General features: G+C 35.2%; 5 protein-coding genes and 1 pseudogene across 5 annotated transcripts; 1 reads left to right on the forward strand and 5 right to left on the reverse strand.

Annotated features, from left to right (window-relative positions):
- Window positions 1-6,925: 6,925 nt before the first annotated feature.
- On the reverse strand, window positions 6,926-10,600 carry LOC123541597 (uncharacterized). Its single transcript, XM_045327163.2, has 3 exons — window positions 9,338-10,600; window positions 7,913-8,056; window positions 6,926-7,411 (listed from the first exon to the last, which is right to left on the reverse strand). Exons 1-3 carry the CDS (start codon window positions 9,564-9,566, stop codon window positions 7,215-7,217), a joined length of 570 nt encoding a protein of 189 aa, XP_045183098.2. The 5' UTR covers window positions 9,567-10,600; the 3' UTR covers window positions 6,926-7,214.
- Window positions 10,601-12,057: 1,457 nt separating this feature from the next.
- Window positions 12,058-17,228, reverse strand: LOC123541613 (calmodulin-like). Its single transcript, XM_045327164.2, has 6 exons — window positions 17,104-17,228; window positions 16,753-16,783; window positions 14,331-14,471; window positions 13,291-13,398; window positions 12,306-12,431; window positions 12,058-12,132 (listed from the first exon to the last, which is right to left on the reverse strand). Exons 1-6 carry the CDS (start codon window positions 17,104-17,106, stop codon window positions 12,104-12,106), a joined length of 438 nt encoding a protein of 145 aa, XP_045183099.1. The 5' UTR covers window positions 17,107-17,228; the 3' UTR covers window positions 12,058-12,103.
- A 3,551-nt stretch (window positions 17,229-20,779) lies between these two features.
- LOC123541578 (cell division control protein 42 homolog) lies at window positions 20,780-30,297 on the reverse strand. Its single transcript, XM_045327148.2, has 3 exons — window positions 30,008-30,297; window positions 25,861-25,919; window positions 20,780-22,271 (listed from the first exon to the last, which is right to left on the reverse strand). Exons 1-3 carry the CDS (start codon window positions 30,150-30,152, stop codon window positions 21,864-21,866), a joined length of 612 nt encoding a protein of 203 aa, XP_045183083.1. The 5' UTR covers window positions 30,153-30,297; the 3' UTR covers window positions 20,780-21,863.
- Window positions 30,298-30,409: 112 nt separating this feature from the next.
- On the forward strand, window positions 30,410-31,664 carry LOC123541585 (prolyl-tRNA synthetase associated domain-containing protein 1-like). Its single transcript, XM_045327159.2, has 2 exons — window positions 30,410-30,704; window positions 31,120-31,664. Exons 1-2 carry the CDS (start codon window positions 30,612-30,614, stop codon window positions 31,537-31,539), a joined length of 513 nt encoding a protein of 170 aa, XP_045183094.2. The 5' UTR covers window positions 30,410-30,611; the 3' UTR covers window positions 31,540-31,664.
- Window positions 31,665-39,199: 7,535 nt separating this feature from the next.
- Window positions 39,200-43,782, reverse strand: LOC128546049 (uncharacterized; annotated as a pseudogene).
- Window positions 43,783-46,636: 2,854 nt separating this feature from the next.
- On the reverse strand, window positions 46,637-53,758 carry LOC123541548 (uncharacterized). The gene is made up of 3 exons (XM_045327117.2): window positions 53,544-53,758; window positions 50,022-50,151; window positions 46,637-49,236 (listed from the first exon to the last, which is right to left on the reverse strand). Exons 1-3 carry the CDS (start codon window positions 53,637-53,639, stop codon window positions 48,665-48,667), a joined length of 798 nt encoding a protein of 265 aa, XP_045183052.2. The 5' UTR covers window positions 53,640-53,758; the 3' UTR covers window positions 46,637-48,664.
- Between the last annotated feature and the right edge of the window lie 2,250 nt (window positions 53,759-56,008).

Consider the following 56,008-nt stretch of genomic DNA (forward strand, 5'->3'; position numbering starts at 1 on the left):
TCGCTCGATGTCCGGCGTCTGTCTGTCGTCTGTTTGTCAACATTTAGCTTGTGTATGCGATAGGGGCTGCATTTTTCAACTGATCTTCATGAAACTTTGTCAGAATGATCACCTTCATGAAATCTAGGTCGAGTTCGAAAATGGGTCATCTGGGATCAAAAACTAGGTCACTAGGTCAAATCAAAGAAAAACCTTGTGTATGCGACAGAGGCTGTATTTTTAGCTCACCTGTCACGTAGTGATGACTTTGTGATCGCCCTTCGTCCGTCGTCTGTCCGTCCATCGTCAGTCCTTCGTCCGTCCACAATTCCTTGTGAACAAGATAGAGACCACATTTTGCAAGCAATTTTGATCAAACTTGTACAAAACTTGTATTGGCATGATATCTAAGTTCCTTTCGAAAACTGGCCAGATCTCATAATGGGTTCTAGAGTAATTGCCCCTTAAAAGGCCAGAATTCGCTATTTTTGTGCATCAACAATTTCTTGTCTGCACGATAGTGGTTTCATTTATGATTTTATTTTAACCAAACTTGCACACAATTTGTATCACCATAAGATCTTGGTTCCTTTCTTGAACTGGCCAGATCCCACTATGGGTTCCAGAGTTATGGCCCCTGAAGAGCCAAAATGAGCTATTTTGACCTTGTCTGCACAATAGCAGCTTTATTTATGATTTGATTTATACCAAACTTGCACACAACTTGTATCATCATAAGATCTTGGTTCCTTTCTTGAACTGGCCAGATTTCTTTATGGGTTCCAGAGTTATGGCCCCAGAAAGGCCCAAAATTAGCTATTTTAACCTTGTCTGCACAATAGCAGCTTTATTTATGATATGATTATTACCAAACTTACACACAACTTGTATCACCATAAGACCTTGGTTCCTTTCTGCAACTGGCCAGATTCCATTATGGGTTCCCGAGTTATGGCCCCTGAAGGGGTCAAATTAGCTATTTTGACCTTGTCTGCACAATAGCAGCTTCATTTATGATTTGATTTTAACCAAACTTGCACAAAACTTATGTCACCAAAAGATCTTGGTTCCTTTCTTGAACCGGCCAGATCCCATAATGAGTTCCAGAGTTATGGCCCCTGAAAGGGCCAGAGTTGGCTATTTTGACCTTGTCTACACAATAGCAGCTTCATTTATGATTTGATTTTAACCAAACTTGCACACAACTTGTATCACCATAAGATCTCGATTCCTTCTTATATTCCCGAAGGGATGTATTATGTTATCACCTCGGTGTCTGTCTGTCTGTCTGTCTGTCTGTCTGTGTGTTGGTTAGAAATTTCCCTTCTGCTCTGTAACTTCTGAACCCCTTGATGGATTTCAGAGAAACCTGACACAAATGTTCACCTCATTGAAACGATGTGCAGAGCACATGTTTCAAATGGCTCACTTCAATGTCAAGGTCACACTTAGGGGTCAAAGGTCATATGACTTTGTTTTGTGTGAATATTGCTTTGCATTGCAGTGCTCTTGTTTTTATTTGGCAGATCCTTCTTTTGTTCGCTTACAATAATTTTTTTTAATTACTTCCCTTTTATGTTACTATAAATAGCTTATTTAGTAACTTTTTTATTATTGGCCGTAGGGAAAAACTGAGACCACTTTTCAGTGGTACAACATGGATGGTACCTCCAATTTTTAGGTGTATTTTGACATATCTGTACATTGTAAGAATTTTTAGCTCATCTGATTTTTTGAAAAAAAATGATGAGTTATTGTCATCACTTGAGCGGTTGTCGGCGTCGGCGTCTGCATCGGCGTTGCCTGGTTAAGTTTTATGTTAAGGTCAGCTTTTCTCCTAAACTATCAAAGCTATTGCTTTGAAACTTGGAATACTTGTTCACCATCATAAGCTGACCCTGTATAGCAAGAAACATAACTCCATCTTGCTTTTTGCAAGATTTATGGCCCCTTTTGTACTTAGAAAATATCAGATTTCTTGGTTAAGTTTTATGTTTAGGTCAACTTTTCTTCTAAACTATCAAAGCTATTGCTTTGAAACTTGGAATACTTGTTCACCATCATAAGCAGACCCTGTACATCAAGAAACATAACTCCATCTTGCTTTTTGCAAGAATTATTGCCCCTTTTGGACTTAGAAAATCAGTTTTCTTGGTTAAGTTTTATGTTTAGGTCAGCTTTTATCCTAAACTATTAAAGCTATTGCTTTAAAACTTGCAACTCTTGTTCACCATCATAAGCTGACCCTGTACAGCAAGAAACATAACTCCATCCTGCTTTTTGCAAGATTTATGGCCCCTTTTGAACTTAGAAAATATCAGATTTCTTGGTTAAGTTTTATGTTTAGGTCAACTTTTTCTCTTAAACTATCAAAGCTATTGCTTTGAAACTTGCAACACTTGTTCACCATCATAAGCTGACCCTGTACAGCAAGCAACATAACTCCATCCTGCTTTTTGCAATAATTATTGCCCCTTTTGGACTTAGAAAATCATTTTCGTGGTTGAGTATTATGTTTAAGGCAACTTTTCTCATAAACTATCAAAGCTATTGGACAATATTTCTATTATACAAAAAAAATCAGATGAGCGTCAGCACCTGCAAGGCGGTGCTCTTGTTGGTTAAAGCAATGGTACTCAGGTGAGCGATATAGGGCCATCATGGCCCCCTTGATCAATTTATCTTCATGATTTTTTGTCAAAATAATTACCTTGATGAAATCTAGGCCGAGTTCGAAAATGGGTCATCTGGGTTCAAAAACTAGGTCACTAGGTCAAATCAAAGGAAAAACCTTGTGTATGCAATAGAGGCTGTATTTTTCAATTAGTCTTCATGAATTTAAGTCAGAATGATTGCATGGATGAAATCTAGGCCGAGTTCGAAAATGGGTCATCTGGGGTCAAAAACTAGGTCACTAGGTCAAATCAAAGAAAAACCTTGTGTATGTGATAGAGGCTGTATTTTTCAATCGATCTTCATTTTGGTCAGAATGATTGCTTAGGTGAAGTCTAGGTCAGGTTCGAATATGGGTCATCTGGGTTCAAAAATTAGGTCACTAGGTCAAATCAAAGAAAAACCTTGTGTATGCGATAGAGGCTGTATTTTTCAATTGATCTTCATGAATTTTGGTCAGAATGATTGCTTAGATGTAATCTAGGTCAAGTTCGAATATGGATCATCTGGGGTCAAAAATTAGTTCACTAGGTCAAATCAAACAAAAACCTTGTGTATGCAAAAGGGGCTGCATTTTACACCGGATCTTCATGAAATTAGATGAGAATGTTTGTCTGGATAAAATCTAGGTTGGGTTGAATATGGGTCATCTAGGGTCAAAAACTAAGTCACCCGGTCAAATTAAAGAAAAACATTGTTTAAGCAATAGGGACTGGATATTCATTGAATTCAGTCAGAATTATTGCTGTATTTTTCAATAATAATTGATTTTCATGAAATTTAGTCATAATGATTGCAACAAGTTTGAATATGGGTCATCTGGGGTCAAAAAGTAGGTCATTAGGTCAAATCAAAGAAAAATTGTGTGTATGCGATAGAGGCTATATTTTTCAATTGATCTTCATGAAATTTAGTCAGAATGATTGCCTTGATGAAATCTAGGTTGAGTTTGTTTATGGGTCATTTGGGGTCAAAAAGTAGGTCACTAGGTCTAATCAAAGAAAAACCTTGAGTATGCATAAGAGGCTGTATTTTACAATTGATCATGAAATTTGGTCAGAATGATTGCCTTGATGAAGTCTAGGTCAAGTTCAAATATGGGTCATCTGGGGTCAAAAAATAGGTCACTAGGTCAAATCAAATGAAAACCTTGAGTATGCGATAGAGGCTGTATTTTTCAATTGATCTTCCTGAAAATAAGTCAGAATGATTGCCTTGATGAAATCTAGGTAGAATTTGAATATGGGTCATCTAGGATCAAAAAGTAGGTCACTAGGTTAAATCAAAGAAAAACCTCATGTATGTGATAGAGGCTGTATTTTTCATCTGATCTTCATAAAATTTTGTCAGAATGATAGCCTTGATGAAATCTAGGTCAAGTTCGAATATGGGTCATCTGGGTTTTAAAACTAGGTCAAATCAAGGCAAAACCTTGTGTATGCAATAGGGGCTGCATTTTACACTGGATTTTTTATAAAATTTAGTCAGAATGGTTTCCTTGATGAAATCTAGGCCGAGTTCGAATATGGGTTGTCTGGGGTCAAAAACTAGGTCAAATCAAAGAAAAACCTTGTGTATGCGATAGAGGCTATATTTTTCAATAGATCTTCATGAAATTTGGTCAGAATGATTGCCTTGATGAAGTCTATGTCAAATTTTAATATGGGTCATCTGGGGTCAAGAACTAGATCACTAGGTCAAATCAAAGAAAATACTTGTTTATACTCAAGGTTTTTGCTCCAATTTTAATGATAATTGGTCAGAATATTCTTTTCCATGGAATCACTAGGTCAAACATGTTTACACTGTTATGGTGTGTTTCTCAGGTGAGCGACCTAGGGCCATCTTGGCCCTCTTGTTGAATTATGTATCAGACCACAGGTGCTTGAAACATACTATTTTTAATGTTCTATATGGGCTATATACTATATAAAAACTGAGCACAAAGTGCTCGGGGTAAGCTATTGTGATCGCTCACCATCCGGCGTCCGTCCATCCACACTTTCCTTTAAACAACATCTCCTTCACCACCTGGCCAATTCTGATGAAACTTCACAGGGATGTTCCTTGGTTGGTCTGCTTTAAAAATTATTCAAAGAATTGAATTCCATACAGAACTCTGGTTGCCATGGCAACCAAAAGAAAAACTTTAAAAATCTTCTTTTCCAAAACCACAGGTCCTAGAGCTTTGATATTTGGTATGTAGCATCATCTAGTAGTCCTCTACCAAGATTTTTCAAATTATCCACCTAGGGTCAAATATGGTCCCACCCTAGGGGTCACATGGTTTACATAGACTTAATATATGGAAAAAACTTTGAAAATCTTCTTGTCCAAAACCACAGGGCCTAGGGCTTTCATATCTGGTATGTAGCATCATCTAGTGGTCCCCTACCAAGATTGTTCAAATAATCCCCCTAGGGTCAAATATGGCCCCGCCCTAAAGGTCAGATGGTTTATATAGACTTATATAGGAAAAACCATTGCCAATCAATAACTTGAGAACCACTTGACTCAGAATGTTGAAACTTCATAGGATGATTGGACATGCAGAGTAGATGACCCTGTTGATTTTGGGGTCACGCCATCAAAGGTCAAGATCACATGGACCAGAATATGGAAATCCATTTCCAATCAGTAACTTGAGAACCATTTCACCTAGAACCTTCAGACGTCATAGGGTGATAGAACTTGCAGAGTAGATGATGACCCCTATTGTTTTTTGAGTCGCTTCACCAAAGGTCAAGGTCACAGGGGCCATCTGTTCATCACACTTCATTTTCAACTGGAGAACAATTTGACCTAGAATCTTCAGACTTCATAGAGTGATAGGCCTTACAGAGTAGATGACCCTGATTATTTTTAGGGTTACTAGATCAAAGGGCAAGGTCACAGGGGCCTGAACATGGAAAACCGTTTCTGATCAGTAACTTGAGAACCACTTGACCCAAAATGTTGAAACTTCATAGGATGATTGGACATGTTGATTAGATGACCCCTATAGATTTTGGGTCAGTTCATCAAAGGTCAAGGTCACAGGGGCCTGAACATGGAAAACTCTTTCCCGTCAATAACTGGAGAACCAATTGACCCAGAATGTTGAAACTTCATAGGATGCCATTACTTGAGAACCAATAGGCCTAGAATATTTGTGGGATGATTGGACATGCCGAGTAGATGATCCTTATTGCAGCCAACCATCAGTGTCTCTTTTGACTCGCTCCTGTCCCCTATTGATTTCTTGCCTATTACTACTACTACCAATACAAAAGCATCTAGTTGGTATGTAGCATCGTGTAGAGTCCTTTACCAAGATTGGAGGGGTGGGGCACAAACAAATAAACTCAGGTGAGCGATATAGGGCCATCACAGCCCTCTTGTTATATAGTATATAGCCGATATAGAACACTAAAATAGTATGTTTCAAGCATCTGTGTATCAGACATATTAAAAATTAAGAGGATCATCTAAGGTCAGTTCTTAGTACTTGTATCCAAAGGTCAAGGTGAACTAAAAATGGTTCAGTCTCTTAGGCCTGTAGTTCTTAAGTTTTCAGATAAGGAATCATGATAGATTGTGGACTAAGGGCTGCATAATGTACTTTTTACTAAACAGAAGGTCAAAGTTCAAGGTCACTGAGAGGTATATCTGCTTCTCGCCAGTAATCATTAAACTACGGTCTTTGATTCATTACATTAATGGCCTGTACTAGATAGATTTGGGGTCAATATGAAAGGTCAAGGTCACTGTTTGGCTGGTTTTAATATTAAGAAACTAAGAGCTACAGCGAAGCTTTGTACTCGCTTTCATTTGAAGCTACAAACTGTATGTCTCACAGACATTATTAACTATCATAATTGCAGTCTTTAATTGCTGTAAAATGTTCCAGGGCTTGGATTCAGTGTAGTTATATATTCTTGTCTTTTAGGATCATAGATTCCATTCAACTTCTGTGTAATAGTATTCAACTGAAGATAGTGCTAGGGATCGCAAGGGGTGTTGTACTTTTTATTACTTCCGGTGAATAGTCACAATAAAACTGAGTCTGCTATTATTTTTGATTGGTTGTATTCTTTGCTTCCAAAGAATCTCCACAAAGATGTTATGATTGATTTGTGGGATGATGACAATTTTCCTAATAAATTCAAGTTTTAATGTCTGGGACTATCAATTATTTACTGCAGTTGGCAGGTCAAAAAGGAAAGAACTATGAGGAACTTGAAGATGCAGGAAATACAATTTAAGACCAAAACACATTCTGATGAATGAAGTAACATTTATTTTACAGAGTACTGGAAAAAAATCTGTGTTCTTTGGATATATAACAGTTAATATTTTGATGTTTAAATAACAGGGAAAAAAAGGATTTTAACATGTACCTTATATAAGATAAATAGAAAGGTGAGCACCCCTGAAGTAGCCAACATATTTTGTAAGCCCCGAGACGTGCGAAAATAAAGGTTTTTCTTTCGTTTTTGAAGATACATATATTTAATTGGACGGAAACGATTCCATCTTTTAAACATATATACAAAGTTACTGTCTTTGTCTTATTTGGTATTTCATTCTTGTCCTTGACTCTCCACCTTAGTTGACTTCACCATGCGAGCCAGTATAAGTGCGAGCACTGAAGCCAACAGGGTAAGGATCATACTCAGAACTATCATACCCCAGCCGATATACAGATGCTTCGTCTCGAATCCTATATCATCCTTTACCACTGTAGCATATAGAGCTGTAGCTACCGTGTGGACCACAGCTGAAAAAAATACAATAATTTCTTTAGTTTGGTCTGGTGTATCGCGATTTTCCAGCAGTATATGAGATAAATAGCGGTCAGTTAAACTTGAATTGGCATATACTACCAGCAATTTGCTAGAAAATGACAACTTTCAAACATGTGGTTTGTTGGGGCGTGTGGTACAGTCCTCGTTGTTGCGACCGGACAGAGGAGCAAATTTATGTAAAGGCCGATCGTCATGCGTTCAATGCAAGCTAAATTAAAAATGAGTGTAAAATTTCTATAATTGTATTTATTCGCGAGGAAGGGTCGTGTTTCCATATACTTTTTGCAGGCAGACGAGAAGCACTGATTTTGCACAACACACTGCGAGCAATGTTTCGGCAGTGTAGTAATAAGTGACTCATTTCTTTTAAAATGCTACATATGTTTAGAAATGCCTTTAAAAGGTTTGTTTTAGAAACAACAGATCAGAAAAGAGGCTCGAACATCTAAGAAAGTACCCAACGACTCTGTTACCTGATATAAATCCATGTATGGCTGCGACAATAAATGCCGTGCTGTTCTTCTCCATGTGAGCGGCTCCGGCGGCCAGAACGCCGATACCAAGCACTCCGGCGGCAATAAAAACTAGCCAGCGTATAACATTGATAACTGTTGTCACTGTTTAAACATGAAAAAGAATATTTATTAAACAAACAGCAACAATAAAACAACAACAAGCCAGACAATTACATGTATATTTATATCGGACAATTTTAGCCTTAAAGGAGATTTAAAAATGTGCCGTATATTGTGCATATAAAAGAACCTAACTCCTGAATAATCTCTTTTTATATATAAACTTAAAAACTATGTTGTTGTTAAAATACATTCGACAGAATTCTTAGAATGAAAAGCAAACATCAGTACATCTGTAAGGCTTTACAGAGGACATATAAGGATGTCGCGGTCGCTCGCGTAAACACTTACCAAGCCTGAAAAAAGTTGATCAGTTAGCTTAAGTATTAGTTTTCAATCGATTGAAAATACATTATTTGAATTTAAAAGAATCAATTATGTTTGCGGGAAACTTTCAGCTAAATAACAATTGACTCTATAAATGATTTAATGCAAAATAACAATACACTGAATTTCTTTCATGTCATTCTACGTGGACGATCTTTCAATATCACCATTGTACCGATTATAACGGTTGAACATCAATAATGAATATTAAAACATCCACCAAGGTTTTAATTTTGGAAATTTAAACTGATGCTAAGACAAAAACTCCTATTCATTACAATTATTTCTAAGTTCAGTGACTTAAGATACCGTCTATGATATCAGTTAACTCTGATACTGATAAACATGCGGCTGTAACTTCGCTTTGTGTGAATAACAATTCTCATATACAAAAATTATTTTATTCATCATCAGAAATTGATCAATCATCAAGTCGCCTTACCGTATATTTCAGTTAGTTTCAAAAGAATGTGGAGTCCTACATTATGACATACTTACTACAATGCCACATTTTGATTTTCATGATTTATTGTTCGTGTGTTTTCTCTATTTCAAACACTACATGCAGTGAATGGCGGTGACACGCCACGTCAAAACAGACCACCAGTCTAAAAGGACGTTTTTGAGACGCATCATGCATACGTCAAAGCTATTTCTTATGTTTTAATGACATCGACTTACATACTCGTATAAGATTAAGAGGCAGTGTTACAAAAGGTGCAAAATACACCAAATATTTTGTTATATATATGATTTCCGTATCAACTTTCGAATTCAATGTGGCATATTAAATTTGATACTGAAATCTTAATTAAAAAACTCAACAATCTGATGGGCTTTGTCTCTGCCTACTTACTAATTCTTTCTAAAATTTCTACCACATTATCGTTATAAAGATAAATGGGCATTATTATCCCAGATTTTCGTCTCACTTACCTTCATTTCCAGCACAGAACGTAGATGTTGTCGACGTGTACTCGAGAACCGTACATTTCTTCCACAACCCTTCTCTTATAGTTGTTTTAACTGTCCCCGAGACGCCCGTTGACTCTGTAGCGTCCCCTTGATACCAGTACGGGATGCCGAGACCCACAAGGCTAGAAATAAGGGCCATTATCTTAAGGGTCACACACAAGTATCCAAAACAATTTGACAAACCGCCCATTTTTTCTTTTTCTCTTTCTGTCACGATGAAATGCTTTTAAACATTAAGTCCGATTTTCAACGTTTAATATTCAAATTAATCAAAACATTTGAATGTGTTTGTACCACTTTCTACTATATTTTAAACTTGGTTGTTAAAAATAGTTCTTTGGTTGTAAGAATAATAATTAAATATGACCTAAAAATGAATGGTAGCATTTTAAAGGTTTATAACACAACTGCTTTAAAATCGAATAATCGATTAGTTGGAATACAACTCTTTTATATACGTGCTTATTTCATCAGAAATGTCAGCCGCTTTTGTTATGTTGAATAAAGGCTATGGCACTCTCCTCCGTCCCACTTTCTACTGAACTTTATACGATTTTTGTTGATAATCGGTTAGTTATTTGTAATTTTATTATGTCGCAGGGTGAGAAAAACGTGCAGTTGGTCCGTTGCTCGATCCCGGGACCCCTCGCTTGCAGGGCGAGTGGGTAAAATCCAGCACTTTCCACATCTTACTAAATACAGTTGTAATGCATAACCCAACGGCCGAATAACCTACTGGTCTTGGGTCCGTGCAAACATTTCAAGTGATACCAATTGCAGAAAACCTGTATTACACCTTTAAACTGTAGAAAATATATATAATCGCCTTACCGTTCATGTATATATTATATTCGGATATTTACTTAACCTTTAACGCTTACAATAGAACTTGATCAAAGAGGACATAAAGACGAAATTCGAGATATTATTTTAAAGTATACCTTGTGATTATAAACCGAAGTTATATTGCACACAATAGTTTGATTTTTATTTAAACTTGCACTTAAATTTACATTTGTATATATTTTATATTCCAGGGTGAGTTTTCAACATATCGACATGGAGAAATAATGATGTTTGACTTTTACAACATCAAAAATAAATTTGGCCATGTTAAGGAGGACCCCGTCGTTGTACTTTTGTTTAAAGTTTGATACTATAAATTAATATCATTTTTCAAATAGAAGTCAGCACAACTCAAGAGTATGAATAGGTTACGCCAAGAAGTCGTTTAAAAGTGTTTTTTAGCTCTGTCGACCCCTAAAAAAAGCCAAGCGAAACCATTTGAGAGAGGACCTTATAAGTTTGCTAAGGCCTCTTGCGACACCTACAAAGAACCACGCCGAACCATTTGAACAAAACCGTTCTGAGAGAGGCACGTGCTAGAATGCTTCAGACCAAATTTTGTTTATGAGAAGGTGTCATTTACATTAAAAATGCTAACGCCAGACACGAACAGCGGACGACGGGCATAGTAACAGCACAATAGCTCACTCTGAACCTTTGGTTCAGGTGGACTAAATAGCCCATACTTTTGAAAAATGGTCATTTTTGACGTAACGACAGGTAGCGCGTTTCTTCTTGCTGTCGAATTTTTCACTATTGCTTGCCCATGTTACGCTTTCCCCTACGAGGATTTCAGCTCCTAGAAAGCCCGTAGTCTTAGACTAGATGAAAAATGGTCCCGCACCATGGTCCCTTTTTTTGTGTGATTTCTCCGCAGCATCCGTACACAATTTTCACACTAACGTATTTTAATGTAGTTTCGCATCCTCTATCGATTCTTTTGTATTGGACTTTGAGTTTTTTTGTTTTTTTTCATAAAAAATAACCGAACCTGGTCACTGCATACCTGTATTTCGCTTCACTGTGACCGTACCTTCCGTATCTTCCACTGTTAGGTATTTCCAGAATTAAGTACAGGACTACATTTGTACTCCACATAGAAAAAGAATGAACAACGTTGATGATACAGTTATATTTATTACAAAACTAAATGTATAATTCACATGTTACACAGTTAACGTCAAAATATCGTGGCATGATTAGATGGAGACAACGTCTTGTTTTTGAGTTTATTTTTCTGAAATAGAAGAAAGAAATTATATCCTTGAGAACGCAATATGCGCCACAAACAAATGTCAAAGCTGAACAGCACTTCATCCAAAAAAAACCCAAACGAACTGACGATCTTCATTTTTTTATAAAGGTATCCAGAAAACTTTGATCAGTGTGCCCTGGAAATTTTCCAAAAAGCTAAACTTTAATAATCGTGTTCATATTTCACTACATTGTGTATTAACAAGAAACTTTAAAATCAGTAGTAGTGAGGTAACAGTCTATAAACTCTGAGGTCACAGATTCGAACCAAATCTGTTCAAATAAACAGAACGGCATGATCAAAAGCAATTTTTTTCGTAAATTATTCAAAGGAATATAACTCTTTCATAAAGAATCACCAAGCCGTTAGACAATGACAAAACTCTTTACATGCTCTCTACAAGGTTTCAAATAAGCACGTGCAAGGTGGGTTATTTTTTTCACAGAGTTGACGTTCCTGGTCAATTTCTGAACCGGAAGTGGAAAAGAGACTTTGATTGGTGATAACAGAAAGCAGAAAGACGTTCTAAGGAAAAATCAGTTATCATCACAAGATATTGATCAAACAGAATTGACGTTACCTTTTTATCATGATGTAGATGATTGGCTCTTCTATACATACACAACTCACTTGCTGAACATAGTTTTGACAAAATCTGAAAGAAATATGGCATAATTGTGAATCTTCCTGAAAATGAGCATGCAAACAAATATAACAAACTAGGAAAGCTCAAAGGACACCAGTCTTTGATGGTAAGTTGTCACTCAACTACTAACAATGTACTTACATTAATTACTTTCTGACTTGTTTTCTGTTTAATTCACTTACCTTTATAACTGACCATGCCGCTACCATCACTGTCGGCTTCTTTGATCATCTCATCAACTTCCTCGTCCGTCAATTTCTCCCCCATATTGGTCATAATGTGCCGTAACTCGGCTGAACTAATCATTCCTAGAATTCAATAAACAAGTCATATATTTCAAAATATGACGTGGAAAACTCATATTGTTAAATGTATTGGAAGTCATCTTAGAAGAAGCAGAAAAGAGCTTGATTTTATTGATCAAAAGGTCTCTTTGTTTTCGAGGGAACATTTGCAATCGGATGTCTTCTGACATAGAGCAGACGACAACATTATAAATTCTTTGACCAAACGGACCACTGTTTGTTTCATTGCAGCATTTGCGATAATCCAGTATGGTAATCTGATCTTTACATTCGCTAGAAGAAGAAGAAGAAATAATGCAGACTATATGACATTTTGAACGAACGTAACGCCTTCTGTTTTCTTTGCAACATTTATAATCAAATTGTTCTGTTCTGTTCTGTTCTGATTATAGCAAAGGTATGCCGTTACAGAAATGTATCATACAGATGCTAAATCAATTATCAATTATCAATGATATCAAAATGATGCCCTTTCCACAACTGAACATGTTTTAACAGTTCAATTTACAAAAAAATCTCAGATTTAGAAAACAAAACACAATAAAACACGGTTTTGAATTTAGTTTCTTACGTGCGTATCATTATAAGATCGGAGAGTTAAAATACATTTTGTAGGCATAAAAGGAACCTTGGCGTCCAAGATCACCTTGGCGTCCAAGATCAGTCAGTCAATACATTTGGTAGAAATTTAAGCATACCTTCAGTAAATTTTGTAGATACTTAAGTGAACGATATTTTCCAGATATTAAAGCATACACTGGCCATTCAAGATAAGATCGTCAATACCTTTTGTAGATAATAAAGCATACACTGACCGTCCAAGATAAGATAGTCAATGCAATATGTAGATATTAAAGCGTACCTTGGCCATCCTTGTCGAACACCTGAAACGCTTCGTTTAAATCATCTTCGCTTTCTGCCTCTTTCGATTTTGTCGCCATCATCTGTAGGAAACTGGTAAAATCTATCCCTGAAATTACGGTTGCATACTTAATACAAAAAAGTGCGAGTATTTACAATGGTCCTGCCCTATGGTACGGGCTAAAATATACCAGGAAGCACAGTCGTTTCTTGTTTTGTGCAGGTTACAAATCACGTCGCACAAAAATGTTTTTACATTTTTTAATTTGCATTACTGTATAATTTGAAAATATATGGGTATATTTTCATTAAAACATTTAAAATTGACGTCACGTCGATATATCATTTGGCACCATATAGGCGCCAAGAAAGGGTGCTACCATATATGATATACAGAAATAATATTTCATAGAACGGTGTTACACTAAATTCACGCATTACTAGTCGCGCAGAATAATTCAGCAGACGTCTACGCACTACTTAACTTATTCCGTGGGACGCGAAAAAATAGTACTTCCCAATGTCGTCCCTTTCTTAAATAGCAACATATTAGAATCGAATTACTATATAGCAGATATATTAAAACATTGTTCTGCTATATACATTATAGTGTATATGAAATTTGCGTCAGGGTCTGTATTGCTTTAACACGTATCATTATAATACCATATTTGCAGAAGGTTATTGTTTTATACCTTTACACTTTTTTTTGTTTAAATTACGTAAGGTATTTTTTTTTAATTTATGACAAAAGTCCGTTAAATTTGTGTGTTTCCCGATCTCGATGATTATACAGTTTTCTGAGATTATGTTTTGTTTTTCACAAAAAATCGTAATCAAATAACCCGTATCCTTTAAAGAGATAGCGTTAAGTAATTATTTAAGCAAGACGAAATTAGATTTCACGAGGGCGTACACGCTTCTGCCTACTGAATATTACATCTATTCAAACATGTACAAGATCAAATATGGTAGCACTGTACGAAGTCACCGTACAAGAACTGTCTTATTAAGACTATTTTTATGTTTTGAGTTTCTTACTACTATCCGCTTCTGATTGCATTTCTTCAAGTTCAGCCATAGAGGGATTCTGACCCAGTGCTCTCATCACTGTTCCGATCTCATTGGCGTCAATCGTCCCTTCTCCCCCCTTGTCATATAGGCTGAACGCCTCTTTAAACTCTGAAAAAATCAGTGCACATGTATTAAATAAACTTTAAATCCGTATCCAAGGGTGTGTGTTCAGCTAGTAATCTCCTTGGAAAAAGATTGTTTTCTAAATACAGTCAAATCTGTCTGTAAGGACAACCCCTTGAAATGAAACAAGGGGGCCATGAAGGCCCAGTATCGCTCACCTGACCTGGTTTTTACCCCCAGATAACCTTGTATTTAATATGGCCTAGATTTCACAGAAACAAACATTTTGACCATGTTTTATGCAAATCAGGCAGATCATTATCCAAGTTTTTCAATGATTTGACCTGGTGACATAGTTTCTGACCTTAGGTACCCCACTTTTGACCCGACCTAGATTTCATTCAGACTAACATTCTGATAAAGATTTATGATGATCAAATTGAAAAGTTGCCTCTAAAGTGTTAAGAAATATTTTTCCTTTGATTTGACCTAACGACTTCCTTTTTGCCATGTGACCCCGTTACAATGTATCCTACATTTAAAACAAGCAAACATTCCGACCAACTCTCATGAAGATCCGGTAGAAAATGTGCCATTTTGAGTGTTAACAATGCATTTCTATTATATGACTCTGTGACTTTGTATTTGACCTAAATGATCCAGTTTCGAACCTAACCAAGATTTCATAGATACAAAGATTCTGACAGTTTTATGAAGATTAAGTAGAAAATGTAGCCTCTAGAGTGTTAACAAGGTTTTTTCTATGATTTTACCTAGTGACCTATTTTAAGATCTCAGATAACCAAGTTTTGAACCTGATCTATATTTGACAGAGATAAACATTTTGACAATTTTTCATAAATATCAAATGGAATATGTTAACAATGTTTTTCTATGATATGACATAGTGACCTAGTTTTTGACGTTAGGTAAACCTATTTTGAAACTAATCTAGATTTAATAGAGACAAACAGTCTGAAAGAGTTTTATAAAGATCAAGTCAAACATTTTGTCTTTAGAGTGTTAACAAGCTTTTCTATGATTTGACCTAGTGACCTAGTTTAAGATGTCAGATAACCCAGTTTTGAATTTAACCTTATTGTCATAGAGACGAACATTCTGACAAAGTTTTATGAAGATCAATTTGAAAATGTGGTCTCTAGAGTGTTAACAAAGTTTTTCTTTAATTTGACCTACTAACCTAGTCTTTGACTTCTGGTAATTTAAATCCGATATCATTTTTTTCTATATTTTATAGAGACAAACATTCTGACAAAGATTTAAGATAATCAAGTAGAAAATGTGGCTTCTGCAGTGTTAACAAGGTTTTTCTATGATTTGGCCAAGAGACCTAGTTTAAGACCTCAGGTAACCCAATTAAACTTGACCTAGATTTCACAAGGACAAACATTCTGACAAAGTTCAAAGTTTTATGAAAATGAGGAAGAAAATGTGGTCTCTGGAGTGTTAACGAGGTTTTCTTAATAACTGACCTAGTGACCTAGTTTTTTTTTATCCCAGATGATCCGGTAACGAACTCGTCCGAGAATTTATTGAAGGTTACATTCTGACCAAGTTTCATTAAGATTTAGCCAAAATTGTGACCTGTTAACAGTCAAATTGTTGACGACGGACGACGCTGGACGCCGGTCACTTTGCGCTATGGTGAGCTAAAAAGGTCGTTGTTGACAGGTGGTCTCAACACAGGTAAATATTTAACACTACTAACAGTTAAATAGGTATATAAAATAATGACCTTTATGAGCAGGTCGTATAGTAGCGGGCTTTATTCGAAGGTGGTCTTTTGCACAGGCTGGGTTGTTCACTCATTCCTATTTCTACAGCAGGACAAGATACAAGTGAAATGATCAGGCTTCAACTCTGTTCCCATAAATGATTACAATGCTTTCTCAGTGATAACAGCGGTGACCCAATATCGGCTAGATGTCAGAAATGCAGTGAATAAAAGCTTGTCCAAAGATCACACCATTGATTGAACGGTTGGTGAAAGGTTCGGGCCCCAATAGGATCCGTTCCGATATGGTCGGTTGATGAGTCGCCAAATAGTTAACTGGTGCCTAGCATTAAACGGATAGGATTCAGGATGTATATATACAAGGCAAAGGTGTCTGATAATTCAATTTGACTGACTCTTTCGAAAGTGGTGATATTTTAATAAACAAAACACTAAAAAAAACATTTATTTCTTTTTCATGTATTTTCATCATGTATAGAAAGAGTCAGCATTTCAATGCACTTATTTGTGTTTGTAGCTGTTTCAGTCTTAATGATATAAAAATAAACTAAAGAACTTAAGCGGACTTACCGGCAATATTTTCCTCCGTGAATGACTCAACCTAAAACATCAAAATGGTATATTACAATAGTACATTTTACTATTATATAAAATGTACATGATTTTTTTGCGAAAAAATATATACATGCTGTTCTGCATGATATAAATACTGCCCTGTATTTCCTTTCCATAAACAAATTATTCCATATGTACAAATTCCTTTATGTAACGTCTATTTTTTTTTACAGAAACCGAAAGAAGTCGCCATAACAAATCGTAAAGTTGTAGTAAATTTAATATCTTTCAATAATTCATTTATTTAAACATGCGCTAATCATTTAAAGAATAATAAAAAAAAAACATATTCATATTCAGTATTACCATTTCTTTCTTTCGCACTATCCTCGCACAAAAATCCTTAACTCATATAAAGGCCGCTTATAAATTAGTCACAAATGTTTGATTGTTACACGATCTTTTGTTTTAATGGGTACAAATTTGAATTGATGAGATACAGGTATTGTGTTGATTAAAAGACATTGAATATTTTCGACCGATAGCTTGAATAGATCGATTCTAATCAAACGCGCTGATCCGGTATATATCAGCTCGTATTTCCATGTAGGAGTTATTCCCCATTCCGTATGGTTCTTTGTGTGTTTCTTTTGTTATATTTTTTTTACATAGTACAGTGTAAAATGAAACCAGTCTTTAAAGTCAAGTTATGTGGAGACTGAATGCTATCAAAGTTGGCGAAAACACTGAAGCTGGAACTGAGCACGTCTATTATCTTATTATATATTTTTTTTATTCAAGTCTTATCCATATATATTCTGCATAATAATATGAAACATAGAAGACATACCGTCAACTAAGGGCAAGAAAATACTGGGTTAGGAATACACAGCCGATGTGACGACAGACAATAAAGCATAAGGGAGACAACTGCTGAGTACTTATTGGCCAGTGTTTATATGCCATTCAGATTTATCTTCATTTATTGAGCTGCAGACCGTCGACACTTTTTCAAAATATGTAAAACCCGTAACTAAAGATCAAATATGTATACATTTATCAACAATGATAAAAAAACCCAGCCGATTGAGGTGTACAAATATTTTTAAGAATATTATGCGTGTCTGACAAGCTCAGGAGTAGAAAAAAAATGACATTCACCCTTATCAGATCAAAATGCTCATTGATAAACTTTGTAAATATTTGTTACGTAATATTCTCATACTAGTAACTATGAAAGTAGATCTATATCAGTATAATAATTATGTTTCTCATCTTCAATACGCGTTTTATGTAACTGAGCATTTTCTTCGAGTTTCAAGCTTTGTGAAAGCTACTTTATGCTTGTATCGTAAAATGGTGTGGACTAAGTTTCTGTTTCAAAATAACAAGTCTATGTAGAGATTTAATCCATGTACCTGGATATTCAATCAAATATAAACTTGTAAATCTATCAGTCAAAACACTTGCCCGAACCACTGTATTCGTTTAACAATCCGCCGCAATTGTGTTCCTTTATTCTTAATGGCATTCTTATATTACTCATAATGGCATATCTACACTAAGCAACCACACATCGTCTTCTTTCACGTAACGCTTTAAAGATGGTAGACCCGTAAAGAGAAAGCTACAAACAAGTCACTTTCAGTTTATGTGTCAGGAATACTGCCTCGAAATAATTCATATTTCTCTCATCTTTGTAAAATATATAGTCATCATTATGTCCCATTTTGCACTTGTGCAATTTTAGATGCTTTAAGCGATCTTCATACATCTGGCAGAAATTCTAGATGTCAAAACACAGTTGGAGGCAAAGGTCGAATTTCATTACTGTAATTTTAAAGAATAAAATACATGTTCGAACAAGCACATTGTCAGGATCTGGTCAAAAGAACGTTAACAAATCAACTTACACAAAGTTCAAAGGTTTGTATCTTCTTTAGAGTATTTAGAAAGTATATTATTTTTTTTTGTTTGTTTTGGGTTTAACGCCGTTTTTCAACAGTATTTCAGTCATGTAACGGCGGGCAGTTAACCTAACCAGTGTTCCTGGATTCTGTACCAGTACAAACCTGTTCTCCGCAAGTAACTGCCAACTTCCCCACATGAATTATCAGAGGTGGAGGACGAATGATTTCAGACACGATGTCTTTTAGCAAATCGTCACGGAGAACATAAGCCCCGCTCGGGGATCGAACTCGCGACCCCGCGATCAGTAGACCAACGCTCTCCCTACTGAGCTTAGCGGGTGGGCAGAAAGTATATTAACCTATACAGTTTTGCAAAGGTCTTTTAAATCTCTTAAACAGACAAAATAGAATTTGATCATAGAGGTTATGATATGTCACTAATGAAATATATAACCTATCATCAGTTTTTGAACCCTTACAAGTACCAAATGTTTTACTACATTTCATTCTCTGCTCGAGGGAACCATGTGAGAATTTTGATGTCTTCAGACAAATTTCATGCGCTTACATGTACAGTTGCAGAGGATTAAACCCCATCAACCATACAAACAGATAATTATAGTATATTGATTTCCCCCCAAAATCTGCGACACGGTTTCCAAAAGCTGAGAACAGAGTAGAAAATGCATTTTTCTATAAGGAATTACCACGTATTCTGACGCAGCTTTTGTGTAAGGGTAAGACAAAACAAGAGCTGTCACCAATGGTGACAAATGCCCCCGCAGCACCTTAATCTTTGACCTGGTGACCCCAAAGTCAGTAGGGGTGGTGTACTCAATAAGTACTATCAGCATGTGAAGTTTGAAGGTCCTGGGTGAAGTGGTTCGCATGTAAAGTGCCTTAATGCAAACAGTTAACGTTGGCCCCTGTGACCTTGACCTTTGACCTGGTGACCCCAAAGTCAGTAGGGTTGGTGTACTCATAAAGTACAATCAGCAAGTAAAGTTTGAAGGTCCTGGGTAAAGTGGTTCGCGAGTAAAGTGCCTTCATGCAAAAAGTTAATGTTGGCCCCTGTGACCTTGACCTTTGACCTGGTGACCCCAAAGTCAGTAGGGGTGGTGTACTCAATAAGTACTATCAGCATGTGAAGTTTGAAGGTCCTGGGTGCAGTAGTTCGCAAGTAAAGTGTCTTCATGCAAAAAGTTAACGTTGCGACTCTTTTGAACGAACGAACTAACGAACGAACGAACGGACGGACAGTTGAAAACTAATATGCCTCCCTTCGGGGGCATAAAAAATACTGGGTTTTAGTCCTGATTTTATAGACATTGTGTTTTTTAACATGTTTAAAGGGTGGAAGATGCTTTGCAGTCAACATTGCAGGATAAATGCCAACATCCCCCCCACCCACACGAAAATGCTTGATAGAATAAAATATAAAGTAAAAAAAAAAGAGGCAAACTGCAAAATAATCTGACATCAGCTTGATGATGTACACTGTATACCAAGTTTCATTTGATTATGGAAACTGTATGACGAGTTGAGTACACCAGCTACAGACGTAGTTGTTATATGGAAATGTCCCCCCCCCCCACCCCCCAAAAAAAGCGTCATAACTAAAAAATAATAATCAGACATGAAAGTCCTGCCAAAATGCACGTGTGCACTTTCTGGTGACGATGCACACCAAGTTTCTTCCAAAACTGTAGGAGCCGAGTACAGAAGAAAGTGTGACTGACAGACGGACTGACGGATAGTTCAGACACACACTACATGCCTCCAGGGTCTTCGACAAACGCTACTCATTTCATTTGTGTTTAAAGTCATCTGGTACAATTTAAGATTACATAATTTCTGAACTGGATAGTCTTAAAAAAATATTTAAAATACTAAAACTTTAAGCAAATATAACCCTTTTCAAAGTTACGGCTCAAAAATACATAACATATTTCGTTGAACAGGAAAATGCACTTGTTTTCTACTAAAATTACTTTGCCTCATTTATGACTAATAACTAAATATCTAACAAGGCTAATTTCCGTGAAATACTGAAATATCAAAACTCTCTACAGACATCACTTTGATTCACTTTTCAACTAAGTCAATGAAAATAGAAAATAAACAACAAAGGGTTAGATTTGTCATTTATTATGAAAGGAAATAAACTTCCTGAAGACAAAAAGACAAGTGTACATGAAAATGAAGTCACTTATCTCATTAAGGCTTCAAGTAGGCCGTAAGTTTGTAAGGAAAAAGCGAAATGATCGCACAGTTTCATCTTATAGATTAACCAAACAATAGCAAAATACATACACATGTATAATGTAAATGTAATGTTAAATGCTTTCCAAAATTGCATACTCGGCACAAGTAAATCCGGACAATATTCGATCAATAATAAATGTAATTTAACAATTTAGAAAAGCTGCCTTCTAAATTGACATTTCATGTATATACATATATAACATTAACAAAGGAATGCATAAATGAATTTAACGATAAAAATCGCTATGGGGGTCTTGTACAGGCTGTCACAAATGTCCATTACACTGTAAAAAACGTAAATTATAGCAAAACTATGTAGTCAATATTGTAAGTAAATGTCTGGGTTGATAATGATACCCCTCTGACCGTTGACAATAAGCAAGATGTATATAAAAACATGTAAGATTTCAGACGGTAGCCAGCGGGTATAGTAGTTATCACGTACTAGTGATTTACACGTTCACACACCGATTGTCGTAAAAAATAGGTGGGATCTGATTGTATATATAATTACATTGGACATTTTTATAATAGAAATATAAGGTTCAAAATGTACCAGTATGTTATTTCTTAATGTATTGTATACCATTTAATTTGACTGTTTGTCATATGATCAAAAACGGGTTCTCCTTTTAAGAACAATTTAATTGTAACTAATTTGATAATAACATTACAGGACCTCTTGTGGCTCGAGGAGCATACATACAGCACATGTAGTTCATGTACACCATACAGTTAATCAGGTGATATCAAAATTTTTGCATAGATTGTTCAATTACAAAGCCCTGATGTGTTTCCGTGAATGCTTTCTATATACACACTATATTGCACACATACTGACAGCAGCTTTAAGTAATCTATGCTTTGGCAGTTGAAATTCTAATTTAACCATCTTCTGAGATGGTCTATTAATATTGTTATCACTTGAAAATGAACACATTTAATATGAAATCATAAAATAACACATTTTCGTCGTCCTCGTCTCGGAGCTCGTCGCTTAATCTTAGGTTCCAAAACAGCTAACATTGCTTCGTCAAAAACGTCCTTGAGACCTTGTTGTGTTAATGAACTACATTCAACATAACAGTCTGCATTTACTTTTTTAGCTAATCTAGCACCTTCTTCAGGAGTCACTGGTTTTTGTCTTCGTTTTTGAAGTTTTTGGCGAACTTTTTCGTCATCTCGGAGATCTATTTGAGTTCCAACAATGAGAAAAGCGGAAGTAGGTGAATTACTCCGCACTTCCGGTAGCCATTTTAATTCCAAGTTTTTCATAGTGTCTGGCATAACAACTGAGTAACTCAAAAGAAACACATGTGTGCCTGGATATGACAGAAGACGTAACCCTTCATACTCTTCCTGAAATAAAAACACAACAAAATAATGAAGGTGAAAGACTTATTTCTTTCACTCCCAGGACGCTTATTATCAGTATTCAGACCCCGTGGGTTTTTCTTTTTCAAGGTAGGTAACTCCTGAGGCTATTCAAACTTTGTATAATAATGCTCCTTTTCTCAAATTTGCTGAGACTGTAATTTTTTGGAAAAAAGTATTTTAAAAGAAAAAAAAAGATTATCTAGTCGGTAGCCTGGCTAGACGCTTGTATATAGAGTCAATATCAATACATGTACCCTTATATCTAAATTGTAAAATGTATAAAATACAACTGATACAAATGAAAGCAAATGTATAAACTAGCATCACTACATATACGGACATTTTATTTATTACCGAAGTTCACCGTTATGCTCTGATTTATATACACATTTCAGCCTACATGCAAATAACTGCATTATTCAACAACATAAAACCAGAGTTAAAACTGTCATTCAACGTTAATGCAAGATAAAATCCTAATTACTTGTGTTAATGAGCCAGTTTCTCAATTTAAAACTCTGTATTTTCGTTACATACAACAGGTGATTCGTAACATTTTCTTATCTTTATGTTATTTTCGTAACACAGACATAAAAAAGAAACCCACATCGCTTGTTTGTTGTGAACCAGTTCCAGATCAAAGCAAAATCAAAGTGATACGATATAGCACTAAAAGTTGTATCTTAATGGAAAGTTATAATTGTTCCCGATGAAAAGCAAAGCTATTTCTGGCTGCCAGAGCTATTCCTATATGACTGCTATATCGCACGATATTGCTGTTTATGATTCATGCCACTATGACCGAGTTAGCACTAAATCAATAGAACATTCAGACCCAACTATGGAAATGTATCCTGGAAATGAAAACTGAATGCCTTTTTACATGTGTTAGACAATATCGTGTAAGTGTATATAGCATTTTCAAGTTTGAAAATAGGGCCCATATTCGGAATACGGAAAAAAATTCATCCGCTCAGACTGCGCAGAGGTGATTTGGGTCCGGGGGTTGGGTTCTGTCATATTCCTCGTATTCATTTAAGCCTGAAACTTGGACGTACTGGTTTCCCAGTAGTTTCCGGACCCAAGTAGTTTTCCGGACCTTTTACATTTCGTGCTGCATAGACTTTACGCCGTCGTAAAGCATCTGGGTAACAATATCGTATCATCTAAACTTCTGTTGCTCTAATATTAGCGAAAACTAGCATTACGAACGTGTTTATTATTTGAATATCCCGTTGTTTAACTTACTTCGATGTAATGTTTACACAAAGTTGTCAACTGGGGGGAATTCAGTTACAGTGCGCATGCGCAGAAATTGAGGCCTTGAAGGAAAATCAATCATTTGATTTCTCCTATTTACAGACGTACAGTAAAAGCATTCCGATTAGTATTAAAATCAAACAATGAATGTCAGAAAAAATCGACCTATTCACTATACTACGGCATTTAAATTATCGATAGAAATTAGGAACAAAATAGTAGAGTATTTACCTACGATACGTCTATCAATCTAAAGTTTGCAACAGTGTCATGCCGAGTGGTCAAGGCTTAGACTACAATTTTGCAAACTGTCTTGTTCCTTTGTTTTAAAAAAGCTGTTAATTATATTAAAATGTCTTACTTTTTTTGTAATATTACCAGTCCGTTAAATTACGTCCGTCATTTTAGCGTGAGGTGCAAACGTCATTCAAAACGTTATTGACGTAACTGTAATGAGCGTATTATAAATCTAGTATTTGTCAATTTTTTTTAAATATACTTTTCAAATCGTCTTTACGCTTAGAATTATGTTTTAATTTTGAATAAATTAAACGAAACGAAATGTTTGTTTTACAGAGAGGTTACAACTGTTACAATGAAAGGTACGGAAAACTACTCGGACAAATGAGATTTTAATGGAATTAATTAAACGTTTGAGGCTCACTACATTTGTGTTATGGAACCAAGTGTAATTCGATTCTGCATGGTGTAAACGAACAACCTAGCTTTTTTTCTGTGAAAAATTTATGTTTCTACTATGTTTTGTTTGAAAGTTACTCGCAAAAAATGACGATTTCGGTCCGGAAACTACTGGGAAACCAGTAGACTTCAAAATGCTAAAGTTTCGTTTTGCTACAGCACATATCGTAATGAAACTTGGCAAGAATGTGCCTTCTGCGCAGGTAAATTTTATTTCATATAAATATGCAATATAGAGGATATTACACGAGTTTCTTTTCATACTGAATTTATTAAACGAGTTGAATAAAATAATTAAATGCGTGGCTCCGTCGAGTTATAAACCAAGTCAATTCGACAAACGTCTCCTATACTAAAACGACGCCAACGTCAAAGCTTTATTCCACTATAGTTAGTGTAATACCAGAGTTATGCAATCCAACGACGTCAAACATGTGATAAAAATTATGGACAATCGAATATCTACTGTTCTTAAACTAAATTGTCAGGCTAAAATGGTGGCGAAACGGGCCAAGGATTTAGCTTTCTCCGACACACTTTGAGCTCCTAACGGTGTGAAAGAGAAACATAAAACTATCATTTTTACATTTTGGCCAGAATGTTATATGCATGACGGTTTGTTAACAGTTAAAATAGTAATTACTTCATACGTTATTATACAGCTTTGCTACCTGATGAACGTATAACAAGGCCTTAAGCAACCACAAACAATATAGTTTTTGCTTAATACCTGTGTTTCTTTAACATTAATTTACTAAATCTATAAACGCAAGGTTGATCTTTATTTTGTAATATTCATGTTCGCAGTATTGGATTTGCAACAAAATAGTTATATATTTAGTAACTGCAAGGTCAAACCTACGATCTAAAGAACGAGTTGCTGGCAATATTTCTGCTATAAAATGAGTTTAAAAGTATTTCCGCCGGACACTGCTTAGTCCAAAGTTTCTGTTCAAATACTGCAGATTTTTTTCATACTTCAATTCGAAATACATGTACAGGTATGACAAATTATTTATACGTGAGTCTGTTTTACACACCGGTAAACAAAACAATAACACAATACAAAATTCAAGGACATGCTTTTAAAAAAATGAAGATGTTTTCCTTGTAACGATGTTTCGAGTTCGCAAGACTTTAAGTGCTTGTGTTTTCCATTTAAGGAGCTTAAGTATTACTCGTACAGACATTAAAACTTTTAAGTACCTATACTTTATGAGTCCTGGACTGGTTCAGGCAGTATCAGGCAGACGACTGTACCGTTTGTTCAAGCAACTGCATATAAACATATGTTGTCTGATGTGCATACATTGTCTTAAAATGCTCTAGTCTGCTACTTCACTCTCTTTATTACATTTAATCTCCATGTAAGGGTGTGCCGGCATAACTGATCATGTGTCGGCTGCTTTACTGGAAGTTGTAGGTTTGAATCCTGCTTTCACAATGGGCGCATTACAGGGCTCCTCGAAAGGTTTACATTTTTTTTTCTTCGGATGCGGACCCGAAATTCAGCCTCAGTCTTCTTAACGACTGAGTTAACAAAGACTGCTTTCGTGTTAAAGATAGCTTTCGTCTTAATCTAAAGATGTGTAAACATGTAAAAATATCTCACCTGACCGGCTGTATCAAAAAGGCCTAGCTGGTATGAGGTACCCCGTATGGTGACAGTCACTGAAACAGATAAAAATAAATTAACATGAGTCAACAGTGTTAAATGTGGTATCATTATTCAGCATGGGGGTAATTAAGGTTTAAATTGCATAAAAACGCTTGTCTCAACGTTTATGTTAATTTGATATAAGTAAACAAACTTGAGAAAAGCAGTAGAACATTTTCTATAGATGCTAGTCTTTGGGATGGTTAATGCGATCTAGTTGTAGTGTTTCTACTGTCATATTTGTTTACCCCTATGTAGTAATTTGTGTAGTAATTTGTAATGATAATGTAAAAGATTGTTTTCCTTTGAATTCACGTGGTAGTAAATGAAAAATACCTGTGAAACGACTCGGCTAAACCCTTGTTAATTGTTGAATCTATTTTTCTTTGAAAATAGTTGTTCGGGAATGAAAATATATGTTGTAATTACTATCGCTGGCTATAAACTTAGAACTTTGAAGCTGAATGCCAAAGAGAAAAAACATAAATGTGGTATTTATACGTCGTTTATCTTTTCATGAAAAAAGTGCTCAATTCCGTTTAAGTTCTTATGAGCGTTATCAGGTAGGCTACATGCTAGTGCCAGAATTAGCTGAAACTACATGTATGATAATACCAAGTGTAATATTGATATTTTGGTAGCATTCTTCAGCTATCTGGTTGTGACAAGGTTAATTCGTACTTCTATAACAGGTTCTCATTTGATGAGCCTACTAACTAATTCTATGCCAGTGCGACTTGAAATTACGTAATACAGACAAGGTTCGTCTTTAAAGAAAACATACATATAACGTTAACTCTTAGAAGTTTTTTTTTTATTTTCATGGAATAAGGAAGGTCATTTATTTAGTGTGTGAAACTCTGTGTGAATTTTTGCTAACGCACACCGAATTTGTGACCCGAATACGAATGACATGATATCGAAAGAAGATATTTACATAAGATAACAGAATTTCGTGTGAACTGCACACATCATGCACGATGTTTATTAAATATCCTGCTCAAATACAACAAATTCAATATGTTTAGTCATGGTTTATACTAATCGCCAATCCTACTTTAAAATTCAATCCTATTAAAATATAAATCAACATGTTATTTCTTTTGTAACGGATGAAAAGTCACAACCGTATGACTCATTTTATACTTCCCGTTTATAAACATTTTATTTTGAGAAATAATACGACAACACACGTACAAGTTATGAGAAAAAGATAGGGTATGGGTCAAGTCATATCAGGATGTTTTGTTTAAATTTATCATTATGGAATATGTCACTGATATGTCGTGTTGAATTCGGGATTGTCGCAATACACTTATCTATTATTATATACGCCATATTTCGGAAGTATGTTAACAATTTCAAAATATGTGGATCATTCAGATCTTAGAGAATGAACAGCTATTAATGAACCGGAAGATTTTCTTTTTAAAGCCATAAGAATATTACTTTGCAATATACGTATAATATGCTACTTACCTACTTACACATTAAATGACCGTTCATTTGATTATATTCATGTATTTGACCATCAATGTCAATTTTCACATATATAACAGCCACAAATGTGTATGCACATAGGGGAAAATGCAAAAACCCGGGACATCCAGGAGAGACGCCTGTATGACTCAGTGTACATATAAATTGACAAGATCTTTATGAACTGTGATCATGATTGTCTGTAATTGTGAATTATTGTCCTATTTTATGTGTTTTATTGCACGCTACAGCAATAATCTACCGACTTTCCTAACACATTTGCTCAACATATGCATGCGCTGATTTTTAGACGATGGCTTCTAGGCAAAACTGATAAGAATATGTCGTGATCATTATCCAGTGATAATTACTTATTAAGCGATAATTGATACTGATTGATGAGGATAAATATTCAGCGAGCGTTATGACACCTGATTAGATACTTCCTTACTGTTACAACATCTTTTATGTCTTGATGATACCAGAGAGATTTGACATCGCGCCAATTTACAATAACAATGGGTTTCGAGTCTGAATCTTCCTGCCCTATTTACCACTTTATTTCCTCAATATCCAATTAATTTCCTCGGATTTTCATCAATTTGAAGCAAATCTCTAGGAGGCATTAATTATATAATGAACTTTCTCCAATCTTAAGTTTCTAAATATATAAGAAACTTTCTCATATCTTTTGTTTCAAGTTATAAAAAGGAAAATGAACAAGGTTCGGGAAATAGTACATGCGCTATTTTGAAGTATGGTTACAAAAAGATTTATATCTACTCTACACCGAACGATTAAACAATTGATCTCACCTGATAAAAGAATTATATGGCACAGTAAAAACAGACATAACACAAATATTTACACAACAGATCTAAACTTCTATTGATGGATGGGATCCTGGAAAACCTGGGATGGGCTCATGGGATGGGCTGGTGGGATGGGATGGGATGGGCTCAAGGACATGGGCTGAACTTATCTGCCCCTAAAATTTTCTCAGATTCTTGAAGGTTTCTTAAGGTGAACAGTTCTCTATAAAATAAATGATACTCCAGGGAATTCATGCCATACTGTCAATAAGATCTGGTCGAGAGTAACAAAATGGGTTTATGTCTTATTCTATAGGCTAATAACAGTAACTACATTTTCTTATTATCAATTGTTATCATTATTATTGTTATTTCACTTGATCCAGTCAGTAGTACACTTAATAAAACAGTAATAATTTTAAAGTAATATTATGAAAAAAAGAAACACGTAGAACAGTAATAATTTTAAAGTAATATTATGAAAATTAAAAAAAAATACTTCCTGCATGTGTATTTATAAGTGTTACCTTTATGAAATAAAAGTAGACTTATATAGTGGAAAAAATGTATTTGAATATCAAAACAAAACAATCTGGTATAATGAAGAATTATGAAGATAAAGGGTAGAATTACATGTATATATGTCACAGGGAGAAAATGATGAATTCAACAGTTGACCTCTAACCCAAGTCAGAGAATGAACCTACAACATTAATTTGTTTGATGAAAATTAATTTTGAGAGAAAATATGAAATGGAACTTATGATCAATCAATTCTGAAAAAAAGTTACTGAAAATAAAAAGAAAACAATAACTGACAAATTTCAGAATAAAAAGATGACAGAAATGAATTTAATATATTAGACATATTATAACATATGAAAAGGGGGATTCTCAAACATATGGCAATTTTCAGTTTATTGGTAATCGATTTTGATGTTTACATTAACAAAAAGCGGACAATAAATGACCATATTTTGTTCCAAATAATTACTTTTTAGTTCTACTTATCACAAAAAAAGATGTTTACATTAACACCAAGTGGACAATAAACGATTATATATTGTTCAAAGTAATTGCTTTTTTGCTTTACTTATGATAAAAAATACAGTCCATAATTTTTTCATCATTTATATTGGAACCGTAGAAGTACATTCTAACAAGTTAGAAGACAAAATGTTGGCATTTTCTTACTTTGTTTCCCTTCTTGGCAGCCAATGCAGTGTGAGGCCCATTCTGGGAATTGTAATTACAGGCTGTGTCCCTGTTACCCTTAGCTGACCTCTTAATTGCCCAGTTGAACTTTTAATTCATGTTTCTCACTATACATTTCTCTGACCTTGGGCCCACGATCCCATGACCTTCAGCCCATCCCATCCCATCCCATGAGCCCATCCCACGAGCCCATCCCAGGTTTTCCAGGCTGCCTTGATGGATCGCAAGCAATGTGTAAAACCACTTTTAAATAGATAATTATCAATTCATATTCAATAACGAGAGAAACAAATCTGCCCCACGGGATGATTGCCAGAATAAATTTCTGTAATCATGCATTGTACTGACGGTCATGATTCAGTTCCAGAAGATCACCAGGATGCCCTGTATTACAATCAGTAAATAACTAGGACACATACTATAACTGTTGCTGATGACAATCTTTGAAAAGAACGACCCATTGCAAATATACAAACTTGAACTTCAACAGCAAAACTTTGCATATTTTCGAAATGACACGAACTATATTTTTTTTATCTGTGCATACCATTTTGTTTGATATGCATTCTTTATATTTCCAATTTTTTTTAACTTACCTGCATAGTTATCGAAAACGGTCGGGACATATTCCGTTGGAAATCTGTTTGTTGCGTAGCTCATTAACATGCATGTCTTCCCGACGGCGCCGTCCCCGACGACAACACATTTTATAAACCGATGTTCGTCGTCCTCACCACTCATTTTTTCAAAAACCACAAATATTTTAAAAGTACTACAACTCGTAAAAATCCAAGCAATATCACAAAATAACACTGTTATCCACTTGTTGATAGTTATGTGTATGTATTAGTTGAGGAGATATGAATGGTATTCGGTGAAGCATGCATATAGCTTGAAGCTTAATCTAAATTTAGATTTTTTTCATATTTTGACCAATCCGCGGGAGTTTATATTTGGCGCTCGGAATTCCCCTAACTAGTAATTTCACAGGTAATAACGCTGAACTAGGTAAAATTTTGCAATATATATATATATATTTTTTAATGACGATAATCACAGGGGTGTGTTTATTGCTGTTTTTGAAATACATTACAAAATATTCTTCTTTGACTTTTATATTTCACAAGGAATTATTTACACGTTAACACCGGACTTCTGCTATTGCCGCTATTCACAAGGTCCCATTACCAACGTGTGGCCATGGCAGAGGGAGAGGGGATGATCGGTAGGATAGGACTAGAGACACGGCTGAGAGAATGGGGTATAGAATTCGACGTTGCGGAACATCCTGAGGTAAGCTAGATGTTAACATAGCTTTGTGTGATATGTCATTGTAGTATTTACAGTAACGACAACTACAGGCAGACACGTTTAACAGTCGGTTAAGAATTATTTCTACTGTCACCAATAGATGTATAAGTATCCGAGCATAATAGTTTTAGCTAGAAGCGGTCCAGTTTCTAAGCGTTCCCGATGTAAAATGCCCCATTAGTTAGTATTTGAATGTCATTATTTTTTTTATTCTCAAGCTTAGTAGCTCTACTGGATGCCTGGATTCATAATCAGGCGTCTTATTACAGCATCACTTAAATGACTGAACATCATTTCTTTACAGCTTTACCAGAACCGAATCTAATTAGAGCTACATGTACTATTTCCGAGTAAGTATCGTATAACTGTAAAAAAGAGGTCATGGTATCTGTTGCAGGTTTTCACTGTTGAACAAGCGCTACCACACATCGAACATCTGAACGGAATGTTTGCGAAGAATCTATTCCTTCGAGACAAAAAGAAACGGCTCTACCTGTTTTGCGCACCCCATGATGCTGACATAAAACTAAACGAACTTTCAAAACTTGTTGGAGCGTCTGGAGGACTCAGATTTGCAGACGAGAGCGTTCTCCAAGAGAAGCTTGGCTTAACACAGGGTGCTGTGACAGTATTCGGAATTATTAATGACAAAAATAAAGATGTGCAACTTGTTTTAGACAAACGACTATGCGATGGAACATATCCAAAGCTGTATTTTCATCCAATGGTTAACAGTGCCTCTACTGGTATTACTTCAGAGGGACTAAATTTATTCATTCAGAAATCCGGGCATGAACCCAAAATAATTGATTTGTGATATTCATCATGATTGATAGCATTTTGGAATACGAGCATTTATTTATTGTAGATAAGAAATATCCATTCTGCATATTTTACAACACAGTAGCGTTTTTACATTTAATAAAGTGTTAAGAGACATTATTTGACAAAATTATTTTATTTTTGATAGATATAAAACCAATCTTTTCTTCTGATTGAATGTCCATAAAGATCAGGCAGATAATAATTATATGTAGCGAGTTCTCTTCGAATAAAGTAACAAGACGCCAGCCATTTATGTTTCAGTAATTTATCTCGCTTACAACCTTACTACATACCATAACATTCTGACTAGTAAAATACTGTAACACAGGCTTATATACTCAGAGCAGCTCCAACTGAGCATCCGAGTCAATGTCCAGGTAAGAGCATGGACGGATAATGACATATTCACTTCTGTATATTCAAACAAAAATACGACGAACTACGTCGCGGCGCAACATCTGTCCGTCTGTATCTTGGTGCCGTTGTGATGCGCAGCTTAAGGTGGAGTGCGCCTAATTTGAAGTTGTCACAGTGGGTTCCGTTTCGACATTTTGTTTAATATAAAATTCAGCATATTCCTCGTAGAATGCGTATTTTACTTTTTTGATATTTCAGTAAGTTTTTTCTCTACAAACCTTCAAACACGACCGTTGACGTCCATTTTTGATGAACCATAATTTCACGTGCGTCAGACTGTTTTCTTAAATCGTTCTGTTCAGTCAACAAGTATCGATTTGATTGTTTCTCATCATATTTTCATTTAAAAATGTCTTTGAAATGGTGTAAAATTTGTGGAGATCATTTTAACGTTGAAGCCGATATTTACATTAAAGTGACGTCAGAGCGACAAATATGACGTTTAGTTTTGAATAAAAAGTTTGCGTTAATCTTGTCTCATGTAAAACCCAAACGATAGAATTTGACAAAAAACTAACATGATCATGAAAACTTTATTTTCTGTCGATTGAAGGAAAAAAAATGGGGTCACCGAATTCATTTTCGCGTAAAATTACGTTACGCTACCCCTACCCCCAAATAACAACGTAGCTTAGTTTGGCTGTTTTTCTGATATATCTCTTTTCAAATCTTAGTATTTTACATTCTCATTCATCAGTTGTTCACTACAGGCGTGAAACGAATCATGGAACGTGAGAAAGAGAGCTTTCCTTTCAAAAGAGGTCCTTATAACTGTAAAATTGGCGACTTCATTGAGAAATGGTTTGAATGCAAAATGTATAATATACGCCAATACGACAACTTTGCTTAAAATACGGATAATGTTATTTTTGAAAGTCGCTTTAAATATACTTTCTATATGATAAAGCTTATTTTTTCCAATTTTTCTTATTCAAAGTACCAATAAACACGTTTTCCGTTGTAAAACACTGCTAACAAAATAGGTAAAGCAGCTTACATAAACAATAATATTGAGTATATTTTATTGCAACACGTCTGTCAGTCCCGGTAGCTCAGTAGTTGAAATGTAGAATTTTGCGGGCTGTAGGTTCGAATCGAGGTAACTGTTTTTTTTGTTTTTTTTTTCTCTTTCAGGGTAACCACCATAATCATTCATTTTTCATGGAATATATTATTTTATTTAGACAAAAATATTATTAAATTAATTTCTGTTTAAAGCTGACCAGTCATCAGCTGTATGTAAACACATCGTATTATGAATGCATAGTCACGAAAACACTCGGGAATTTCGTGCAGGTTAAGTTCCTCTCTGGTATATAGTGCCAGTATTAGTGAAGTCAACATGTCAGAGGCGTCCACGTCTGTTGTTGCAAAGAGAAACATTGTTCAGTATAAGAATGATGCTAAATGCATACTACAAAATGTTCTGATGGTTATTTCAAGCATCATCATTTTTCCATATTTCAGTTCGTTATTGTATACCGTAGTGCTGTATTACTGCATTTTGAATATTTTCAGTTGTCTTTGAAAAAAAAAGTAATTAAAACATAAATAAAAAACAAAGATTTAAAAAAAGTATAAATTACAGTGGGATTCGAACCAACAATGGAAATAAAAAGAATCGCACATGCAAGGCTAAAGCTCTACGGCCGGTACTAATCTACTTCAAAGTAAGCGTTCCAGTTAGTAGAAAAATATAGAAGTGTGTGGTTAGATAATGATAATTATCGATAACCCTCCTGACTTGGACTCGTCCTAATAGTCACTCCGAAGTTATCAGACACGGACTGTATGACCCTTGACTCAACCGCCCCTCCAAGGGAGTAAAAGTTGTTTGTATCTTGTTTTTCCTAATATTATCCCTAACCCTCCCTAAGTACGCACACACGCACGCACGCACATCCCAAGGTCTTACATTTTTACTATTTCGTTTCTTACTTCACCACCCTAGTAACATCTGACCATAAGATAAGTTTCCATGGGCTTGCCCGGTTAATTACCCGCTCCACGCATACGTTCTTTGATGAGGAATTTGGTTTTACGGGTCAGAGTTAATTTTTCATTATTTTGAAATTTTATACCACAGGCGCTATTTGGAATAAATTATAACTTCTACAACTTCAGTATTCATGATATAAGAGAGGTTTCGTTGAGTTACAGCGAGTGTCAGTCACAACCGCTGCTTTCTTTCTTTCTTTCTTTCTTTCTTTTACCCCATCCACTTAGCTCAGTAGGAGCGCAGATCTATGGATCGCGAGTTCGATCCCCGAGTAGGGCATGCCGATTTGATAGAAGGCACGTGTCCGAAATCATTCGTCCTCCACCTCTGATTTATGTGGTGAAGATAGAAGTTATTTGTTGAGAATACAGAATCCAGGAACACTGGTTAGGTTAACTGCCCGCAGTAACGTAGAAAAACAGAGCTAAACCAAAAAAAAAAAAATCTTTCTTTTTTTATGTCATGGAATGTTTTCTTTACTCGTATTTCTTATGTTTCTAATATTAAGAAACAGTATTATGTATGGGATATGTTTCTATTATGTGTCTATGAATACAAGGATAACATTTGTACACACATCTCCGGAGAGCTGAAACCTCTTTGCAAAGGATGGTGTTTCTGTCTAGCCAAGTTGCTAAATAAATTAACCTTTTCAGAGCAACAGCCTCCGTAGCTGTTTTCCCGCGGTTATTCAGGAGGATTCACTTTATTCGAAATCGGGGTGTCCGACTACTCTCCAAACAATCGAAATATTTCCAAAACGTAAAATTTGTAATAAAGTTAGATAAAATAATGTTTACTCGAACATGATGTTATAATTACATAAAGGCTTTCTAAATTTTAAAAAAGTTGTATTAGCACTTTTTTCCGAGTTATGTTAAAATGAATATTTCTCATTTTCACCTACGTTTTACTTTTTTCATACTGTGCCGAGGACGGCCAGGTTCTGTTTAGCCCAGTATAATTTTCTGAAGACTGGTTGTTGTTCGAATCTGCTTCATTAAGAATGCACCTATATTAACTAATAAGATATTTATGGCATATATTTATAATGTAGGCCTATATTTGTTTGCCTCAGTTCTATTAGCGGCATGTGATGGAATTATATACTGGTACTTGTTAAAATTAAAAGGCTGAGATAATTCAAATAAAGGTTTTTTTTTCACTATATTCTGTCGTTTTTTTTTTAATTTATTTTTTGTAAATGTTAACAATGTAATATGCATCGATACACCAGTTTTCATGTATTATTATTAAGTTGCGAGATAAATAATTTCACTTGTAACGTTGAATGAAATCATTAATAGTTGTAAAGGCCTCTTTTGATTAAATTCTACTGAAATAGGTTAAAGATGAGTTTGTCTTGATCACGAAAATCAGAAAATCCATTGAATTACGCATTTTCTTTTATCTGGGGTAGGAGTAGAGTAATGTAATTCAGCGCAAAGGATAACGGGGTGTTGATTTTGTCGCATTCTCATATATCAAATATAATCTAAACATTAAAATCTGAGTTCTACACAGAAATTATTTCGCTAATGTTTTAAAGACTATTTTGATTTAATTTTACTAGGAAAAATAAAATAGTAGAGTTTATCCTAAAAGGAGGAGATACATGAAAAAATACTCAATTGCGCTATCTTGTGATTTGGGCGTGGGTGGTGGTGGGGGGGGGGGGTAGGTAGGGGTAGCGTAACGTAATTTTACGCGAAAACGAATTCGGTGACCCCATAATTTTATTCCTTCAATCGACAGAAAATAAAGTTTTCATGATCATGTTAGTTTTTTGTCAAATTCTATCGTTTGTGTTTTACATAAGACAAGATTAACGCAAACTTTTTATTCAAAACTAAACGTCATATTTGTCGTTCTGACGTCACTTTAACGTAAATATCGACTTCAACGTTAAATTGATCTCCACAAATTTTACACCATTTCAAAGACATTTTTAAATGAAATTATGATGAGAAACAAGCAAATCAATACTTGTTGACTGAACAGAACGATTTAAGAAAACAGTCTGACGGACGTGAAATCATGGTTCATCAAAAATGGACGTCAATGGTCGTGTTTGAAGGTTTGTAGAGAAAAAAATTACAGAAATATCAAAAAAGTAAAATACGCATTATATGAGGAATATGCTGAATTTTAGATTAAACAAAATTTCGAAACGGAAACCAAGAACTTCAAATTAGGCGCATTCCACCACTATAATGTTTGAGGTTATCACAATAGCATCAACGTTATTTTCAAAACCCGATCATTGCGTTTATTGATAGAACGCAAAGAACGTTGTACGCCTCCTTTATGCACCAGTCTGTTTCACTTTCTGTTTCAGCACCATTTAAAAGTAGTTAAACATGCATTATTGTATCACTAATTGTATGCACATTCACACTGAAGGGACCTCCGTGGCCGAGTGGTTTAAGTTTGCTGATTTCAAATCATTTTTACTCTCACCGATGTGTGTTCAAGTCCCATTCGGGATGTTGAATTCTTCATGTGAGGAAGCTATCCAGCTGGTTTACGGAAGGTCGGTGGTTCTACTCGTGTGCCCGCTCGTGATGAAATAATGCACGAAGGGGCATCTGGAGTCCACCTCTACCATCAAAGCTGGGAAGTTGCCATATGACCTATAATTGTGTCGGTCGGTGCGACGTTAAACCCAACAAAACAAAAAAAATATTTTCTTTGCTATGTACACAGTTATAATGACTCTCAGTATAACTCAGAAAATTGTGTTTATTTCATGCTTGTGCATCCACTGCATTCAGTTTTAAATGGATGGGTATAACAGTTTTTATATTGAAAGTCTTTACCTTACTGAATTTTCATGGATTGTAGAGAAAAGTCTCAATTTTTGCTTACTGTTCTCTTGCCTAAGTAGACTGGATTGTGGATATCTCGGTCAAATTCCACTCCCACCATGATTCGAACCCTCTTCTTCCGGGTAGGGGCCAGACGCCCTTCTGCTACTGTACTGCACATATGAAAGTACTTGTGCATATCATCGGGACCTCTTTCTAGTTAATGGATTGAATAAAGCAAAGTAAGTTGAGTCCAATGTCAGTGCAATCGGTGAGGAGATCTTGATTCGTGCACTTTACCGTGCATTGACATGTTTTATTTCGCTCTTCCGTCTATCAGCCTTTCCGTCCGACCGTTTTTCCCTGCATTAATCATTGAACGATGTTCACACGTACTAAAAAGTTAAAGAATTTTGATATGGACACAATCTACACGTAAGCAAAATGTCTAAATAGTCTACTCATATCTTATCAGATTATTTTTCCAGATATCAGAGAAACCTCATTGTACACTTAATATACAATTGGTGATAACTTCTATACAAAAGTTCATTCCTTTACGTTTGAATAGGTTACAAGTAAGTTATGAAGACGAACAGTCCGCTAAAATATTTTACGCTTCGGGGATACGGAATAAGTAACTAACTTGATGCTTCTGGTAAAGACATCTCTGAGCAGGCTGATCTAATTTTTGACAATAATTTGTTTTCCATTTCTAGTATACTGCAGGCGTTTTAGCAGAACTTGGTAGAGTAAATATATTCTTATGACATTATAGCATTAATTTTACTGTTATATACTAACCATTCTTCTGTGTTTTAGAGTTTGTCATAATATAAAATACTTACTGTATGATAATATCGGTGTATTTCCATGGCTATGGGGCTGATTAAGGTGATATTCTCCTCGGTCTATCAGCCTCGTTGAATATCAATTTTGTTAGGTCCAAAAACTTGGATAATTATCTCGTCATCATACAATAACTGTTTAGGTCAAGATCAGTAGAGCGTTTTTGGCCATCAATACTATCTTGCCTGAACCTGAAGGTTTAGGATGAGCTTTTTACAGGTGTCTAACATCCACAATTTACATAAACATTTTCTCTGAACTACATGTCAGAATTACACAAACTTCTCTCAAATTTGTTCGAATGGAGATATTTGGCTCCGTATAGGGGCCGCTAGACCTTAAAATAATATAAAAGCTTGAAACGACTTCTTTTCATGAACTGCTTGATGGAAACAATTTGATTTAAATGGGGCGCTTGGTCTCTTTCAGAACCAGCTAGGCTAAAATATAAATAATCTAAACGATTTCTTCTCACGAACCGCGTAATGGATCTTCTTCAAACTTACTCTATAGCATCATCATAAGGTCCTTTCAAAATTTATTCAAATGGTCGCTCCATACTAAAACTTTAAACATTTTTTTTCGAAACTGATTTTGTTCGATTTTTACACAGTGAAAAATACATTTTTGCCATAAAATTACATTTTGAAAGATATCTTAAAAAAATTTAAACAGATCCTACCACCACTCTGGGAGACCTTTAGAATGAATATACTTTATCTAAGGCAACAATTCACGGAAAACCGTCTTAAGAATTAGGTGGATTAAACAGAAGATATATAAGTATAAACTTTTAAATTAGATATTTCATCCTCATTCTACAGCCTGAATGTCACATATAAATTTTACTGTGATTTCTCGTACTGGCAACAGACAAATCACATAGTCAGAATTACAGTATAACAAACTCTAGAGTCATGATTTTGTGACATCATTGAAAAAGAAAGAAAGAAAGAAAGAAAAAAAAACAGAAATATTTCCTTGCTTCTGAACAAAAGCATTCGTGCGACTACATGTATTCATATTCGTGCCGACAATCAAACTTAAAATTGTGAACTTTGACTTGAAAACTTGCATTTCCTATTTTTAGCTCGACTATTCAAAGAATAGGTAGAGCTATTGGACTCGCCCGTGCGTCGGCGTCGCGGCGTCCCGATTTGGTTAAGTTTTTGTATGTAAGCTGGTATCTCAGTAACCTCTTGTGGGAATGGACTGCAACTTCACACACTTATTTACTGTGATAAACTGACTTACACTGCACATGTTCCATAACTCTATTTTGCATTTTTACAAAATTATGCCCCTTTTTCAACTAAGCAGTTTTTGGTTAAGTTTTTGTATGTAAGCTGGTATCTCAGTTTCCACTAATGGGAATGGATTGAAACTTCCCACACCTGTCCACTGTCATGAGCTGATAAGCACTGCGCAGGTCCCATAACCCTGTTTTGCATTTTTATAAAATTATGCCCCCTTTTCGACTTCTGTATTCATTCAATTGACAAGGCTGTTGAATAGTCGAGCGTTGCTGTCCTCCGACAGCTCTTGTTATGCATCATATAAAGTGTTAATTTAACGTGAAAACTGCTTCGTATTTTATTCTATTTGCACGTGATTTTGCAAATATTTTAAACACATAAACCTTCTTCTGTTTTAAACATAACGGTAAATGCTTTACGGATTTAAAGCCTTTTAGATAGACTAACCAACACATTTTTGGCGAAAATTTTTTTTCTTAAAATCCAAGTGAGTAGATCTACTCTGAAAGTGACTAGTGGTACAAACTTACTGACATAAGATTTTTGCAAGATATTTTTTTATAAATAAATAAAAACATTGTGCAGAAGATAGTAAACCGTTGCAACGCTTTTGAAATAATGCAGAAAATTTACATTCTTCTTGCATTTTTACCAATATCTAAATTTTATCTTCACCCACTTTATAACTTTTTAGTGTCATATATACATTCTATGCCAAACTTGGTTGAAATGGGTCGACACGTTGAAAAATTTCACCCGAACTATGGGCGAGTAGTTTTAACATAGTATATAATAATTAAAAAATGCCAATAATAAGAAAATAAGAAACCTTTCTGTAAATATGAAACGTTTTAAATGAAATTACTGAAGCAACACGAATAAAAAAATGACATTTTCATCAACTGTTGTCTTTTATTTGTTCGTTTCGTTCTCGTTGTCTATATTATATATGTTGCTTTCTGTACATGTAAATGTTAATCATATACACATTTGTACATCTACGTACATCAAATACAGTTTTTTTTGGGGTGGGGGGGGGGGGGGGGGGGGGGGGGGTGCGGGGTTAGGCTGCGTTCTTGGAACATGGTTTTCCTATTCGATTTTGATCGATTAGAAGCATTTATCTGCTAAGAGACTCGCTCTGAAAGAACATGATTTGATTAAAGTGTCCAAGTCTGGACTGAGGCCAGACTGGAATAAGAAGTCAGTTGCTACCCTATCATTCCATGATATTTGCGCTTGATGGAGAGCATCAGCATCAATATCATGAAACAAGTCGTAGCTTAGAGCCTCAGGATTTGTTGGGTAATTTGGAAAGATGAGCTTTATCTCTGAGTGCGAATGGAAGAAATCTGCCAGATGCTGCACTTTCAGTGCATTATCCATGAACGTAAATATATATCGAACACTGTCCTCTGTGCCATGTAGAACAATGTCCGGTTTTTTGTAGCACAGGTGAAGCAGCGTGTATAGTCCAATTTGTTTAATGTGGTAGGACTTCAGGAGCGACACAACTTGCGGCGTGTGTTCTTCTTTTCCGGCTCTTGCTTTTGTGAAGTAGGTTTTCAGAAGTCGAATTGCCATCATTACACAGCGTTGTCTGTGGTCCTGACGTGCGACATCAAAGATGTAGTTCTCATACGATACTCTTGAAATATGCCAAATACTTTCCGAATCCGCGAAATCAAATGCTTTGCTGCTTTCGCTTTCAGTCCATTTGCATATAGCATAGACTGGAAATGGTACTGACTGGCCTTCATCACTCCTTTCATATTCTGTGTAAAGCAATAAGGCAGGGACTATGTCTATATCTATTTTTTCTGGATGAATGGCACCACCTCTGTTTGACACTTGTAAGACAATATTGATAGATGGTGGATTCATTTTGCGCTTGATTGTCGGCAAATTCCTTCCATGCAGATGTGAAGCTTTTGAAATATTCTCAATGTCTTGGATGGACTTGTCAACAATTGATTCAAAAATGCATTGATGAAGTTTTCGAGAAGATATAAACACGCTGTCAGCTTTCATCTAAAAAATTCCACATCTGTATAATTCCGGATATCTCTCTTCTAGTTGCTCCGCAGTAATCGTTTCTGCAACTCTTATATAACAAAATCCTGCAACCTCTTGTCCATTCTTTTCTATCTTTTTGTCCATGTATCTTAAACCTTTGATATGAAAAGTCAGCATTGCATCGAATTCATCAGGTGAAATGACTTTCAGACCATCTCTAGAACTGCCCTGGTAACTATAACCTTCAAGGACGAGACCTGTATATCTTGAGGCATTAACTGTCATGGCTTTGAACATCAATGCTAGAACGGCGTTTGTGTAGCGTCCTGCACGTTCAAAGGATTCATCATCTATCTCGAATTGTCCTGATAGAAAGAAAGCAGAAAAAGGCTGTGAGGATATCACAGATAAGTACAACATGAAATTAATAATTCCAATCGTTGAAGAAAGTGGAAACACGAACAATTTCGAAGCCAAACAATGCCATTACTCATATGGTATTTTGTAAAAAGGATTACGGTCACGACTATTAGATAATTTCGAAAGAGGAGGGAATTTTTCAATAAAATATATCGTATGGAATCGTTCAATTGAATAATTTCTGTCAGAGGGGTATTCGCCTATATGCTGTTGAATGAACATTTAAAGGTCTTTACAATTATTTCTTCTATCTTTACAACAAAATTCATTGATAATATTTTACTCAAAGTTACAAAAAATAATTCAAATGTAAAAATGATATAAAAGCCTACCAATGTTTGTCATGGACCGGACGACATGGCTCTTCCATTCTGGGAGACTGTCACCATATTCAGTGACGGGCTTCTGCCACTGAGATGCTGGTGTCCATCCACAACTCTCATATAGTAATTGCAAGGCCGACTGAAATAAGCATCGTTTTAGTGAATAAATTGTAAATCGTATCCGCAAATATTATATAGGTACTATTAGGTAGAGAGAACTTATACGAATCAATCACCTGCATCGCCTAGCAGTACAAACGGGCATGTATACATCGCAACAAACCCACTTACCTAGTCTGGCTACCAACTAGATAATCTTTTTTTCTACAAAAAATAATTCTGTTATATATTCTGACTTCATCAGTCTTGGCTCTGATTATCTACCTGTGTTTTTAGAAGACAAGTGACATAGTTATACAAAATTTGAATAGCCTCAGGAGTTATCTCATGTGAACAAAACACAGGGTCTGAACACAGACTACCACTTACCCCAATTTATATACACGCATGAATTGTACTACACACTGGTACTGGATCAACATTTGCATATATACTCAAATCCCTGTTATCATGTATCGCAAATCAACAGCATACATAAAAAAGTATAACTATTTCTAACATGAACTAAATTGTCCGGTCTTAAATTTGTTACAGAAAGTAACTCACCCTTTTTCTTTGCTTACATTTTCCTTTAACTTCCGGTCATTTGCGCCACCTCGGAAGTATCAGTGGCTCCTTTTTCAACTCACTTTCACAAAAGAGAGGGGGCCAATGTTTACAGACCTCGTAAATGGGCCAAAAGGATACAACTAATTTATAGAGATAAGGTATAGTTATATATAAGGGGTATATTATATATAAATAAATTTTAAGAATAAAAACAATAGAGAAAATAATTTAAGGAAAACCTTTTGAATTCTTTCACATTTTACTGACAAAGATAAATAATTTCTTACATTAATTAACGACGTGCATGTTCAGTATTCATATCTTTTATTAGATCCACAATAGTTCCGTTTTGTTAACAGATTTAGAAAATCAACTTTTTATACCCCCAGGCACGTACCAGATTACCTATAGCCCACATTAATGGCCCGATTTAGTTCATACGCACACTCAACAATTCTCGTGGCAAGACCTACAAACTGACCTATATATATAGATGACAATGCTTTTGGTCCTACAGCCCTCATAAATGACCCAATTTAGTTCATACTCACACTCAAACAAACCTAGTGGCAAGTGCTTCAAAATGATCTATTTATAGATGACATTGACCCTCATATGACTTTAACCTTCAGACGTAAAATCTTAATAACCAACATTGTTGGTCCTATAACCCTCGTGAATGACCCAATTTCGTTCATACTCACACATATAGATGACATGGACCTGAATCCCTCTGTACAAACCAGATTGCCTACAGTCGACATTAATGAAGCGATTTAGTTCAAACGCACACTCAAACATCCTTGTGACAAGACCTACAAACTGACCTATATCTAAATGGCACAATGATCATAACTGGCTGCTAGTCAAGAGTGAAATTAATACCAAGATGACCTTGACCTTCATCCGTCTGTAAGAACCAGACTGCCTACACCCACAGTAATAACCTGATTTAGTTCATACTCACACTCAACAATCCGTGTGGCAAAACCTACAAACTGACCTATTTATAGATGACCCTGACCCTCAAATGACCTTCACCTTCAAACTTAAAACCTTAATAAACAGCATTTTTGGTCCTACAGCCCACATAGATGATTCTCACACTCAACAAACCTCATGGCAAGACCTACAAACTGACGTATACAGAGATAATCTTGACCTTCTCCTTAAATTTAAAACCTTTGGTCATACACCTGGGGTATGATTTTGCGTTTTAAAGTCGCAGTACTTGTTTTCGCACACGTAAAGCTTTATGTACATGTATAAAAGTAAAGTTTACCTCTGGATCATTTCCGTTTACAATTCTTGATAAATATATAACGTCCTCTGTCCGTAGTTCATCCATATATAAACTATTCTTATTCTTTGACGCCATAGCTTAAATATATTTCCCTACGTTGTAGCCATATGTTGCTACCATTTTTATTTACCGTGTGATATTTGCCTTTGTTTGATGTATATAAGAGATTGTCGTATCACGATATCAGATTAGTGCATATTGACTAATACTATTGTAAACAAATTCAAGGACGTCCGTTTTTGTAAACAAAATATCGCTTACCCGTCATCACGCATTTATATATATCCATAACAAGGGCAACAGGATCATCTATGCATTATATATTGGTCATTTGGTATTGTATTGCACTTACATAATTGCTTCGAAATAAATAAATTCAGTTATTAGAGAGAAAGATAATAACTATTCTCAAAATTCTCAAAATTTTCAGGAAGTATCCCTTTTCATAGGACTAAATATAGAATATGGACAAGTTAGTTTTTCTTTCATTGGCATTTTAATGGAAGTTTGTGCTTAAATAATACCAGCTTAAAACTTATGGGACATTGTTCATATCCATCCGTGTAAATTGTGAACTGCTGTCTCACGTTTATTCAATTTCGGGACTGACAACTACAAAGTACTTCAGTTATGAAAACCTAATCTGAAGTCATGGAAGTCTCGTTTTTCTCATTATTTTGACAAGAAATGATCGAACTATCAAAGTGATGTAACGTCACTATGCCGTTTATTATGCTTGATTATATTTTCACAAATTACCACAAAAATATTTTTTTGAACGAAACATTTTTAGAACCTTTACGCACGTGTAGAGGGAATAACAGAGTTAAGAACGTCGTAATTTTGATTATTTCATTTTAAGATGTATAAACCACCCCGAGTCCATTGATATCTCTGCAACAGTCAAGTGTCTTTCACATCATTTATTCTATGTGCCATCTGTCCTCTTGTAAGAAACAACTGAATGTATGATAGTTTTTGTCGCTCATGTTACGGGTCCTTTAAAGCTTAATGAATATGCATAAACTCAGAAAATTGATCCAGATGGGTTTTGTTTCAGTTCATTTCTATTTTGTTTACGTTGTTTTGAGTCATTGCTGAGATATCGTTAGTCCAACAGTCCAACTTGCAGTACCTAGATCTATACATATTAATTAAGTTAGCATCCCTTGCTTTTCCAAAGAATCTTCTATAGAATTTTCTTTTGAAAAATAAAATATGTTACCTCAGATTTAGATTGTTTTCCGTCAATGGAAATACATCGGAAATTTGTTACCCGTATCTGGCGAATCCGAATGCACGAGTTTAGTTTACAAAGATAGCTTGATTAATATTTCAGAACTTAAAAATTTCAACATATTTATCCCCAAAATAAAGAACATACATTAACACATATTTCATACTTTGATCAAAGCAACACAGTAAAAGATAAGAATGGAAGACAGTCTTATAGAATTCTCCTGCTTTGAGAACGCTTTTCCTCTTTAAAGTTTGATTCGAATCACGGATGGATAGTCTACATTTTGAATGGCAAGAAGAGAACACAGGATTTTTTATATCTAGTTTTAGCATTCTTTTCTTTACTTTGATGGGCATGGAGTGTCATGTGGCGGCCGTACACCGTCTCACCGTACCTGTACTCATTGTTGTTTTAATATATGTACTTTTAACCCGGTGCTAAGCCTCTGCAATTCTGAAGCTATATCATTCTGTATGTTTCTAACATGCGATAAATGGACGACATCGTTCTTGTTATTAATGTATTCATCTGATGACTGGGTGGTATATAGACTGGTGGGGATTCATCACTTTATCGCAGTCACTTCTATTTTACTTTAATGAAAGTACTAGTTCCTAATACACAGTCCTTTTTGCATTTACTTCATGTTGTACATGTTTTCCGTGTGACTCCGTTTAACCTTAGAGGAGAAAACAGTTAGGATATGCTGGGACCTCAATTCACATTGACTGGGTCCTGTATTGAATGAAAGTTTAATGATAGCGGATTGACTGGTTCATAGTATCATTTTGATTGAGGTCTTTATAGAGGACTCCTTTTATTCTGTTTGCATTCGCGTTGAAAGAAGTTCTATACATTAAGAAAATATGGATGCCCGATGATACAAATTGATTAATAAACAAATCACGCGGAGGTTATTTCATATAAATTAAGCAGTTACTACCTAGCAGAATGCATCAGTACGATTCTGATTTATCTAGAATGCCTTCTTAAAACACACACTTTTCATTCACAGTTGTATAGAGATTACATCATTTTAGGTTAGTTAACCTCTCTTTAGAAGTGCTGTAATAAGAGTTATGCCAGTTGATAGAGTATCGAAAACAGACACTGAAAGATGGAAAAGGAGTAAATTTAGAGGATTGTATTTAGTAAAGAGTAAGTTTCATGAATAAAAGTTAACAACCATTTTTCTTTTCTACTGTAGCGATATAGTTCTTTATGGGAATATAAGTCTTTGAAAATCTGATATTGTAACCAATTTCGAAATAATGTTATAAAGGAATTAGATTTTATATGAAATAATGAACAGTCGGATTTGCGGTGTTAAGTCATAATGATTTAATCATAACTAAAAGAAATAAAGGAATTGAACATAAAACTTATGAAACAAATTGAGAATAAAGATGAAATAATCAATAGGCTATAACAGAATCAGAATTAACTTAAAGAGCAAGAATGCAAAGTCTGTAAAAGCAAACCAACAAAGTACTGCAAGTTAAGAAAAAAAGAACAACCTGAAACAGGCAAATCATGTTACATATTTAGAAAAAGAACTTCCGATGTCTTAACTTCGTAACGATGTTAAGACTTTACAAATACAGTTAGAGTTTTACAGACCTTTTAGAAGAAGAAATAAAATTCAAAGATGAACGAGAAAAAAACAAGAATGAGACTATTTCAGAGTTTGAGAACACATTAAGGGTCACGCGTTTCATTTACTAAGAGTAAATGATGAGACGACAGAGACAACATTAAATCAAATACAGACGTGAAAGTAAAAGCACAGGCAGGAAGAAACAATAACACATAACACAAGAAATATTGAAACTCGTGACACGAAAAAGACTAGTAATGTTAACAACTTAAGAATAAAGAACAGGAAGTGGAAACTATAGGTACATCAAAGTTAAAGTATATAAAGTATATATAAGTAAAAGTTTCATCAAAAATAGAGTAGATGCAAAGAAACGCCTGTCTATATCACCAGCAAATAGAAATGCTTACATATTTCATGTCATATGTATCAAAACTGACCAAAAAAATGAGATGGAATGTGTTGATAAAATTATAAAACTATCAAATATTGCAATATCGCACACAGATGGTACGAAAGTTGTTATTTTCACTAGGATTGCCAAGGATCAACTACGAATTAACTAACAAATAAGAGCTTAAAGAAGTATATTGCAAATGATAATTATAAGAATTTACAAATGGGTGGTAATTCCAATTTAGTTCAGAAAGGTAACACATTAGGAGGCATTTTAAAAACAGACGCACTGTATCTGTCAAGACTTGGCATATTGCTTTTGAGCAAGAACATTAAGATGTCAGTAAGGCAAGCAGTAGATGTTATCGATGAAATAGATCAGCTTCAAAAAGTTAGCGGAGTGGTCGTCGAGAAAGTAACTATCATAGACCAGGTAGAAATTACTGGTGACACTTGTAAAGTATAAAGCCATCTGCGGATATATTTAAAACTTTAAAAAACGCATTATGAAAACAATTTATCAGTTTGCGTTTTGGGGTCTAAAGTCAAAACATTATACATGTAATAAGTTAAAAACGAGGTTTCATCAAAACGTTGGAACTACCATAAAAGCTCCAAATTTAACAATAAAAAGATCAAGATCGTTACTTAAAAGAATAGAGCGTAACTGTATCAATATTATTTCCAAACATCTACCAGAGACACTTACCTTAAACATAGAAGAGGATATTGTGAAATTTAATATTCAACCAATTATAAGGTATAGAATGAAACAATCTAAAGTTTTATTCGTCATTAATCAATGATTTAAAAGAAGACGAAGAAGATAAACACGGCTAAGGATGACATAGACACATATCAAATCAACTGATTGTTGTTTTAATACATTATTTTACTATATTAATTAACTGTTGATTGGTGATATGTTTTTTATTTTTATGATAACGCATGTATTTTATTATTTTAAAGGTCCCTTTATTGGAAAGAAACATTATTCTATTCTTTTCCATTCTATTCTAATTCCACTCTAATCTTTTTTAAATGTAGTACTTTGTCCATGTATTTTGTGCATATGGTAATCATGTACACATGTATACGAATACTGCTATGGTCCTATTATCACTGGTGTTTATCATTTAAAAACATTTATCTGCTGACAGACTCGCTTCAAAAGACTTTGTCTGGATCAAAGAGTCCCGATCAGTTATGCCAGGCTCGAAAAGAAAGTCAGCTGCTACCTTAAAAATCCAGGATGTATGTGCTTGGCGGAAGGCATCAGCATCAATGTCATGAAACAAATCGTAGCTCAGGGCCGAAGGATTTTTAGGGTAATTTGGAAAGATGAACTTTATCTCTGAGTGCGAATGGAAGAAATGAGGCAGTTGTTTCTCTGTCAGTGCTGTGCCCATGAACATGAATATATATCGAACGGTGTCTTCTGTGCCATGCAGAACAATGTCCGGTTTTTTGTAACACAAGTAAAGCAGTACGTATAAACCAATTTGTTTGATGTGGTAGGACTTCAGGAGCGATACAACTTGCGGTGTGTCTTCATTGTTTCCTTTTGATTTTATGAAGTAGGTTTTTAGAAGTCGAATGGCCATCATTACACAGCGTTGTCTTTGGTCCTGACGTGCGACATCAAAGATGTAGTTCTGATACGATACTCTTGAAATATGCCAAATACTTTCCGAATCCGCGAAATCAAATGCTTTGCTGCTTTCGCTTTCGCTCCATTTACACAGGGCATATACTGGAAATGGTATTGACTGATCTTCATTACTTCTTTCATATTCTTTGTGAAGCAATAAGGCAGCGACTATGTCTATATTTTATTTGGATACAAATCATCATCTCTGTCTGATATTTCTACAACAATATTGATAGATGGTGGGTTCATTTTGCACTTGATTGTTGGCAAATTATTTCCATGCAGATGTGGAGCTTTTGCAATATTCACAATGTCTTCGATGGACTTGTCAACAATTGATTCAAAAATGCATTGATGAAGTTTACGAGAAGATATAAACACGCTGCCTGCTTTCATCTCAAAGATTCCACATCTGTATAATTCCGGATATTTCTCTTCTAGTTGCTCCATAGTAAACGCTTCAGCAGCTCTAATATAACAAAATCCTGCAACCTCTTTTCCATCTTTTTCTATCTTATTTTCCACACAGCCCAAACTTTCAATATGAAATGTCAGCATTGTATCGAATTCATTAGGTGAAATGACTTTCAGACCATCTCTTGAGCTGCCCTGGTAACTATAACCTTCAAGGACGAGACCTGTATATCTTGATGCATTTTCTGTCATTGCTTTGAACATTAATGCTAGAACAGCGTTTGTGTAGCGTCCTGCACGTTCAAATGATTCATCATCTATCTCGAATTGTCCTGAAAGAAAGTGAAAAAAAGAAAGAAACAAAAACAAAACGGTAGCGGGATATCACAGATGAGTACAATATTAAACGGACCATTACAATCATTTACAAAGTTATGAATAACTTTAACATTGTCAAACTTAAACATTGTTAACTTGAAATAAGCTAAACAAAACTATCTTAAAAATGCCAGATCAAGAAAAAAATGATGCCCGCCTCAGTAATCGAATCCGGGCCGCCGTGGCAATAAAAACGTTCCCTCTGTCTACCAAGAATCTGCTTGCGTATTTTATATATTAAATATAAGTATTAAGACAGTTTACCCGAGTTAAGCGTTATTAATTAATTCTCATGCGTCTCCGTTGCTATGGTCGCTTACTCATAGCCTGTACTTAAAAGCCAATCTTTGACAATTGCGTCAAGGAGTCAACTCTTTGGCTAATTAGTAGTTAGAGCATCGGACTAGCATCCGAGCGATCGGCCATAGGCAGTTGGGGATATTTCGTCATAAAATGCTTTGCTGTCTGATTTGTTAGATGGGGGCTCGTCCGCAATACGGTCTTTATCTCGTCTATGCCAAAATGGCTTACACGTCATCACAAATGATGACTTCTTTGAAGAAGGAAAGTATTACGGTCACTCACACATGCACATTTATAACCAATTCTGAGAGTCGACACTTTGGCTCAGTGGCTCTTTTTGGTCCTAATAATTATATTTATTATGTTTTACCAAAATTCACAAAAATATGTATTGAACTGAGAATTTATTGAAATGTAAATATATATAAAAGCTTACCAATGTTTTTCATTGACAGAGCGACAAAATCCTTCCATACTGGATGACTGTCACCATATTCAGTGATGGGCTTCTGCCAATGAGATGCCGGCGACCACCCACAACTCTCATATAGTAATTGCAAGGCCGTCTGAAATAAGCGTCGTTTTAGTGAATGAACCGAAAGAAATGTATCCGTATATATATCGTTTTATATGTAATAACTGCATCAACGAAACATTATATTACCATATGAATCTACCTAAAACTGGCAAGAGTAACAGTTATAACTGTGTCATGTGTATCAGAAAATTTTGTATTTCTCAAACAATGTCACATCAGTTTACATGAAATGAGACTTTTTGCGTTTAAATATGAAAGTTGACAGCTTTTGATGTAAATACGTATGTAGAAAAACACTTTAAATGTTCAAATTATTTCAAGGACTTGATATAAATGGTACTTTTGATAAGAAAACACAGCATTGTTGCCATGGTAACGAGTCACTGATCAGTATAACATCTGTACTACTACTTCGAGCAAAATCACAGTTTATTATATTTCTAATAATTATATCTTTTTGCCTAATTGTCTGTCTAACAGTTACAAAGAAATGTGCCGATGAATTAAAGTGTTCTAACAAGGTTAATGTCCTACTTTTGTCATGTTATCTCACTCGATATCTAGTAAGTCTTTATTTTTGTACAAAAGAAAGTCATAAGACTTTGTGCACAAAACAACTGTCTGTGAAGTCGGTCTGACCACTAGAAAATGTTGACTGAATATTAACTTTACATTCTAGATGTGAGTTTTGGCTGGATTTATCAAGGAACTATTAAAACTGGGTTTAACAACTGTGTTGCTATGGAAACGGTTTTTAGGGAAAACTAATTTGTGCTAAAATGAAAGAAAGAGACAGAAAGAAATAAATTTCATTAACTGCATGTTGTGTTTGTTATTTGACTAGGTATTTTGTCTTCATATTATTTTAACAAGGCGTGTGCATTAAGATATTCTGCCTCTCTTTGATACAGTTAGACGAAAACATGGTGTCCGAAAAGCGGTGATTTCTCCATAACAATGGCTGATTTCTGTTGTCAAACAGCAAATTTTTACTTGGAACATGACAATCTGTCAGATTAGCCGTAAAACCCATTTTCGACCAAAATCGCATTCGGACCCCAAATCTCATGTCCTGACACATATATATTTTATGTAATGTTACCATAAGAATAATTATTTTGCGTTATATCAGTTATGTTTGGGCGAGCCATTTACCTTTCCAGAGATTGGGTACCCGTCGTAATTTCTTTTCAGCAAATGTCAACTTCTACGCATGAATCAGAGGAGGAGGACAAATGATTTCAGACTCTATGTCTTTTATCACAACGGAGCCGATACGCCTCGCCTGGGTATCGGACTCACGACCCTGCGATACGTAACTCTGCGCCCTCCCTACTATTGATGTTACATATACGCGCGACCTGTGTAGAAACAGTTCAGTAGAAATACATCTTAACTCATGCATCAGAAAAGCGTCCAGAAATATAGAGAAACTTCACTAGCAGCACTCCGTAACCATGTGATATAGATTTATGTAAATGCAGCCATCGGCATTTTGGTCAATGTTAGTCCAGAAGTGCAAACGTTGCTTCTTTGTTTGTCTGCTAATTGTCCTATTATTACGCAAATGATATACAAATCATGGTCCAATTCTTTTCGAAACAATTTAGGCAATTATATCCATTTAAATGATACAGTATAAGTACCCATGTAGGCGCAAACTGGTTTTGCAGTCACATACGTGACAGGAAAGTTTGACGTTATAATGTATACTATAAAAACTTCATTATCGAGGCGCAATCCCATTCCCGATGACTTTTTGTCAGTTACATAAGCATGATACAAAGCAAATAAATATGACATTCTCTTATGTTTTATAGTTGGTTTATCTTTAGCAGCGTCAGATGTCCTAAAATAAGGCACACAAGGTCAGAAACTGGCATTTTTGTACATTTAATACTTCTTTCACGCTTTATGTCGCCAGAGCTTTTGTGATAATAGGGCCACATCACAATTTAAACTCCAGATATATTCACACGTATGATGTTTTATCATATTTGTGGCGAATGGCATTTTGCTATTTTTAAGATCATTTATAATTGTGACATACTAAGGTGTCTTCTTTACGCGCAACACCAGGACGTCGCGCAACCCATTTTAAACGTATTCCCTGCGCGTTTACCATCCCTGATTTGTACCATACAAAATGGAATTTAAAGTATTCTTTTCAATAGATTTCACCATAGGCATAACATTATGATGAATGTCCTGTTGCAAATGTATTCTAATCTTTCTGTTAGTTTTGTTTACTGTTGGCTTATCAGGATTTACAAACATTGCTTTTCGTAAGTCGTATCATTACACAATTTGTTAAAGAACAAAAGGGCCAGTATGGCTATAGACTGCTCACACTGCTTGCATGAACAGTTTTAGGAGATGGTTAGGCAAAGAAAATGTCTGTAAATTCACTTTCAAATAGTGCCAGTATTTTCTGACAAGAATATTTTGTGTTGGGGGATGGCGGGGGAAGAGGGAGTGGGGTGGGGTTGGCGGGGAAAGAGTGGGGAGGGCGGGGTGGTGAGAATATTGATATATAAGATTTTTATCAAACAAGATGTTTACAGTTTCTCCAAAAGATACATATAGGGGAAAGTGATAAAGTGATCACACTCCTTGGAGTCATGTTTTTTTTTTTTTTTACGAAAAGGAATACTTTGCACAATCTTTGTAAAGGGTCACCGAAGACACATTTATGTAAAATTATTTCAATATCGGACCAGCAGTTTCTGACAGTGAAGTTTTATAAGTTTCCACTAAATACATATAGGGAAAAGAGACGACGTCCCCTGCTGGCTACGTTTTTGACGAATCAGAATAAGTTGCACATTCTTCATAGAATGTCACCAAAGGAACATTTGAGTAAAATAATGTTAAATTTGGGCCTGCTGATTCTTACAAGAAGATTTTTAAAGATTCCACTTTATACATGAAAGGAAAAGTGACTACGCCCCCATCGCGGTCATGTATTTAGATGAATCAAAATGATTTGAATAATTTTGGTAGAAGGTCACACAAGGACAGTTTCAAAATCGGTTTATAAGGAAATGTTGTTTGAAGATTTTTCTATATTTATTAGCTCTGGCGGCCACAATGTGCAAACAAGCGGATAAATAAATTATAACATCCAGCATGGAGAGCTATAACGTTTGAAGAGTTTTAGAAGAAGGCCACCCTAGGCACACCCGGTTTCAAAGATGTCGTTTGAAGAAAAGTGTGGATGGACGGACGACGCACGGTAAATGATCACAATAGCTCGTCACCCTGATCACTTTGTGCTTTGAGCTAAAAACCGAAGCTGTTTTAGTTCTTTTTTCAGTCATTGAACATTCCAAATGTAGCGAGTCCTTAAATCTTAATGTACATTGCATTTGTATCAACGTAGTAAGAACAAGTTAGATTGAAAGATTATCAAGAAATTACCTCCTGATCATTCCCCTCAATAACTCTTAAGAAATTTTCAATATCCGTTGTGCGTACTCCATTCGTATCTGAATCATCTGCATATTTAGACGCCATAGCTTGTTCTATATATTTCCATTCCTAGTCTCCAACTTTCTGTCGTGTGATAATAATTCCTTTTATTTAATGTTGAAATGTACATTCGACTTTACAATAATATGGTAAACAAACGTTCAATGTTGTCTTTGAACCATGTTTCATTTATGTAAATAAATATCGATAAGGTTATCAATAAATCAAGTGTATTTAAAGTCGGCCAAAAAAGTTCCATGGTGCAGACGAAAGAAGTGCAAAGTAAACAGAACATAAGTTTTCAAAGCATTTTCTTGTAGAACAGGTGCTTTGAATGAATTCTGAATGAAACGAGACAGTTTTCGTGCCATATCCAAAAAATGGCAAGATTTGCAGATCAAAATCGAAAGTAGGGGTAAATAGGTAGTTTCCCTCATTTGACTATAATAACTAAGTGGTTACGCGGAAAATAGTTCCTCTGTTTGATGGTGAATATTGAAGAAGTTTAGATTGAAAGACCTATAATAAATGGCATACTTGAGGGGATATGAAATACAAAATGTAGTAGATACATGTACAATTTGATAGAATGAGAATTCAGAATATGCATTACATGACTTTTGATAGGGTCATTTTTGCTTGACTGCGGCCATTTACAGGCTATTCTTCATACGCCTGTGATTAGGTTTAATTAAGATGTTGGAAAACAAAGCCGGTCAACCCCATGTTTATTGTGGCTGCTTGGATAGCTCTGCTTAGTGCAGGCAGTTTTTTTGTTTGGACTGCAGGCAACAGCAACAGAACATATAGTAAAAGTAATTGCGGTTTTAGGCCCGATGTGCTTACAAAAACTTATATGCGTCATTCTTCATGGTAGAAGACCTTCTGGCACATCTTTGTCAATATCAGTTAAATATACACATATGTAATCAATTTACAAACGTTGTTGATATTAACACATGTTATGTGCACGAACATATACGTTCGTTTCTATATACACTGAATAACATTGGGTAGATCGCATTTGCGTTAATTGTTCAAAATGGATGCTCCGTATGCGCATGCATAAAATTCTTGCACTAGATTCACCGCGTACGTCGATCAAGTTACTGCAATATATACATGTATGTGGAATGTATGTTTATCTGCGTTTTCTTAAAAGAACTATTCGTTAAATCACAGAACTTCCTTTAATAGAGAGCTAGCTTTGTGGTTGTGTTTGAGAACTCGATATCAGTATGATTTATGCGTTGTCGTTAAATGATACTTCTTAAGTATCATTTAAAAGCGACTTTTATCAAGATATTTATTACCAAATAAAACTACAAAAGTGTACAGAGAACTCTAATGATGTCAAAGTGTAAATATTAGCTAAATGTCTATGAAGTTAAAAGTTTAAATCCACTAGCTTAATAGTTTCAAATGTTTAAATTTGACAACAGGTCAATCAAGATGAGCAAAAGTTATAGAAGTCTTTATTGGCTAATCAACAGACAAGTGCATAGCTAAAGTAAAAATAGTCAAATGAAACTGTACAGAAAATGTTGAAGAAAGGCTTAAGTCTGATATAATTAGTCCAAATGAAATTAAAGTTTCGAAAGTTCGACATTAATTGAATAGGCATCAGTCAAGTAAACAAAGTGGGGACGTCATTTTTATATCTAAACACCATTGTTACAAAGATTGTTAACTGATATAAACATTTTAACTCTGTTATTGTTAAATATACAGTATTTTGCTAGCTACAACAATTGCAGTATCCTCCATATAAAGAACTAACATCAAAAATACATCTGTTAAACAAAATTTTGTGTGTGTGTGTGTGTGTGAAAATCAAGATATGTACATACATACATACGATGCGAATAACCAATTGTGTGTTTAAAATTAATAAAAATGCCCTTCTGCTATGTATAATTTCAGTTCAAATATGACTTGCTTCTAGAGCAGTAAATCAAACACAGTAGCACTTTCATGGTTGCTACCATTACAAAATGATTTGTCATATTACTTAGAGGTAAATATATACTTGATTGCAAGCGGGACTACGGAATAATTTAAGAAGTGCCTACGTTCCTAAGGCAATTATTCATTTTTAATTACGTCTTTACTACCAATGCTTTACTAGAAACCGACACCAACTGAATTTTATGGGATCGATATTATGTAAATAGATGACGTCATATAATTACGTCACCATGATATAGATATGTTGTTTGTATACAGTAGGCCTCACATGTTCTAGGTAATGTTCTTTAGTTTTGATCATAATTTAAGAAAAATGTTATTTTGAAGTTTTAGCACGCAGATTGAAAACAGTCATTTAAGTTGAAGATTTTGCAATGAGGACTAGACAGGCAGTTAACGATTTGAACGTAAACACATGGCCCCGAATGCTTATTCAGATGATCCCA

The sequence above is a fragment of the Mercenaria mercenaria genome, chromosome 1, assembly GCF_021730395.1.
Source record: "Mercenaria mercenaria strain notata chromosome 1, MADL_Memer_1, whole genome shotgun sequence".
In the NCBI taxonomy this organism is placed as follows: Eukaryota; Metazoa; Mollusca; class Bivalvia; order Venerida; family Veneridae; genus Mercenaria; species Mercenaria mercenaria.

Excerpts from the sequence above, each read along its gene's own strand:
- LOC123541613 (XM_045327164.2), bottom strand. Across the intron at positions 14,472-16,752 it reads CACGGAGGAAAATATTGCCG|AGTTTAAAGAGGCGTTCAGC; the intron begins GTAAGTCCGCTT and ends TGATTTTTTCAG. Across the intron at positions 13,399-14,330 it reads GCAATCAGAAGCGGATAGTA|GGATAGATTTTACCAGTTTC; the intron begins GTAAGAAACTCA and ends CCGTAATTTCAG.
- LOC123541548 (XM_045327117.2), bottom strand. The coding sequence starts at position 53,639 with ATGGCGTCTAAATATGCAGATGATTCAGATACGAATGGAGTACGCACA. Across the intron at positions 50,152-53,543 it reads TTGAGGGGAATGATCAGGAG|ACGGCCTTGCAATTACTATA; the intron begins GTAATTTCTTGA and ends CGCTTATTTCAG. Across the intron at positions 49,237-50,021 it reads TCTGTCAATGAAAAACATTG|GACAATTCGAGATAGATGAT; the intron begins GTAAGCTTTTAT and ends ACTTTCTTTCAG.
- LOC123541578 (XM_045327148.2), bottom strand. The coding sequence starts at position 30,152 with ATGAGTGGTGAGGACGACGAACATCGGTTTATAAAATGTGTTGTCGTC. Across the intron at positions 25,920-30,007 it reads CGTTTTCGATAACTATGCAG|TGACTGTCACCATACGGGGT; the intron begins GTAAGTTAAAAA and ends TATCTGTTTCAG. Across the intron at positions 22,272-25,860 it reads TTTTTGATACAGCCGGTCAG|GAAGAGTATGAAGGGTTACG; the intron begins GTGAGATATTTT and ends TTTTTATTTCAG.
- LOC123541585 (XM_045327159.2), top strand. The coding sequence starts at position 30,612 with ATGGCAGAGGGAGAGGGGATGATCGGTAGGATAGGACTAGAGACACGG. Across the intron at positions 30,705-31,119 it reads ACGTTGCGGAACATCCTGAG|GTTTTCACTGTTGAACAAGC; the intron begins GTAAGCTAGATG and ends TATCTGTTGCAG.
- LOC123541597 (XM_045327163.2), bottom strand. The coding sequence starts at position 9,566 with ATGGGCGGTTTGTCAAATTGTTTTGGATACTTGTGTGTGACCCTTAAG. Across the intron at positions 8,057-9,337 it reads GTTCTGTGCTGGAAATGAAG|TGACAACAGTTATCAATGTT; the intron begins GTAAGTGAGACG and ends ATGTTTAAACAG. Across the intron at positions 7,412-7,912 it reads CATACATGGATTTATATCAG|CTGTGGTCCACACGGTAGCT; the intron begins GTAACAGAGTCG and ends TATTTTTTTCAG.